The 70,765-nt window shown below is 43.7% G+C and overlaps 10 protein-coding genes across 10 annotated transcripts; 4 read left to right on the top strand and 6 right to left on the bottom strand.

Moving 5' to 3' along the window:
- Positions 1 to 17,409: 17,409 nt before the first annotated feature.
- Positions 17,410 to 17,864, bottom strand: LOC148478953 (histone H2B 1.1-like). The gene has a single exon (XM_088455134.1). The coding sequence runs from the start codon at positions 17,841 to 17,843 to the stop codon at positions 17,463 to 17,465; it is 381 nt and encodes a 126-aa protein (XP_088311260.1). The 5' UTR covers positions 17,844 to 17,864; the 3' UTR covers positions 17,410 to 17,462.
- Positions 17,865 to 18,154: 290 nt separating this feature from the next.
- On the top strand, positions 18,155 to 18,638 carry LOC148478954 (histone H2A type 1-like). The gene has a single exon (XM_088455152.1). The coding sequence runs from the start codon at positions 18,191 to 18,193 to the stop codon at positions 18,581 to 18,583; it is 393 nt and encodes a 130-aa protein (XP_088311278.1). The 5' UTR covers positions 18,155 to 18,190; the 3' UTR covers positions 18,584 to 18,638.
- A 518-nt stretch (positions 18,639 to 19,156) lies between these two features.
- LOC148478955 (histone H3) lies at positions 19,157 to 19,633 on the bottom strand. The gene has a single exon (XM_088455180.1). It carries the CDS (start codon positions 19,604 to 19,606, stop codon positions 19,196 to 19,198), a length of 411 nt encoding a protein of 136 aa, XP_088311306.1. The 5' UTR covers positions 19,607 to 19,633; the 3' UTR covers positions 19,157 to 19,195.
- A 2,775-nt stretch (positions 19,634 to 22,408) lies between these two features.
- Positions 22,409 to 22,720, bottom strand: LOC148478956 (histone H4). The gene has a single exon (XM_088455211.1). It carries the CDS (start codon positions 22,718 to 22,720, stop codon positions 22,409 to 22,411), a length of 312 nt encoding a protein of 103 aa, XP_088311337.1.
- A 2,627-nt stretch (positions 22,721 to 25,347) lies between these two features.
- Positions 25,348 to 26,314, top strand: LOC148478957 (histone H1.01-like). The gene has a single exon (XM_088455169.1). It carries the CDS (start codon positions 25,365 to 25,367, stop codon positions 26,028 to 26,030), a length of 666 nt encoding a protein of 221 aa, XP_088311295.1. The 5' UTR covers positions 25,348 to 25,364; the 3' UTR covers positions 26,031 to 26,314.
- Positions 26,315 to 50,381: 24,067 nt separating this feature from the next.
- LOC148478958 (histone H2B 1.1-like) lies at positions 50,382 to 50,836 on the bottom strand. Its single transcript, XM_088455137.1, has one exon. It carries the CDS (start codon positions 50,813 to 50,815, stop codon positions 50,435 to 50,437), a length of 381 nt encoding a protein of 126 aa, XP_088311263.1. The 5' UTR covers positions 50,816 to 50,836; the 3' UTR covers positions 50,382 to 50,434.
- Positions 50,837 to 51,126: 290 nt separating this feature from the next.
- LOC148478959 (histone H2A type 1-like) lies at positions 51,127 to 51,610 on the top strand. The gene has a single exon (XM_088455150.1). It carries the CDS (start codon positions 51,163 to 51,165, stop codon positions 51,553 to 51,555), a length of 393 nt encoding a protein of 130 aa, XP_088311276.1. The 5' UTR covers positions 51,127 to 51,162; the 3' UTR covers positions 51,556 to 51,610.
- Positions 51,611 to 52,128: 518 nt separating this feature from the next.
- Positions 52,129 to 52,605, bottom strand: LOC148478960 (histone H3). The gene has a single exon (XM_088455179.1). The coding sequence runs from the start codon at positions 52,576 to 52,578 to the stop codon at positions 52,168 to 52,170; it is 411 nt and encodes a 136-aa protein (XP_088311305.1). The 5' UTR covers positions 52,579 to 52,605; the 3' UTR covers positions 52,129 to 52,167.
- Positions 52,606 to 53,206: 601 nt separating this feature from the next.
- LOC148478961 (histone H4) lies at positions 53,207 to 55,763 on the bottom strand. The gene has a single exon (XM_088455139.1). It carries the CDS (start codon positions 55,690 to 55,692, stop codon positions 55,381 to 55,383), a length of 312 nt encoding a protein of 103 aa, XP_088311265.1. The 5' UTR covers positions 55,693 to 55,763; the 3' UTR covers positions 53,207 to 55,380.
- Positions 55,764 to 58,341: 2,578 nt separating this feature from the next.
- On the top strand, positions 58,342 to 59,308 carry LOC148478962 (histone H1.01-like). The gene has a single exon (XM_088455166.1). The coding sequence runs from the start codon at positions 58,359 to 58,361 to the stop codon at positions 59,022 to 59,024; it is 666 nt and encodes a 221-aa protein (XP_088311292.1). The 5' UTR covers positions 58,342 to 58,358; the 3' UTR covers positions 59,025 to 59,308.
- The last annotated feature ends 11,457 nt before the right edge of the window (positions 59,309 to 70,765 follow it).

Consider the following 70,765-nt stretch of genomic DNA (forward strand, 5'->3'; position numbering starts at 1 on the left):
TCTCTCTTTTTTTTCTCTGTCGTGTGTTTTCATAAATTTTTTGACTTGTCAACATTTGTTTTTCTTTGACACACAGATGACTGCTTTATCGTGGAGGCAGGCAGCAGCCCTGCCCCGATCTGTAAGTACAGTAGTGTACTGTACATTACATTGTTCTACCACTATATACTTACTGTCTCTCTCTATCTCTCCATGCATCTCCAACCTCTTCTCAATACACACTAATTATTTCTCTCCTTGTGTTTTTCTTATTTTCCAGTACTGTACAGTATGTTTCGGTGACCTGTCTTTAGGTGCATACACACTAGACGATTTGGATGAACGCTAACAATATTGTTCAATGATATAGTACAGTACATTATACAGTGTTGTTCATATCATCTAGTGTGTACTGTATGCAGTAAATCACCAAGGATGCGTGTGCGACATTTTTCCATATTGTTTTCATGCAAAATGACAATTTTTTTTTACCCACAGTGCAAGGCACAGAAGGGCACCAGCCTCCCAGGGATGACTGGAAAAGGAGGCAATCAATTTTGTGTAAGTACTGTACCGTCCACTACTGTACATTGTCTTCTACTGTATCTCACTCCTTTTTTTACGTTCACAGTGTCTCTCTCTCCCTCCCGTACTACAAAGACCCATCTCACTTGCTCCGGTGCTCGCGTGCGCACTGCCGGACAATCGACCCGGTTGCGCGCGGATCTGAATCAGGCCCTACTGTAATTCTTTCTCTACTGTACTTGTATAACAGGAACATTCTTTTTTTTCCCACCACAGTTCTGCAACAAGGAAAGCCTCGGCGCCAGTCCCCCACTGACCCAAAATAGGGTTTTTGCCCGGGTAAGTACTGTACCTTACACTACTACAGTATACAGTACTATAAATTGTCTTCTACTGTATCACTCTCTTTTTTTGTGTGTTTGTATTGGTGTTATGTACAGTATGGAGGTGTTATTTTTTCTACCGTATTATCGTTTTTTCTTAAACACACAGTAAAAAAATTAAAACAGGAGCAGCCGGAGCCACAGCTCCCTGGCCTCTGTATGCGTAAGTAGAGTACTGTATCTTTTTCTGTCTCTCTCCCTCTCTCTGTCTTTCTCTCTCCCTCTCCCCCCCCTCCTTCCCCCCCTTCCTTTCTCTTTTTCCCTCTCTCTTTCTCTCTCCCTCTCTGTCTCTCCCTCCCTCTCTCTTTTTCATGGTTTTGATGGAAACTGTTCTTTTTCCACAGTCCTACCACCACCAACGGCGGCAGCGGCAGCGGAGGCACCACCACCACCAACGGCGGCAGCGGAGGTGGAGGCACCACCACCACCAATGGTGGCAGCGGCGGCACCACCACCCTCCAGTGTCATTTACATGCCGCGTAAGTGCAGTACACCACATTCTTTTCTACAGCACTGTATCGCTATCCTTTTTTACCCTTGTCAGTCTCTCTCTCTCTCTCTCTCACTCTCCCCCATCCCTCTGTCTGTGTTTGTTTTTGTTGTTATGGATGCTCTGTTCAAGATTTATGGTGCGTACACACTGGGCGATAAAGTGGACGACTCAGGGAGCATATCGTGTAGTGTTTACGCACCATTACACAGGTTATTTGTTTCCAAATGGTTTTGATGGAAACTGTTCTTTTTCCACAGTCCTACCACCACCAATGGCGGCAGCGGCAGCGGAGGTACCACCACCACCAATGGCGGCAGTGGAGGTACCACCACCAATGGCGGCAGCGGCGGCACCACCACCCTCCAGTGGCGTTTCCATGCCGCATAAGTGCAGTACACCACATTCTTTTCTACAGCACTGTATCGCTATCCTTTTTTACCCTTGTCAGTCTCTCTCTCTCTCTCTCTCCTTCTTTCCCCCCTCCCTCTGTCTGTGTTTGTTTTTGTTGTTATGGAGGCTCTGTTCAAGATTTATGGTGCGTACACACTGGGCGATAAAGTGGACGACTCAGGGAGCATATCGTGTATTGTGTACGCACCATTATACAGTTTATTTGTTTCCAAATGGTTTTGATGGAAACTGTTCTTTTTCCACAGTCACACCACCACCAACGGCAGCGGCACCACCACCATTTTCCACATTTAGAACGCGGCTTGCCGCCCTGAGTAAGTACCGTGCACTACTGTACTGTACATTGTGCCCTCCTTTTTACAGTGCCTCTCTCTTCCTCCTGTACTCCAAAGACCCATCTCCAACCTCTTCTCCTTACACACTAATTGTTTCTGTACTTGTGTAACAGGAATATTTTTTTTTCCCCACAGTGCGGGAACGTGGAAGGCCACAGCCCCCCACCAGCCAGTTGCCAGAACCTGGGCCAAGCAGGCCTCACAGGCCGTGTAAGTACTGTACCCTACACAACTGTACAGTATATTGTCTTCTTCTGTACTGTCTCTCTCTCCTTTTTTTTGTTTTCACAGTGTCTCTTTCTCTCTCTTCTTTACTACAAAGACGCATCTCCAACCTCTTCTCCTTACAGACTTTGTATATATATATATATATTTTTTTATAAAGGACATTACTCTAAAGGTGCCCATCCACTTAAAGATACCGGTATGACAACCACTGCATGATTACGACATTGTAATCATGCAGTTGTTTGTCAGTACAGTAAGTGATGAGCCTACTCTGAACAAGCACTTGTTCAGTGCAGGGTCATCATTCATTTGCAAACATGTTTTGCAGATACTGTACAGTAATAGTCATTAAATTGTGGGAGGTTACTGTACTGTATCTGCACCGCACCAAAAGTATCCCTCTGTCTGCCAGCTTCAGTCAGTATAATCACCTTTGGTGTAGCAATGTTTACACTGTATAGTACTTTTCCTGCATTGTACCATACTGTAGCCATTGTATTGTTCTGTTTGTTTATGTACTGTACAGTACTTTGTTAGGAGCTACAGTAGCCAAACCATTTACAGTAGCACCATACCATATAAAGGTAAATACAGCACTGTTAATGTGAATATATTTTTTTCCAATACAGTCTTCAGTCATGGACCCTCAGGGAGGCAGGGACCCCAAGGGAGGCAGGGACCACGCCTGACTCGAGGTAGAGTACAGTATTTACGTTAGTGTCAAGATTGTACAATATTGTATATTAGTGTTGTAATACTGTACCCTTTTTTTTCTCTCCACAGAACAAATTATGTTCTTTTTAGGCCTGTACCGGCAGATGGCCCACCACCTGGTGGATCTTTTTTTTAATTTTTTGGTCACCTTATTTTTGTTTATTTATGATTTTTATTAAAATTTGTTTTATTCAGTACAACGTTTTCTGTCTTTACTTGGTTCTGTGGATAAAGTACAGTATACTGTATTTACATTTATTGATACTGTAACAACTAAAAGGTAAGAAAATACAGTACAGTAAGTCACCCATTCAGTACTTTTATTAATTGCACACCACTCTTAAGGGGTGATTTAATAAAGCTTGGAGAGATAAAAAATTCGAGAAACTGTAAATACAGTAGCACCAACCAATTAGCTACTGTACTACAGTAACTGTCATTTTTCAAACACAGCCTGTACAGTGACAGTTAGGATCTGATTGGTTGGTGCTATTTATCTAAAATTTTATCTGTCTAAGCTTTAACTAAATAAATACACGACAAGAGTAAACTTTTTTTTAGCTAATCACGTGTTTTTGCTCCAATGGGTGAAAAAGTGCCAACCAATGTGCTCCCAACTGTCATCTCACAGGTGGTGTTTGAAAAATGACAGTTGGGAGCTGATTGACTGACACCTTATCACTTTTTTATCACTTCTCACTCTGTCTCCTAACACTGCTTAGTACAGTAAATACACCCCTTGGAGTGAAAAGACGAGACCGGCTAAAAAAAGTAAATAGACCACCCCTAAATTGAAAACGTCCCTCAGTGTATACAGTACTGTATGTCTACTGTACTGTATTCTACTGTAAGTGCCGGGCAGCTTGAAATCACTGTGATGGGCAACAGGGATACTGTACAGTATATGACTGTGGGCGGCAACCCCCATCGGCCGGCGCGCCCCTGGTGAGTGAAATCCTGGCCAATATGACGATACACCCCTGCATCTGTGTGTTATTGACTTTTTGTACCTTTTTAATGACAGATGCACGTGTTGGGTCTCAGGCGCACTTAAAGACTGAATTACATACAGTACAAACACCAATTGTATAAATTAATGACAATTTTTATTTAACCTACAGTAACATGCTTTACAGAGGGGGGGGGGACTTCTTTAGCTTTCCACCCCAGTAGTCCTCTACTGTCCCACACTTCTTTCTTCTGCGCTGGCATGTCCTGGAGTTCCGAGCTGGACACGGACATGACTACTGTACAGTACCTAGGAGGAAAGAGATGACGTGAGAACAGTCCTTACTCAATGCCGACCGATACGCCCTACTGGACCGAGGACTACACTAAAAGGACTACACGTAATGAAATCAGACGCATGCGCTATGTAGTTTAGGAAAAGTGACATCTGGTGGGCAAAATGTTGTATTACACGTAATGACTTATTTCACTACTAAACTTTCTTTGTGGCGCGACTCATGGCGTGGTGTGTGGCGTGCCATGCGTGGCGTGAGAGATAACGCTGTGATGCCACGTTATAGCTGGGCACATCAGTAGCTTTAGTTTTGCAAGAGTTAAATAGCGTTGAGCCACAAATTTGACACTTCCAACCAAAAGAGGGGGGTCACTTACAAATGACCCACTTGTATTTTGCCAGGTTAAAAAAGGTTTTGGGCATGAAATAGGCTGGCAAAGTGGGCACAGCTGCAGATTGTATTGATTTTAATTAGTAGCTGTAGTTTTGCAAGGCTTCAGTAGCCTTGGGCCTCAAATTTGACACTTGCAACCAACAGAGGGAGGTCACTTACATATGCCCCAATTATATCTTGCCTGGTCCAACAAGGTTTTGGGCACGAATTAGGCTGGCAAAGTAGCAAAGGAGCAAAATATATTGATTTGAATAAGTAGCTTTAGTTTTGCAAGGGTTAAATAGCATTGGGCCACAATTTACACTTGAAACAAACAGAGAAGGGTCACTTACATATGATCAACTATTATTTTGCCTAGCCCAAAAAGGTTTTGGGTATAAAATAGGCTGGCAAAATGGACACGGGTACAAATTGTATTGATTTGAATAAGTAGCTGTAGTGTAGCAAGGGTTAAATAGCCTTTGGGCCACAAATTTGACCTTTGCAACCCACAGAAGGGGGTCACTCACATAACACCCACCTGTATTTTGCCTTGATTAACAAGGTTTTGGGCATGAAATAAGCTTTCGAATTTGGCACAGGCACCAAATTATACCATTTTGAATAAGTAGCTGTAAACTTAAAAGGGTTAATTAGCCTTGGGCCACACATTTGACACCTCCAACCAACATAGAAGGGTCACTTACATACGAGCCACTTGAAATTTGCATTACCCAACAAGGTTTTGGGCATAAAATTGGCTGGCAAAATGGGCACAGGTACAAATTCTATTCATTTGAATGAATAGCTGTAGTTTGGGAGGTTTAAATAGCCGTGGGCCACAAATGTGAAACTTGTAATCAACAGAGCAGGGTCACTTACATATGACCCAGCAATATTTTGGCTGGCTTAACAATGTTTTGGGCATGAAATAGGCTGGCAAACTGGGCACAGATTTGAACAATTAGCTGTAGGTTTGCAAGGGTTAAACAGCCTCAAGCCACAAACGTGACCATTGCAACCTACAGAGGAGGGCACTTATTTTGGATCCACTTGTATTTTGACTGGCCAATAATGTTTTGGGCATGAAATATGCTAATGAAGTGGGCACAGGCACCAAATTGTAACATCTTGAATAAGTAGCTGTAGTGTTAAAAGGGTTAAATAGCATTGGACCACAAATTTGACACTTCCGTCCAACAGAGAAGGGTAACTTACATATGACCCACTTTTGTTTTGACTGGCCCAACAAGGTTTTTGGCATAATACAGGCTGGCAAAGAGGGCAAAGGTGCAAATTGTATTGTATTGAATATGTAGCTGTAGTGTTGCAAGTGTTAAATAGCCTTGGGCCACAAATTTGACAGTTGCAGTAAACAGAAGGCGGTTAATTACATATGACCCATATGTTTTTTGCCTGGCCCAACAAGGATTTGGGCAAGAAATAGGCTGGCAACATGGGCACAGGCACCAAATTATACCATTTTGAATATGTAGATGTAGTGTAGTAAGGGTTAAATAGCCTTGGGCCACAAATTTGACACTTGCAACCAACAGAGGGAGGTCACTTACATATGCCCCAATTATATCTTGCCTGGCCCAACAAGGTTTTGGGCACGAATTAGGCTGGCAAAGAAGCAAAGGAGCAAAATATATTGATTTGAATAAGTAGCTTTAGTTTTGCAAGGGTTAAATAGCATTGGGCCACAATTTACACTTGAAACAAACAGAGAAGGGTCACTTACATATGATCAACTATTATTTTGCCTAGCCCAAAAAGGTTTTGGGTATAAAATAGGCTGGCAAAATGGACACGGGTACAAATTGTATTGATTTGAATAAATAGCTGTAGTGTAGCAAGGGTTAAATAGCCTTTGGGCCACAAATTTGACCTTTGCAACCCACAGAAGGGGGTCACTCACATAACACCCACCTGTATTTTGCCTTGATTAACAAGGTTTTGGGCATGAAATAAGCTTTCGAATTTGGCACAGGCACCAAATTATACCATTTTGAATAAGTAGCTGTAAACTTAAAAGGGTTAATTAGCCTTGGGCCACACATTTGACACCTCCAACCAACATAGAAGGGTCACTTACATACGAGCCACTTGAAATTTGCATTACCCAACAAGGTTTTGGGCATAAAATTGGCTGGCAAAATGGGCACAGGTACAAATTTTATTCATTTGAATGAATAGCTGTAGTTTGGGAGGTTTAAATAGCCGTGGGCCACAAATGTGAAACTTGTAATCAACAGAGCAGGGTCACTTACATATGACCCAGTAATATAGTGCCTGGCTTAACAATGTTTTGGGCATGAAATAGGCTGGCAAAGTGGGCACAGATTGTATTGATTTGAAGAAGTAGCTGTAGTTTTGCAAGGGTTAAACAGCCTCATGCCACAAATGTAACCATTGCCACCTACAGAGGGGGGCACTTATATTGGACCCACTTGTATTTTGCCTGGCCCAACAATGTTTTGGGCATGAAATATGCTAATGAAGTTGGGACAGGCATCAAATTGTAACATATTGAATAAGTAGCTGCAGTGTTAAAAAGGTTTAAATAGCATTAGACCACAAATTTCACACTTCCGTCCAACAGAGAAGGGTAACTTACATATGACCCACTTGTGTTTTGACTGGCAAAACAAGGTTTTTGGCATAATATACGCTGACAAAGTGGACACTGGTACAAATTGTATTGTATTGAATATGTAGCTGTAGTGTTGCAAGTGTTAAATAGCCTTGGGCCACAAATTTGACAGTTGCAGTAAACAGTAGGCGGTTAATTACATATGACCCATATGTTTTTTGCCTGGCCCAACAAGGATTTGGGCAAGAAATAGGCTGGCAACATGGGCACAGGCACCAAATTATGCCATTTTGAATATGTAGATGTAGTGTTGTAAGGGTTAAATAGCCTTGGGCCACAAATTTGACATTTGCAACCTACAGAGGGAGTCACTTACATAAGAACCATTTGTATATTGCCTTTCCCAACAAGGTTTTGGGCAGGATATAAGTTTGCGAAGTTGGCACAGGCACCAAATTATACAATTTTGAATAAGTAGCTGTAAAGTTAAAAGGGTTAAATAGCCTTGGGCCACAAATTTAACCCCTCCAACCAATATAGAAGAGTCACTTACATATGAGCCACTTGAATTTTGCATGACCAACAAGGTTTTGGGCAAAAAATTGGCTGGCAAAATGGGCACAGGTACAAATGATCTTTATTTGAATAAGTAGCTGTAGTGTTGCAAGGGTTAAATAGCATTGGGCCACAAATGTGACACAGAGGGGTATCACTTACATGTGATCCACTATTACTCTGGCTGGCACAACCAGTTTTTGGGCATGAAATAGGCTGGCAAAGTGGGTACAGGCACAATATTTTACCATTTTGAATTAGGTAGCTGTAGTATTGCAAGTGTTAAATAGCCTTGGGCCACAAATTCGACACATCCAACCAACATAGAATGGTCACTTACATATGAGCCACTTGTGTATTGACTGGACCAACAAGGTTTTGGGCATAAAATTGGCTGGCAAATTGGGTACATGTACAAATTGTACCATTTTGAATTGAGTAGCTGTAGTGTTGCAAGGGTTAAATAGCCTTTTGCGAGAAATGTGACCATTACAACGTACAGAGGAGGGTCACTTACATAAGAGCCACTTGTATTTTGCGTGGCCCAACAATTTTCTGGGACTGAAAAAGGCTGGCGAAGTGGGCACAAGCACAATATTTCACCATTTTGAATTAGGTAGCTGTAGTGATTTAAGGGTTAAATAGCCTTGGGCCACAAATTACACTTGAAACAAACAGAGAAGGGTCACTCACATATGACCAACTTTTATTTTGCCTGGCCCAACAAGGTTTTGGGCATTTAATAGGCTGGCACAATGTTCACAGGCACCAAATTTCCTCATTTTGGACAAGTAGCTGTAGTGTTGCCAGGGTAAATAGCCTTGGGCCACAAATTTGACCATTGCAACCAACAGAGGGATGTCACTTACATGTGATCCACTTTTTTTTTTTGCCTGGCTCAACAAGTATTTGGGCATGATATAGGCTGGCAAAGTTGGCAAAGGTACAAATTGTATTAATTTGAATATGTAGCTGTAGTGTCGCCAGGGTTAAATGGCCTTGGGCCAAAAATTTGACATTTGCAACCAACAGATGGGGGTCACTTACATATGAACCACTTGTATTTTGCCTGGCCCAAAAAGGATTTTGGCAAGAAATAGGGTGGTAATGTGGGCACAGGGACCAGAATTTCTATATTTGAATAAGTAACTGTAGTTTTGCAAGGGTTAAAACCTTGGGCCACAATTTACACTTGAAACAAACAGAGAAGGGTCACTTACATATGATCAACTGTTATTTTGCCTGGCCCAAAAAGGTTTTGGGCATAAAATTGGCTGGCAAAGTGGGCACAGGTACAAATTTTACTATTTTGAATTAAGTAGCTGTAGTGTTGCAAGGGTTAAACAGCCATGAGTCAAAAATGTGACGATTACAACGTACAGAGGAGGGTCACTTACATAAGAGCCTCTTGTATTTTGCTTGGCCTAACAATGTTCTGTGCATGAAAAAGGCTGGCGAAGTGGGCACAGGCATAATATTTTACCTTTTTAAATTAGGTAGCTGTAGTGTTGCAAGGGTTAAATAGGTTTGGGCCACAAATGAATCAATTGCAACCAACAAAAGGAGGTCAATTACATATGACCTACTTGTATTTTGCCTGGCCCAACAAGGTTTTGGGCATGAAATAGGCTGGCAAAGGCACAATATTTTACAAGTTTGAATAAGTAGCTGTAGTGTTGCATGGGTTAAATAGCCTTGCACCACAAATTTGACTTTTGCAAGCTACATAGATGGGTCACTTACATATGACCCACTTGTAATTTGCCTGGCCCAACAAGTATTTGGGCATGATATAGGCTGGCAAAATAGGCAAAGGTACAAATTGTACTATTTGAATTAGGTAGCTGTAGTGTTGCAAGGGTTAAATAGCCTTGGGCCACAAATTTGACAATTGCAAATAAACAGAAGGAGGTTAATTACATATGATCCACTTGTATTTTGCCTGGCCCAACAAGGATTTGGGCAAGAAATAGGCTGGCAACATGGGCACAGGCACCAAATGATAACATTTTGAATAAGTAGATGTAGTGTTGCAAGGGTTAAATAGTCTTGGGCAACAAATTTGACAATTCCAACCAACAGCGGGGTGTCACTTACATATGATCCACTTGTATTTTGCTGGCCCAACAAGGTTTTTGGTCATGAAATAGGCTGGCAAAGTGGGCACAGGTTCAAATTGTATTGATTTGAATAAGTAGCTGTACTTCTGCAATGGTTAAATAGCATTGGGCCATAACAATGACACATGAAACCAATAGAGGGGGTCACTTACATATGACTCACTTGTACTTTGCCTGGTCAAACAAGTTTTTGGGCATGAAATAGGCTGGCAAAGTGGGCACAGGCACCAAACTATACTATTTTGAATAAGTAGCTGTATTTTTGCAAAGGATAAACAGCATTGGGCCAATAACTTGACACTATTAACCAACAGGGGGGTCTCATACATATGACCAACTTGTACTTTGCCTTGGGCAACAAATTTGACAATTGCAACCAATAGAGTGGGTCACCTTCATATGACCAACTTGCATATTGTATGGCCCAACAAGGTTTTGGGCATGAAATACGCTGGCTAAGTGGGCACAGGTACAAATTGTATTTATTTGAATAAGTAGCTTTAGTGCACACTTTTTGCACATGTGCATGGGCCGGTTTCTGAGAAATATTTGTGGGAATCGGCCCAAATCGGAAGTTGAGATCAGTGCACTTGTTAGCAAATAAAATAGTAAAATATAACTTTATAATTACATTCTTTCAAAATAAACTTTATTTTACAAGTACAACCCAACACCCACCAGCCAGGGGTGCCAAGGATAGCCCTGGGATATTATGCCAGGCCCAGGGTGCCCTGGAGAAGTGGAACCCCTTTTATTTGGGATTTGCCATCTTCCAAGGGATCCCCGGCCTGGGCTGACTAGTGATCAGGTACAAAGCTTTGGCCAGGGTACTCGGTGAAAGGGTTTCCCAGCTGTGGCATTACACCACCACTAGAAAGAGTCAGGTGCTGGTTATGGAAAATACAGGGGACCGCTAGTCATTTTGTCTCCTGTATTTCCACAACCAGGACCGGCTCAACAGAGACTTGTGCTGGTTCATAAGATACAGGGGAACCATACACATTTTCTCACCGGTATTTTAAGAACCAGGACAGGCTCAACAGAGCTTGGGTCTGGTTATACTTGTGGATGGGGGGGAGGGGCACACATAATTGTTTTTTTTACACTCAGACACATGCATGGATCTCACTGAGCTGTGCATGTTTCTGTGTAACTTGGACCTGCTCAGGCTAGACTCACATTCTCAGACAGTGGCCTTATTCAGAGATGGACGGAATTGTACAGCCGCACACAAGCAGCTGTGCAATTCCGTCCATTTAAAATGCAAATACAGAAGGAGATGTCAGACACATCCTTACTGCATCTGCATGATCTCAGCACTGCGACCATCAGTCCCGATTGTTGCCCCTTCAACCAGGCTGCAGCAGCTGAAGCTTGCGAGGGCAGGAAGTCTACGTGCACCCACGCAGACCTTTGCCACTTCCCTCCCAGAAAACGGGGGCAACGCGCACTCATTTACAGGGTCGCTGCCTGGGAATGCGCCCGATCCGCCACCTAAACGCCACAGACTGTCATTCAGGCTGCGGCTGTGAGGCTCTGTGAGTGAACTCGCAGTTGGAGGGCTGCACATATATAGTTAAACACTCGCACTCTATTACATTGCCCAACTTGTATCCTCACAATGGCAAAACATCTAGATGGGTCTTTTGCCATTGTGAGTTGTGGGGGGTAAGAAACGTGAGTTTGCATGTTCTCGTACCCTATTACTGTTTACACAGGGTTACTAAAAATGTGGGAGAATAGCTCCATACACACACATGTTACAGACTTGGACACTATTACATTTGTCCCATCTCTAATTACATTGATGGAGTGATGCAGAAGATTGCATTAAAGGATACTTAAATGATCTGAATATAGAAAATGAGAGGGAAGACAGTCGCAGGCAATTTCAAAATTACATGTACCTACTCCATTGTGGGAGGGATACAGCAAGGTGACAAGTGCGGTCAAACCCCGAAAATGCGGGTTTGACCAGTGGCGTAACTTCATCCCAGGTGCCCGGAGGCAAGATAAATGTTGGTGCCCCCCCCCCAAAATTAAAATGTACCACCCCCCCAGCACCTATGCCAGCCCCAGCTGCCGCCCCCCTATGCAGTTCCCCAGTAGTGGTCCCCCTGTGCAGTGCCCTCTGTAGAGGTCCCCCTATGCAGTGCCACCTATGTAGTGCCCCCCCCGTAACATCCTCCTTTGCAGTGCCCCAGTAGAAAGGGCCCCTGTAGTGCCCCCAGTAGTAAGCCCCCAGTAGTAAACTCCCTGTAGTGCCCCCAGTAGTAAGCCCCCAGTAATACCCCCTGTAGAAAGCCCCCTGTAGTGCTCCCAGTAGTAAGGGCACCTGTAGTGCCCCCAGTAGTAAGCCCCCTGTAGTGCTCCCAGTAGTAAGCCCCCAGTAGTAAAATCCCTGTAGTGCCTCCAGTAGTAATCCCCCCGTAATGCCCCCTGTAGTAAGCCCCCAGTAATGCCTCCTGTAGTAAGCCCCCTGTAGAAAGCCCCCAGTAATGCACTGTAGAAAGCACCCTGTAGAAAGCCCCCTGTAGTAAGCCCCCAGTAATGCCCCCTGTAGGAAGCCTCCAGTAATAAACCCCTGTAGTATTCCCCCTGTAGTAAGCCCCTGTAATGCCCCCTGTAATGCCCCCTGTAGTTAGCCCCCAGTAAAGCCCCCTGTAGTGAGCCACCAATAATGCCCCCTGTAGTGAGCCCCCAGTAATACCTCCTGTAGTGTGCCACCAATAATGCCCCCTGTAGTGAGCCCCCCCCGCGAGCGCACATACAAAAAAAAAAAAAAAAAAACACCAAAAAACAATACTTACCTGAAGCCCAGCTCCAGTGCTGCTACCTTCCATCCCCAGCGCCTGCTCCTCGGAATTATGGGAGTGATGTCATGACATCACTCCCATAGTGCATTGCGGAACTGGAAGCGGAGCTCAGGAGTGAGCTCCGTTCCTCCGGCTACCGCCGGTGGGAAAAAATGAGCCGGGCGCCTGCTCTTAACACACTCAGCATGTGCCCGGCAAATAGGGGGTGCAACAGTACCCCCCCGTATTGACGCCGCTGGAGGTGGAGCGCCGATCAGCGGCGCTCCATCTCCATAGCAGTGCCCGGAACGGCCTGGGGGACAATAGAGCCAGGTGCCCCCTTAAGGGCTGGAGCCCGGCGGCAAATGACTCCATTGTCTCCAGGAGTTCCGCCACTGGGTTTGGCCACATTTCACATATGCATGAAGCCCTGGAAAGTGATGCACTCCGGGGCTTGGTTGCTGTGGGTAACACTATATGCCTGATGTGGGTATAGCTTACAAATCGGTTTCTCGGATGGCAGATCAGTCTAATTTATAAAATGGTCCCTGTGCCCACTTTGCCATCAGATTTCCTGCCCAAAATCTTGTTGGGCAAGGTCAATTGCAAGAGAGCATTTTGTAAGTGACCCCCCTGAATAGGTTCACAGTGTCAAATTTGTTTCCCAAGGCTATTTAACCTTTGCACAAATACAACTACGTATTAAAATGAATAAATTGGTGCCTGTGCCCTCTTAACCACCCTATTTTTTGCCCAAAACCTTGTTGGGCAATGCCAATTGCAAGTGGGCCACATGTAAGTGACCCCCCTCTGTGGATTCGGATTCCAAGTGTCAACTTTGTTTCCCAAGGCTATTTAACCTTTGCTCAACTATAGCTACGTATTGAAATGCATAAATTGGTGCCTGTGCCCACTTTACCACCCTATTTCATGGGCGTCCATAATTAAAGGACAACGTCATTGTACACGTCACCTCGCATTTATTTGACCGAAGCACTCTCAGTGGTCATCCCACCTAATAAGATTTACAGCTTCAATTAATTTGGGAAAAAAACACCTTGCTATGTTACAAATTATATATTGACCATTGGGCTTAAAGCATTGGGACAACAAAAGAGACTTTGTTGTGTTTGTTAATCATGAAAAAACAACAACATTCTCAAGCCATTTTTCCTTTGTTTGTAAAATAAATAAAATACCTACTTTTTTCTGACAAAATAAACATCAACATGATGATCTTGATTATTTCCACACAGATTCTCTTGCGAGCTTGTACTGGAATGTTATGTCCAAAAGAGAATCTGGCTAGTGCCTCCTGGATGAGGGTATCCGTAACCCTACAAGGAATAACTTGACATTGTATCCAGCCATTGCTATCCAAAGGGAGCTTTAAAAAAATTTACATTTTGAAAAAAAATATAATAAAAACAGAACACATGTTTTTTGTTTAAGATAATCCATTAGGTATTTGAAAAAAAAAAAAAAAAAAAAAAACCCTCTCCATCTGTCTATATGTTCATTTTAATTTAACATATATATATATATATATATATATATATATATATATATATATATATATATACAGTCAGGTCCATAAATATTGAGACATTGACAGAATTTTCATATTTTGGCCTCTATTCACCACCACAATGGCTTTGAAATGAAACAAACAAGATGTGATTTAACTGCAGACTTTCAGATTTAATTTGAGGGTAATTACATCCAAATCAGGTGAACGGTGTAGGAATTACAACGGTTTCTATATGTGCCTCCCACTTTTTAAGGGGCCAAAAGTAATGGGACAAACTAAACAATCCTAAATCTAATTTTCACTTTTTAATACTTTGTTGCAAATCCTTTGCAGGCAATTACAGTCTGAAGTCTGGAATGCATAGACATCACCAGACGCTGGGTTTCATCCCTGGTGATGCTCTGCCAGGCCTCTACTGCAAATGTCTTCAGATCCTGCTTGTTCTTGGGGCATTTTCCCTCCAGTTTTGTCTTCATCAGGTGAAATGCATGCTCAATCGGATTCAGGTCAGGGGATTGACTTGGCCATTGCATAACATTCCACTTTTTAGCCTTAAAAAACTCTTTGGTTGCTTTTGCAGTATGCTTCGGGTCATTGTCCATCTGCACTGTGAAGCGCCGTCCAATGAGTTCTGAAGCATTTGACTGAATATGAGCATATAATATTGCCCGAAACACTTCAGAATTCATTCTGCTGCTTTTGTCAGCAGTCACATCATCAATAAATACAAGGGAACCAGTTCCATTGGCAGCCATACATGCACACGCCACGACACTACCACCACCATGCTTCACTGATGAGGTGGTATGTTTTGGATCATCAGCAGTTACTTTCCTTCTCTTCTCTTCCCATCACTCTGGTACAAGTTGATCTTTGTCTCATCTGTCCATAGGATGTTGTTCCAGAACTGTAATGGCTTTTTTAGATGTTGTTTGGCAAACTCTAATCTGGTCTTCCTGTTTTTGTGGCTCACCAATGGTTTGCATCTTGTGGTGAACCCTCTATATTCACTCTTGTGAAGTCTTCTCTTGATTGTTGACTTTGACACATATACATCTACCTCCTGAAGAGTGTTCTTGATTTGGCCAACTGTTGTGAAGAGGTTTTTCTTCACCAGGGAAATAATTCTTCTGTCATCCACCACAGTTATTTTCCGTAGTCTTCCGGGTCTTTTGGTGTTGCTGAGCTCTCCAGTGCGTTCTTTCTTTTTAAGAATGTTCTAAACAGTTGATTCGGCCACACCTAATGTTTTTTCTATCTCTCTGATGGGTTTGTTCTGATTTTTCAGCCTAATGATGACTTGCTTCATTGATAGTGACAGCTCTTTGGATCTTATATTGAGAGTTGACAGCAACTGATTCCAAATGCAAATGTCACACCTAGAATCAACTCCAGACCTTTTACCTGCTTAATTGATAATGAAATAATGAGGGAATAGCCCACATCTGTCCATGAAATAGCTTTTGAGTTGATAGTCCCATTACTTTTGGCCCCTTAAAAAGTGGGAGGCACATATTGAAACTGTTGTAATTCCTACACCGTTCACCCGATTTGGATGTAATGACCCTCAAATTAAATCTGAAAGCACATCTTGTTTGTTTCATTTCAAAACCATTGTGGTGGTGAATAGAGGCCAAAATCTGAAAATTCTGTCAATGTCCCAATATTTATGGACCTGACTGTATATATCAGATCCAATGGCACAGCACTCTCCTTCCGTGTAATCATCAGCCACGGTGCCTGCTTGTTTAGCATCCATATACATTCCAATAAGCGGCACTCAGTGGTCTTACTTGGGATGAGTGTTTACCCGCTTGTGCTGTGCATTGCGAGCAATTGCTTGTGTTGCATTTCGTCACTCGTAGCAGCTGCGAGCAATCGTGCCTTAGCGACCGGCTCTGAATCAGGTCCTGTATGTGGTATTCTTTATGTCAGGTAAGGGTTATAATGCTTGGGGATTTGCTGTCAGGGTTTTAAACCAAGTTCTAAAATATGCTTCAGTGCTTTAACTCCGGAAGGTATAACATGGAAGCTTCTTTAGACAACGGAGACAGCTCAGGTGAACTTGCTTAAATCCACTTTACCTTGGCACAGTGGGCCTGATTCAGAAATGTACGCAATGCCAATATTTACGTAGATTGAGCGATTTTTTGCCGTTGTGCATGTGTGCAAGATGCACGCGCAGCAATTGTTACGCAATATTTTCATCTGCAAAGTGAGTGCCAGGTAGTTAGCATTTGGGGGAGGTAAGCAGGGGTGGGTAGGCAAACGCTGGCGTGTCTAACCATTTAAACGCTGTTTCAGGGGCGTGCATAAATGAGCCAGTGTGATCTCCTATGCAACATAAGAGCTCTGTGCGTGTCAGGATAGCTGCAGTGTTTGCGGCTGGTCAGACTTGCCGAATATGATGCATGGCTGCCCGATCTGCACTAATATTACTGATGTTTACGCTGGTGCGTGAAGTCTGACGGATATGAGAGGGCAGAAGTGGGCATCCCTATGCTCAGGTAAGCTTTGGAAACAGGATACTATAGCAGCTGCATTCCGTGCAAAATCAGATTCCATTGCATTAGCGTCCATCTCTAAATCAGGCCCATTGTGCCCTGCACTTCATCTCGCAGTGTGTGAGATGTATATAAAATTGTAAAGACATTAAAGGCAGATTGTATACATTTTTATATGTATTTTAATAAAATGAACACAATAGTTTGTGGCTTTTATTAATGCAAATGAAGGGAATAATCTAATTGTTTATTGAGCTTAACTGACATTTAAAACTGTACAAGTATAATACTGCGGACAGATATTGCAGATGAGACAAACGAATTTTATACATAAATGCTATTCCACCAGTGACCACATGAGGTCGCTGCTGCTGCACAGATTAGTGCAGCTACCAACGTTCAATATCCGACATATTATTAAAGAGCAAAAATTCCAAAGCTGTTCTAGCTGAGCGCCAACACAGGATACAGAATGTACATTAGTGGAATCGCCTTGGCAATACTTTTGCTTAAACTTGATAAATAAAAAAAAAAAAAAAATGTATAAAAGACTGGAAGAGCACGTTACTATCAGCCCAGAATAGGGATCACAGCAATAGTTAAAGCCCGATTAGAGAGGAGGTGGGTGGCTCTTAGAAGAGCCTTTGTGTTTATGTGGGAAGGAGAAAGAAAGCAGATCACTTGGCGCTGGTGTACTTGGTGACGGCCTTTGTGCCCTCGGACACGGCGTGCTTGGCCAGCTCTCCCGGCAGCAGCAGTCGTACAGCGGTCTGGATCTCCCGGGAAGTGATGGTTGAGCGCTTGTTGTAATGAGCCAGGCGGGAAGCTTCCCCTGCAATGCGCTCAAAGATATCATTCACAAAGGAGTTCATGATGCCCATAGCCTTGGAGGAGATGCCGGTATCAGGGTGCACCTGCTTCAGCACCTTGTACACGTAAATGGCGTAACTTTCCTTTCTGGTCTTCCTACGCTTCTTCCCATCTTTCTTCTGGGTTTTGGTCACCGCTTTCTTTGAGCCTTTCTTGGCCGCCGGAGCAGACTTGGCTGGTTCAGGCATTATCAAAACACGACCTTATCGGATAAAGGAGAAAAAAGTATTACGAAAGGGGCCCAGACCTGTTGCATTTATAAGTAGCTCATGCAAATAAGGCTTTACCCATGCTAGATGCACTATTGGGTAGACGTGTCACATGATGTAAAGGCGGTCTCAAACATCCAACCGTCATTTGCTGATTGGTCAGTCCATGAATTTGTACTACATGAATTGCTGTTTAAGCAGACCAATCACAGAGCACGTAGTGGATCCGTTCTGAGTGTGTATATAACAAGGAGGGCAAGTTCACAAGCTCATTTTCGTTACTAGTTCAACCAGGTTGAGTGTATTTTAATTTCTGTGTGCCGAGCATGTCTGGAAGAGGGAAACAAGGCGGCAAGACCCGGGCTAAGGCAAAGACTCGCTCATCTCGGGCCGGTCTCCAGTTCCCAGTTGGTCGCGTTCACCGTCTGCTGAGGAAGGGAAACTATGCTGAGCGTGTAGGAGCCGGGGCCCCGGTGTACCTGGCCGCAGTGCTCGAGTATCTGACGGCTGAGATCTTGGAACTTGCCGGAAACGCCGCCCGCGACAACAAGAAGACCCGCATCATCCCCCGCCACTTACAGTTGGCTGTGCGCAACGACGAAGAGCTAAACAAGCTGCTCGGTGGGGTGACCATCGCCCAAGGAGGCGTCCTGCCCAACATCCAGGCCGTGCTGCTGCCCAAGAAGACCGAGAGCCACAAGGCAGCTAAGAGCAAGTGATTTTACTACTAGACACTCGTCCCCGCAACACAAAGGCTCTTTTCAGAGCCACCCACTACGTCCCTAAAGAGCTTATTCACGGTTTACCACTGCTAGTAAACGAGGCCGATTTAGTGGAAGAGCCATTATACGCTCTTATGTACGTCTTGTAATAGTGCAGAGACCTGCAGCCATATAATGCTATGACTGTATAGAACGTGGGGATGGTTCTGGAGAGGAATGCAGCTCCGCGTGAACTGTACAGGGAAGCCTAACATTCTAATTCAATACGTTAAAGGCTATATAACTTGCATTGAAACGGCTACTCGTGTCTTCTAGTCTGGTTGTTCCCTTTGCCATAACTTGACGCTGGTGAGACGAGAGACTTCTGCCGTTGTCGAAGGCAGCGACAGGAAAATGCGGGGGGACTATAGCGTAAACACTGTGTGATGTGTGGCTACTTAGTAAGGGACTGGTCATGTAGACCCCACCCCACCTAGAGGTGAAACGGAGCTGAGATTTTAACAACGGTCTTCCACTTGAATTGAGATGTTTATGCTTCAGCTCATTTAGAAAGATGTGGTGGCTCTGAAAAGAGCCTTTGTGTTGCGTGTAGAGGAGTGCCGAGTATCATTATGCCCTCTCCCCTCGGATCCTGCGGGCCAGCTGGATGTCTTTGGGCATGATGGTCACCCTCTTGGCGTGGATGGCGCACAGATTGGTGTCCTCGAAAAGCCCGACCAGATAAGCCTCGCTGGCCTCCTGTAGGGCCATGACGGCAGAGCTCTGGAAACGCAGGTCGGTCTTAAAGTCCTGGGCGATCTCCCTCACCAGGCGCTGGAAGGGCAGCTTGCGGATCAGCAGCTCGGTAGATTTCTGATAGCGTCGGATCTCTCGGAGGGCAACAGTCCCGGGTCGGTAGCGGTGAGGCTTCTTCACGCCGCCGGTAGCTGGGGCGCTTTTCCGGGCGGCTTTGGTTGCCAGCTGCTTGCGGGGTGCTTTCCCTCCAGTAGATTTGCGGGCAGTCTGCTTGGTCCTGGCCATCCTGCTTTATACAATGCAGTTATGTAGGCAATTAGAAGGAATGAGTGAAGAACAGCCGGCAACAACTCCATTTATGCGCAGTGCTGCGTTGTGATTTGATGAATTAAAGGCGCCCATCTTCCTGATTGGCTGACACAAAGCCGTTGAAACTTTCAAATAGCCCGCCAAGAATTTTGGTTTCCACCGTTATTAGTTATGTAAAGTATATAATATAACAGGCCAGCGCGGGTATGACACGAGTTACAATAAATAGCTTTTTCTTTTTTTGTAATTCAAATTCCAGTCGTTGTAATTTAACCAGAAATTATTTTCTTGTATTCCAGCGAGAAGCAACAATGAGTGGCTCCCTACATACGGATGGTGATATTGTATCACTACAATATAGGACTAGTGTCGGGTGTAGAGATAACGTAATAGAATCCTGTAGAGTACTGAATAGCTGCCAAGGACGGGAAAGTTTTGTGTTTAAACAAGATGATTTCTTTAAGCTACACTCACTACTGTCCGGGAGATCATAGAATATAATCGCGGTAAAAACAGCATAGATCAATATATGAGCAAATGATGCAACATTCACAATAACATGATAATCATTTTATTATTAAAGCATTAAGAATACATTTATATGGTAGGCATCAGTTGTCCTATTGTGAGCAATATTAGACCAGAGTATAATCAGAACGTCAGCATGCTTTGGACACAATGTGATACTAATGGGAAACAATAAATATTATTTTACAATTGTTTCTATTCTATGAAACATTAGTGGATTCAGACCACAATTTAAACCTCAGAAATCGGAGATACTACATGAAGAAATACAGGGCTACATTTGGGTGCCAGAGAGAGCATTGTGCGCCCCCCACCCCCCCAGCATTTTTAAATTAGGGACATAACCTGAAAAAGGGCCATGGCTTCATGGGGAAGAGATAGGGGTACTCCTTGGGCAACCAAGAGATGCTGGTGATAAAAGAAGAGGAAGCTACAAGTAAGAATGATAATAAAGTGGTAGAACAGGCCCAAACAGCGCCCCCTACTCTATGCCATGGCACAAGTCGCACTACCCTAGTTACGGCACTGGGTAGTACAAAGGGGCTCACAATATACTGTACTCAGTTGAAATAAAAATCAGAATCTATACTAAAGGCACAGTATATAAAACAGTCACTTTTATTGTTCTAGATTAATTCCAGATTTGTATTTTCGTTCTGCACATTCAATCATCTTATTTATATTTTGCTTGTTCCTTTTCCACTCTCATGACTCCTGAACATGCAATTACGTAGTTATTAGTGAGATATAATTAGTAATAAGGGTGGATAATATAATAAATTAATAATCCATATCGGTGCATATGGTATTTGGTGCTTACTAATTAAATACTGATAGGTGGTATATTTAGGGGACACAGGCTTCCCAATAGGACCCCTTGCATGTGCTTCCATCACTGGCGAGCATTGAGCATGGGTGGACAATCATTTCTGGGGGTGGCGGCCGGCGGGTAACCACACTTTAGTAAACTGTCGAGGGCCGCATGTAATATATTTTATATGTATGATACCCATCAATAAAATTGTAATGGGCTATATTGTCAGACCCGTTCCTCTATTTCCCCACACACATGTACCTTAATGCTATAAAATAAATGGAGTAAAAGGCAATGCACTGTATAATATGAGAAAAATGAAACAAGCAAAAATAATAATTTACATAACATATACAATAGAAACATGCGGCCAAAAGAAAGTACAATTCTCCATTGTGGTCAGACAGGCTCCTCATTTCCAGATCCTCGGCACCAGCGGATTTGCGACATCATCAACTGACGTGCAATCGACCTATATTTGTATATACTGGCAACACCTGAGAGCCAGCTCAAAGATTCAGTGTCTATAGAACCTAGCAAGGATCAGGGCCACTGCATGACTTACTGTAGTGACAAAAAGTTTGCCCAGCATGACCCCAGTGAGTAGTGGTCACCCCCAGTTCCTATACATGCACCAATGACGGGAATGTTCCTCATTTGCACTCTGACAGTGGCAATATGAGCCATGTGATTCTTGAGCGCCTAGGGAAGAAGTCAGGCCGAAATGATCGAAGTAACCAAATCCCTCTTTCTAAAGTCCAACTCGATTGAATAGACAAAAGGGACACCTCCATATCACAACTTCAGCAGCATAAATGATGCTCTCATTTCTTCTGGGATATATTAAAGTTCCTCCTAACAACTGATGGGTACGGATCTGCCCCCCCCAAGGAAATGGCCACAGCGTTACAGCTCAGGCGGATTGGCTTCCAAACATGCAATTACAGAGTTATTATCCAGTAGAATAATACAAAGTATATAAATCACCCCTACACATGAAACGTTTTTTTTCCATGTTTTATTGTGGGTTGCACAGCCAATTTCATTGCAGTTTTGACGCATTTATAAGGTAAGTGAGATTTTAAAACACACATTATCCATAGAATTATTCCTTTACGCAGTGTTTGGCGAATTCCCCTGACACTAGCCTAAACTGCAGCTTTATCATATGTATTATGTAACACGGCATCAGCCAGCGTGGGCACGGATTTCAAATATGACCTTGCACTCGATAGTTCCTACTTGCACGGATCTAAATAGAAGGTGCAACCATGAGAAGTATTAGGAGTCCGGAGCCGGTGCATACTGTGACGAGCTTGCCAGGACTATAATGCAGAGTGTATACAGCAACGTTATTCCAGCTCTCTGATAGAAAAGATGGGCGGCCCTGAAAAGGACCTTTGTGTGGTTTAATGGAATTAGATGCGCATCGGTGCTTAGCCTCCGAATCCATAGAGAGTGCGGCCCTGGCGCTTCAGAGCGTACACCACATCCATTGCAGTGACCGTTTTCCTCTTGGCGTGCTCGGTGTAGGTGACGGCATCCCGGATAACGTTCTCCAGAAAAACCTTTAGCACGCCACGAGTCTCTTCGTAGATGAGACCTGAGATGCGCTTCACACCCCCTCTCCGGGCCAGGCGACGGATGGCGGGCTTAGTGATGCCCTGGATGTTATCTCGAAGAACCTTCCTGTGCCGCTTGGCGCCTCCTTTACCGAGCCCCTTTCCACCTTTGCCTCTGCCAGACATGTTTCTTTCTGCTTTCACGAAGAACAACAAAAAAAAATACCTCTAATGCCCTCACTACTGTGAAGTCCTCCTCTTATACAGTGCGAGCGGACCTAGTAGGAAAGCTCTGGGCTGTGAGGGAGGCGTTCACCAATGCGTCACATCCTGCTCCTTTCAATGGAGTATGATCAGAACTTCTGCATGCAGTAGATACAATATGATACTAATGAGAAACAGTTACTATTGTTACAATTCTATGAAACAATAGTAGATACAATCTGTGCCAAATTAGACCACAAGCTAAACCTCATAAATTTGAGAAACTACATGTAGGGGCTCATAATATACTGTACTCGATGGAAATACAATTCAGACACAGTACTAAAGGTTCAGTACATTCAGATAATTACTTATTATTCTTCTATTTTAATCCCTGATTTTTTTATTTCTGCACATTCAATTATTATATATATATATATATATATATATATTTCAATTGTTCTTGTTGACTTGTTCTACTGTCCATGACTCTTAAACATGCAATTACTGAGATATAAGCAGTAATAGGGAATGCAATTTTATATGATATGAGAAAAATGGAAACAAGATAAATGGTTATACAACAGATCATATAACATATAAACATGCGACCAAATGAACATACAATGCTTTATGTAACTCTTTATGATGTTTTCACTTTACTACCCATTCAGTTAGTACTCAGTAGAACAATACATAGCATTAATAATTATCACCCCGGCCCTCTCACATCAAAAGAAATGATCAGATCTCCCTGTCACAGTTAAAGCCGCCCTTTCTACAACCTCCCCCCTCCTCCCCCACACCCTTCCATTTCTATGCTCCTACCCAGCCTCATTGTGGTCAGACAGACTCCTACCCAACCTCGTTGTGGTCAGACAGACTCCTCTGTCCCAGATCCTCTGCACAGGCGGAGATGTGCCATCATCAATTGACGTCCAAAACTCTGCAGTTACAAGCCGAACCAGCGAGCTAGCTCAAAGGTTCAGGGTCTGTAGAACCCAGCAAGGATCAGGGTCACACTGCATGAATGGCAGAAAAGTTGCCAAGCATGACCCCAGTGACCCACAGATTCATGTAATACACGTGAGGGAATATTCCTCATTTGCAATCTGACAGCGGCAATTTGAAAATATGAAGTCAGACTGAACCAAAATAATCGAAGTACCCAATTCCTAATTTCTTTTTTACCAATACAAAATTGATTGAATGGACACAAAGGTACATTACAGGTGGATTGTCTTACACAGGAGTTGCTAGGGGTAAGTTAGGGAGGATGGTTTGCTTCCGGTCACCCACTCTCTGAATTCTGGAGCCAGTCTTAGCAGAGAATGAGCCAGTAAGACTCAATTGTCCAGGATCTCATCTCTTCCATCCATCAGGTGCACAAATGCCTCTGCTGGGTGCCCTATACCTAAGTCGAGCTAGAACCATCTTAATGATAGCTCAAAATCTCACACGATTGGCTCTCTATTCTTCCCTCTGTTCCATCAGGTCTCCCTTTATTTTTCATAGGATCCTCCCATCTCCATTTATTTTTCCTCTGTTACGCCCTTTACCCCATCACCTCTATACTTCCCTTATTTTTCCCTGTCCCACTTCTGACTACCGACCAGACCATATCCTAGCGGTCATCCTATTTATCCCCTTATTACTACTGTCTCTCTCTATTTTTTATCACTATTCATACTGTCTCCCCTTATAGTGTTGTCTCATTTACTCCTCTGGTTCCACTATTCTTCAGTCTATCTCCCTTCATTCCCTAGTCTACCCTATATTCCAATGCCTCTACCTATTGCTCACATTTACTCCTTTTAAAATCTTACATTAATGGGACCATGATGTCACTATCATCCTTTTTACAGTCACATCTGTCTTATTAAATACACATAAATGACCATCCACATGGATCACTATAAGAACATTTTGGGGAAATGCCACCAGTATTCTTCCTAACCAGGGGAATGCCAGGCAGGATTAACCTTTTAACTGACTGTGCTATGTATCTTTACCTCTGTAACTTACATAACTACAGTTCTTAGACAAGACTTCAATTACCTTGTGAGGCAGCCTGTCTGTGCTATCTCCCCGGGAGTACAAGAGTCCACACATCACCTTTATGTGATTCAGTGGGTGGCCTGCTCTGCACAGGTTGTGCCGCAGAGCACCTTCATTATCTCCAGGGTCAGGAGGAGAGAAAAAAAACCACGATGGGACATTTTAGCCTCACGAAAGAGAGAGATGTGTTACATGCCTGGCAGATGTAGCTTGGTGTGGGTGAGCTGCCGATGACTATTTCTGGTCTCCTTCGCAGCGCCTAAGCCATCATTGGCCATAAAGGGTAAGGAAAGATCTTGGCGTACGAGTGAGGGTCAGAGAGCCAGCTCTATGTTCTTCTCGTTCCGTATAAAATACTCTTTTTCTGCGCTAGGGAAACACAAGCTGAGGGCAGATTGTGCCATACACACAGACAGGGAAGGATTTACACAGCTGTTTATTCAGCCAATGGGAGCACAATACACGCAACGCTCAGCAGCCAATCACAGCACAGCCGACAGTGTATATAAGTGACATCAGCAGCAGTAGGTAATGTATTAATATTTCTTACGTTGTGTCGTAGTCTACAATGGCAGAAACTGCACCAGCCGCCGCCGCTGTCCCGCCATCAGAGAGCGCAGCCAAAAAGAAGCGGCAGCCGAAGAAAGCTGCAGGAGGTGTCAAGAAAAGCCCCAAATCTTCTGGTCCCAGCGTCTCCGAGCTCATCGTAAAAGCCGTGGCCGCCTCCAAAGAGCGCAGTGGTGTTTCACTTGCCGCCCTGAAGAAGGCTCTGGCTGCCGGAGGCTATGATGTGGAGAAGAATAACAGCCGCGTCAAACTGGGTGTGAAGAGTCTGGTGACCAAAGGAACCCTCACCCAGGTGAAAGGCACCGGCGCTTCCGGCTCCTTCAAACTCAACAAGAAGCAGCTGGAAAGCACGAAAGCCGCTCAGAAGTCTCTGAAGCCCAAGAAACTTGCGGCAAAAAAAGTGGCCAAATCCCCGAAGAAGCCCAAGAAAGCTCCAAGTGCAGCCAAGAGCCCGAAGAAGGTCAAGAAACCATCAAAGGCGGCTGCTGCCAAAAGCCCAAAGAAGCCGAAAGCCGTGAAGCCTAAGAAGGCGGCCAAGAGTCCGGCCAAGAAGGCAGCAAAACCCAAAGCTGCCAAGAGTTCGGCCAAGAAAGCAGCGAAGCCCAAAGCCGCAAAAAGCCCGGCCAAGAAGGCAGCTAAGCCTAAGAAAGCTGCGGCAAAGAAGTAATGGAAGAGCTGTTGTAGCCTCGCTCCTTGTTATCACCACAAAGGCTCTTTTCAGAGCCACCCATATCTTCCCAGGAGAGCTGAGAACACTGCTAATTTTTGTTTGCTTTTACTGTAGCGTTATCTGGACGAGGCTGCAGTTAGCTTCTTATTCGTGCTCCAGCTTCTTCTTCACTTTCCTGCTTCTTATTCAGAACATTTTATATTAAAACATTTTTTTATCAAAGAGAATCAATAAGCTTATTGAATAAACAAAATATGAATCCACAGAGGGGGTTAACTTACATATGACCCATTTGTAATTGGCCTTGCCCAACAAAGTTTTGGGCATAAAATAGGGCATTAAAGTGGGCATAGGCACCAATTAATACATTTGAATAAGTAGCTGTAATTGTGCAAGGGTAATTAGCCTTGGGCATTGAATTTTACACTTGGAACTCACACAGTGGGGTTATTTACATATTATCCACTTGCAATTGGCCTAGCCCAACAAGGTTTTGGGTATGAAATTGGGTGGTAAAGTGGGCAGAGGAACCAGATTTTCTATATTTGAATAAGTAGATGTAGTTGTGCAAGGGTTAAATAGCCTTGGGCAACAATTGTTAAACTTGGAATCCACAGAGGGGGTTAACTAATATATAACCCACATGCAATTTTTCTTGCCCAACAAGGTTTTGGGCATGAAATATGGTGGTAATTTAGGCACAAACACCAGATTTTTATATATTTAAATAAGTAGCTGTAGTTGTGCAAGGGTTAAATAGCTTTAGACAACAAATTTGACACTTGGAATCCACAGAGCGGGTTAACTTACATATGACCCATGTGTAATTGGCCTTGCCCAACAAAGTTTTGGGAATAAAATAGGGCATTAAAGTGGGCATAGGCACCAATTTACATTTGAATAAGTAGCTGTAGTTGTGCGAGGGTTAAATAGCCTTTAGCAACAAATATGACACTTCGAACTCACAGAGTGGGGTCATTTACATATGACCCACTTGCAATTGGCCTTGCACAACAAAGTTTTGGGAATTAAAGTGGGCATAGGCACCAATTAATACATTTCAATAAGTAGCTGTAGTAAGGGTAAGTAGCCTTGGGCATTGAATGTGACACTTGGAACTCACACAGAGGGGTCTTCAAAGGTTTTGGGCATGAAATAGGGCATTAAAGTGGGCACAGGGACATTTTTTATATTTGAATAAGTAGCTGTAGTTGTGCAAGGGTTAAATAGCCTTGGGCAACAAATTTGACATTTGCAACCTATAGAGGGGGGTCACTTATATATGACCCAATAATATTTTGCCTGGCCCAACAAGGTTTTGGGCATGAGGTATGCTGGCAAAGTGGGCAAAGGAGCAAAATGTATTGATTTGAATAAGTAGTTTTAGTTTGCAAGGGTTAAATAGCATTGGGCCACAATTTACACGTGAAACAAACAAAGATGAGTCACTTACATTTGATCAACTATTATTTTGCCTGGCCCAAAAAGGTTTTGGGCATAAAATAGGCTGGCAAAGTGGACACTGGTACAAATTGTATTCATTTGAATAAGTAGCTGTAGTGTAGCAAGGGTTAAATAACCTTGGGCAACAAATTTGGCCTTTGCAACCTATAGAGGGGGTCACTTACATAAGAACCAATTGTATATTGCCTTTCCCAACAAAGTTTTGGGCATGAAATAAGTTGGCGAAGTTGGCACAGGCACCAAATTATACTATTTTGAATAAGTAGCTGTAAACTTAAAAGGGTTAATTAGCCTTGGGCTACACATTTGATACCTCCAACCAACATAGAAGGGTCACTTACATACGAGCCACTTGAAAATTGCATGACCCAACAAGGTTTTGGGCATAAAATAGGCTGGCAAAGTGGACACTTGTACAAATTGTATTCATTTGAATAAGATGCTGTAGTGTAGTAAGGGTTGAATAACCTTGGGCCACAAATGTGACCTTTGCACCCTATAGAGGTGACCCCACTTACATAAGAACCATTTGTATATTGCCTTTCCCAACAAGGTTTTGGGCATGAATTAGGCTGGCAAAGTGGGCAAAGGAGCAAAATGTATTGATTTGAATAAGTAGCTTTAGTTTTGCAAGAGTTAAATAGCCTTGAGCCACAAATTTGAGACTTCCAACCAAAAGAGGGGGGTCACTTACATATGACCCACTTATATTTTGCATGGCCCAACAAGTATTTGGGCATGATATAGGCTGGCAAAATGGGCAAAAGTACAAATTGTATTAATCTGAATATGCACATGTAGTGTTGCAAGGGTTAAATAGCCTTGTGCCACAAATTTGACATTTGCAACCAACAGAGGGGGGTCACTTACATATGAACCACTTGTATTTTGCCTGGCCAAAAAAAGGTTTTGGGTATGAAATAGGCTGGCAAAGTGGGCACAGCTGCAGATTGTATTGATTTGAATAAATAGCTGTAGTTTTGCAAGACTTCAGTAGCCTTGGGCCTCAAATTTGACACTTGCAACCAACAGAGGGTGGTCACTTACATATGACCCATTTATATTTTGCCTGGCCCAACATGGTTTTGGGCACAAATTTGGCTGGCAAAGTAGCAAAGGAGCAAAATTTATTGATTTTAATAAGTAGCTCTAGTTTTGCAAGGGTTAAATAGCATTGGGCCACAATTTACACTTGAAACAAACAGAGAAGGGTCACTTACATATGTTCAACTATTATTTTGCCTGGCCCAAAAAGGTTTTGGCCATAAAATAGGCTGGCAAAGTAGACACTGGTACAAATTGTATTCATTTGAATAAGTAGCTGTAGTGTAGCAAGGGTTAAATAACCTTGGGCAACAAATTTGGCTTTTGCAACCTATAGAGGGGGTCACTTACATAAGAACCATTTGTATATTGCCTTTCCCAACAAAGTTTTGGGCATGAAATAAGTTGGCGAAGTTGGCACAGGCACCAAATTATACAACTTTGAATAAGTAACTGTAAAGTTAAAAGGGTTAAATAGCCTTGGGCCACAAATTTAACCCCTCCAACCAACATGGAAGGGTCACTTACATATGAACCACTTATATTTTGCCTGGCCCAACAAGGTTTTGGGCACGAATTAGGCTGGTAAAGTTGGCAAAGGAGCAAAATGTATTGATTTGAATAAGTACAGATCTGCCCAGCTATTTTGTTGCTCATGGCGTGGCGTGAGTCGCGCCATGGACTTGTGGCGTGGCGTGCAGGCCTCTGAGTCGCGCCATGGACTTGTGGAATACTGTGGTATTCTTCAACGAAGGATATGCTACGGCATGTAATTCAGTGCTTAACCGCTGGGTGGCGAGTGCTCCACTTTTGTAATTGCATGTAATACAGTGCTTAACTGCTGGGTGGCGAGTGCTCCACTGTTGTAATTTGTACTGAATGCCTTGTACAGAATGCACACTAAGTACGGTAGTAGTGGGATCTGTATGAGAGAGAGCTCTCTGTATTACACGTTTGGCGCTATGGTGGCTGTCAGCCATCTGCGATGGATTAGAAATGGAGGGGGGTACAATGGGATCTGTGGCGCCAAACCATACGCCATGTAGCGCTATGCCATCACAGAGCATGCGCAGTTGGCTGTATTACTGCAGCCGGTACAGTACTGTATGCTGTTGAATTTCCATCTCTGGCGGGCGCATGCCCAGTAGGAGGGTTGCGATGGGATTTCTGGCGCATGTCCAGTGGGGACGAGAGTCATACACAGTGCGCATCAGGTCCCTTCCCCCAAAGCAAGCAAGAGCCTCACCTTACCATAATAAAGGAAGCTTTGTTAATCCATTTACTGTAAGCAGTCAGCTCTGCCCTAGTGTCCTGAAAAGTGCTACGAATTGTGACCATTGCTAAGGACACCATCCCCCGTCTGCTAGGACAACTAGTGTGCCGCTATGAATGTGCCTGTACTGAATATTAAAAACTGACGATGCCGTTGAATTTTGCACCACAGAATAGTGATTTTATAACTGCAGAAACTGTTAGTGAATCTACTGTCTAGAATGAGAGACAGGGCTCTGTATCACAAACTGTGCGCCCAAAAAGCAAAATGCAAACATGCGACAGCGTAGATGCGGTATCAGCCTTATGCACCATGGCTATGTCCCTTGGACTGTGTCTGAGAGTAGTTTCCGACTGTGAGAGAGCGCTCTGTGTTCAAAGCTGACAGTGCGTTTGAAGCGCAAAATAGCGTTGCACAGCAAACTTATGACATTGGTGATGCTGCTCCGACCATGCACACTAAGTACGGTAGTAGTGGGATCTGTATGAGAGAGAGCTCTCTTTATTACACGTTTGGCGCTATGGTGGCTGTCAGCCATCTGCGATGGATTAGAAATGGAGGGGGGTACAATGGGATCTGTGGCGCCAAGCCATACGCCATGTAGCGCTATGCTATCACTGAGCATGCGCAGTTTTCTGTATTACTGCAGTCGGTACAGTACTGTATGCTGTTGAATTTCCATCTCTGGCGGGCGCATGCCCAGTAGGAGGGTTGCGATGGGATTTTTGGCGCATGCCCAGTGGGGCCGAGAGTCATACACAGTGCGCATCAGGTCCCTTCCCCCAAAGCAAGCAAGAGCCTCACCTTACCATAATAAAGGAAGCTTTGTTAATCCATTTACTGTAAGCAGTGAGCTCTGCCCTAGTGTCCTGAAAAATGCTACGGATTGTGACCATTGCTAAGGACACCATCCCCCGTCTGCTAGGACAACTAGTGTGCCACAGAATAGTGATTTCATAACTGCAGAAACTGCTAGTGAATCTACTGTCTAGAATGAGAGACAGGGCTGACGGTGCTGTGTATAGCATTACACCACAAACTTGTGACAATGTAGTGATAGTGATTTCATGACTTTAGAAACTTTTCAATCCCGTGATGCCCACACTACTTTGCCACTACGGTTATGACTACATTACAGTGCACCACAGACGCCTGCCGTAACGAGTGAATTAGTGTCGACGTGCGTCGTGCGATGTACGGCGTGCGATGTACCACGTGCGTCACTGGCTAGTGAAAATGCCTTCTATGAGGGCAAGACGCTACTCGTCCGGCGAGCTCTTTGTCTTGGTGAAGTGGTGGGACCAAGCGTTCCCCACAAACCAAGAGAAAGAGCTCGCCTATAGAAGCACGAGCAGAGAAATCTATCGCCTATATGGCGTACGGCGAAAAGTACGCTCACTCCAGCACAGGTGGTCGGACCTGCTGAGGAGGGACAGGCCTCGCCTAGAGCGAATTCGGAGGCGAATAATTCGAAATAAGTACAGCATTGCTGTATAATCACATGAAATACAGTATACTGTACAATAACGAATACAGTACAATGCACGACTCTGACATACTCTACATTACTGTACACTGCACTGTAGGGTGTTGGATACTACAGTATCTGACGATGACTGACAGTTGTTAACACATACTGACATGACTGGCAGACATTTGATTGACAGGCTGATTAAATCTACAGTACTGTACATGGACTAAAGGGTTACACACTATTGGTCGACATGGCTTGTTTGATTAATAAATTAGTAACAAAAGGCAAGTTGCTTGATCCACCATTCTAATGTCTGTCGACCAAATCTATGTTAACCTACAGTACTGTACACACTATTTTTCTGTGCTGGGCCTGCCCCCTTTGTCTGACATTATTACTGTACGTCATGGACAGATTCAGGGGTCTCCAATCAGCTCCCAACTGTCATCTCACAGGCTGTGTTTGAAAAATGAAATTTGGGAGCTTATTGGCTGGTATCTTATCACTTCTCACTCTGTGCCCCATTTACAAACGAAGGCAAATACCAGGGGGAATTTTCGTTTGGTATCACTGTGATACAAACGAAAATTCCACTGGTACTGTATTTATTAATACCGTACTTACCCCTCCGGCGAGGTCTCGCAAAGTCCTCAGCGGGGTCCTCCGCTGGGTTCGGGCTCCAGTGTCATGCGCATGTGCCATCTTGTACAGCTCGTGGGGTGGCGACAGTGCCACCCACATAGCCTATGTGTGACGTTGCACCACTTGCTCATACAGTACTTTACTGGACTGTATATTTTTTTATATACAGTACAGTACAGTACCATACTCTTTTATGTTGGGCCCAATGCCAGCTTCACAGACTACAGTAGTTTTTCTACTACAGTGTACTGTATTGGTTTGTATTTTAATCAATAGCTAATTCCCTAAGGCCATCTACAGTACTGTACCGTAATCCCTTTCCAATTTGGAATAGAGGTCTGAACTCTTGTTTTCAAATTCTCCTTAATGACGACATGTATTTTTCCCCACAGGGCGAGAAGCCCCCCCTGCCCCGGCAGCGCCACCACCGCCGCCACCACCACCACCACCACCGGCAGCAGTCGGGCCCAGTGGGCTGAATTTTCGGAGTAAGTACAGTACACACTACTCTACACTGTTCTCTTTCTCTCTCTCTCTCTCTCTCTCTCTCTCTCTCTCTCTCTCTCTCTCTCATTTGTGTGTTTGTTTTTGGTGTTATGGAGACTCTGGTCAAAATTTGTACAGTTTATTTGTTTAAAAATGGTTTTGAGGGAAACTGACAGTACAGTGTTATTTTTCCACAGTCCTACCTCCACGACCACCAGCACCTTCTGCAGCCTCCTCAAATGACAGTGGTAATGATTACAACAGTTACAGTATGGACACAATAGTGTAATGCTACTGCCTTTTTGATTTTTTGTATAATATTTTTTTTCTTATACTGTACACACAGACAGACTCGTCATTGATGAGGAGGCTGCATGAAGCCCCATGCTCTGTAAGTACAGTACACCACATTGTTTTCTACAGCACTGTATATCTCTCCTTTTCTTCCCTTGTCAGTGTCTCTCTACCTACGGTATCTCTTTCTCTCTCTCTCTCTTTATCCCTCTCTCTCTTTCTCAGTGTCTCTCTTTTCTGTACTAGTGTAATAGTAACATTATTTTTTTTCAACAGTATCAGCAACGGAAGCCTACATTCCCGGGCCCAGTGGCCTCATCTGGCCGCGTAAGTACACTACACCACATTTTTTTCTACAGTACTGTATCTCTCTCTCTCTCTTTATCTCTCTCTCTGTTTTTCTCTCTCTCTCTCTTTCTCTCCCTCTTTCTTTCTCTTTATATTTCTCTCTCTTTAATTTTCCTCTCTCTCTCTCTTTTTCGCTCTCTTTCCCTGTTTTTCTCTTTCTTTTTCTCTCTCTCTCTCTTTCTGTCCCTGTCTCCCTCTGTTTCTCTCTCTCTCTCTTAAAACATCTCCAACGCCTTCTCCTTACACAATAATTGTTTCTGTCATTGTGTATTTTAGTTGAAGACATTGAAGTGCCTCAGCCCTCCCCAGGGCAAGATGAGGACCCAGACTCCCCTCCCCAGCCAAGTAAGTACTGTATACAGTTTTACACTGTAGGACATTTTGTATTAATAATGTAATACCATGTAAGTACAGTACTGTAAATCTCTGCTTTATTTCCCTAGTCTCTCTCTCTTTCTCCCTCTCTCTCTTTCTTTCTCTTTCCCCCTCTTTCTCTCCCTCCCTCTTTCTCTCTCTCTTTTTCTCTCTCTCTCTCTCTCTTTCTCTCTCTTTACATGTTTTTTCCACAGTTACAGAGACCATACCCCCAGCTGGCCCCAGCGAGAGTCTGCGTAAGTACAGTACTGTACACTACAGTACATTGTTCTCTCTCTCTCTTTTTCTCTTTCTCTCTCTTGCTTTTTCTTTCTCTGTCTCTTTCTCTCTCCCTCTCTCTCTTTCTTTCTCTCTCCCCCTCTATCTCTCTTTCTCTCTACCTCTTTCTTTCTCTCCTTCACTCTCCCCCCTCTCTCTCTCTTTATCTCTGTCTTTCTTTCTCTTTTTCTCTCTCTCTTTTTCTTTCTCTGTCTATTTCTCTCTTTTTGTCTCTCTCTTTTTCTCTCTCCCATTCTTTCTCTTTCTCTATTTCTCTATCCCTCTCTCTCCATCTATCTTTCTCTTTCTCTCTCTCTGTTTCTCCCTCTCCTTTGTTTCTCTCTCTCTCTCTCTCTCTCTCTTTTTCTCTCTCTTTCTCTCTCTCTTTCTCCCTCTCTTTCTTTCTCCTCTTTCTTTCTCTCCCTCCCTGTCTTTCTTTCTCTCCCTCCCTCTCCCTCTGTCTCTCCCTTTCTCTCTTTCTTTATCCCTCTCTCCCCCTCTATCTTTCTCTTTCTCTCTCTCTCTCTCTCCCTCTCCTTTGTTTCTCTCTCTCTCTTTTTTTTTCTCTCTTTCTCTCTCCCTCTCTTTTTTTTCTCTCCCTCCCTCTCTTTCTTTCTCTCCCTCCCTCTCCCTCTCCCTCTGTCTCTCCCTCTCTCTCTCCCTCCCTTTCTCTCTTTTTTTTCTCTGTCGTGTGTTTTCATAAATTTTTTGACTTGTCAACATTTGTTTTTCTTTGACACACAGATGACTGCTTTATCGTGGAGGCAGGCAGCAGCCCTGCCCCGATCTGTAAGTACAGTAGTGTACTGTACATTACATTGTTCTACCACTATATACTTACTGTCTCTCTCTATCTCTCCATGCATCTCCAACCTCTTCTCAATACACACTAATTATTTCTCTCCTTGTGTTTTTCTTATTTTCCAGTACTGTACAGTATGTTTCGGTGACCTGTCTTTAGGTGCATACACACTAGACGATTTGGATGAACGCTAACAATATTGTTCAATGATATAGTACAGTACATTATACAGTGTTGTTCATATCATCTAGTGTGTACTGTATGCAGTAAATCACCAAGGATGCGTGTGCGACATTTTTCCATATTGTTTTCATGCAAAATGACAATTTTTTTTTACCCACAGTGCAAGGCACAGAAGGGCACCAGCCTCCCAGGGATGACTGGAAAAGGAGGCAATCAATTTTGTGTAAGTACTGTACCGTCCACTACTGTACATTGTCTTCTACTGTATCTCACTCCTTTTTTTTACGTTCACAGTGTCTCTCTCTCCCTCCCGTACTACAAAGACCCATCTCACTTGCTCCGGTGCTCGCGTGCGCACTGCCGGACAATCGACCCGGTTGCGCGCGGATCTGAATCAGGCCCTACTGTAATTCTTTCTCTACTGTACTTGTATAACAGGAACATTCTTTTTTTTCCCACCACAGTTCTGCAACAAGGAAAGCCTCGGCGCCAGTCCCCCACTGACCCAAAATAGGGTTTTTGCCCGGGTAAGTACTGTACCTTACACTACTACAGTATACAGTACTATAAATTGTCTTCTACTGTATCACTCTCTTTTTTTGTGTGTTTGTATTGGTGTTATGTACAGTATGGAGGTGTTATTTTTTCTACCGTATAATCGTTTTTTCTTAAACACACAGTAAAAAAATTAAAACAGGAGCAGCCGGAGCCACAGCTCCCTGGCCTCTGTATGCGTAAGTAGAGTACTGTATCTTTTTCTGTCTCTCTCCCTCTCTCTGTCTTTCTCTCTCCCTCTCCCCCCCCTCCTTCCCCCCCTTCCTTTCTCTTTTTCCCTCTCTCTTTCTCTCTCCCTCTCTGTCTCTCCCTCCCTCTCTCTTTTTCATGGTTTTGATGGAAACTGTTCTTTTTCCACAGTCCTACCACCACCAACGGCGGCAGCGGCAGCGGAGGCACCACCACCACCAACGGCGGCAGCGGAGGTGGAGGCACCACCACCACCAATGGTGGCAGCGGCGGCACCACCACCCTCCAGTGGCATTTACATGCCGCGTAAGTGCAGTACACCACATTCTTTTCTACAGCACTGTATCGCTATCCTTTTTTACCCTTGTCAGTCTCTCTCTCTCTCTCTCTCTCACTCTCCCCCATCCCTCTGTCTGTGTTTGTTTTTGTTGTTATGGAGGCTCTGTTCAAGATTTATGGTGCGTACACACTGGGCGATAAAGTGGACGACTCAGGGAGCATATCGTGTAGTGTTTACGCACCATTACACAGTTTATTTGTTTCCAAATGGTTTTGATGGAAACTGTTCTTTTTCCACAGTCCTACCACCACCAATGGCGGCAGCGGCAGCGGAGGTACCACCACCACCAATGGCGGCAGTGGAGGTACCACCACCAATGGCGGCAGCGGCGGCACCACCACCCTCCAGTGGCGTTTCCATGCCGCATAAGTGCAGTACACCACATTCTTTTCTACAGCACTGTATCGCTATCCTTTTTTACCCTTGTCAGTCTCTCTCTCTCTCTCTCTCCTTCTTTCCCCCCTCCCTCTGTCTGTGTTTGTTTTTGTTGTTATGGAGGCTCTGTTCAAGATTTATGGTGCGTACACACTGGGCGATAAAGTGGACGACTCAGGGAGCATATCGTGTATTGTGTACGCACCATTATACAGTTTATTTGTTTCCAAATGGTTTTGATGGAAACTGTTCTTTTTCCACAGTCACACCACCACCAACGGCAGCGGCACCACCACCATTTTCCACATTTAGAACGCGGCTTGCCGCCCTGAGTAAGTACCGTGCACTACTGTACTGTACATTGTGCCCTCCTTTTTACAGTGCCTCTCTCTTCCTCCTGTACTCCAAAGACCCATCTCCAACCTCTTCTCCTTACACACTAATTGTTTCTGTACTTGTGTAACAGGAATATTTTTTTTTCCCCACAGTGCGGGAACGTGGAAGGCCACAGCCCCCCACCAGCCAGTTGCCAGAACCTGGGCCAAGCAGGCCTCACAGGCCGTGTAAGTACTGTACCCTACACAACTGTACAGTATATTGTCTTCTTCTGTACTGTCTCTCTCTCCTTTTTTTTGTTTTCACAGTGTCTCTTTCTCTCTCTTCTTTACTACAAAGACGCATCTCCAACCTCTTCTCCTTACAGACTTTGTATATATATATATTTTTTTTTATAAAGGACATTACTCTAAAGGTGCCCATCCACTTAAAGATACCGGTATGACAACCACTGCATGATTACGACATTGTAATCATGCAGTTGTTTGTCAGTACAGTAAGTGATGAGCCTACTCTGAACAAGCACTTGTTCAGTGCAGGGTCATCATTCATTTGCAAACATGTTTTGCAGATACTGTACAGTAATAGTCATTAAATTGTGGGAGGTTACTGTACTGTATCTGCACCGCACCAAAAGTATCCCTCTGTCTGCCAGCTTCAGTCAGTATAATCACCTTTGGTGTAGCAATGTTTACACTGTATAGTACTTTTCCTGCATTGTACCGTACTGTAGCCATTGTATTGTTCTGTTTGTTTATGTACTGTACAGTACTTTGTTAGGAGCTACAGTAGCCAAACCATTTACAGTAGCACCATACCATATAAAGGTAAATACAGCACTGTTAATGTGAATATATTTTTTTCCAATACAGTCTTCAGTCATGGACCCTCAGGGAGGCAGGGACCCCAAGGGAGGCAGGGACCACGCCTGACTCGAGGTAGAGTACAGTATTTACGTTAGTGTCAAGATTGTACAATATTGTATATTAGTGTTGTAATACTGTACCCTTTTTTTTCTCTCCACAGAACAAATTATGTTCTTTTTAGGCCTGTACCGGCAGATGGCCCACCACCTGGTGGATCTTTTTTTTAATTTTTTGGTCACCTTATTTTTGTTTATTTATGATTTTTATTAAAATTTGTTTTATTCAGTACAACGTTTTCTGTCTTTACTTGGTTCTGTGGATAAAGTACAGTATACTGTATTTACATTTATTGATACTGTAACAACTAAAAGGTAAGAAAATACAGTACAGTAAGTCACCCATTCAGTACTTTTATTAATTGCACACCACTCTTAAGGGGTGATTTAATAAAGCTTGGAGAGATAAAAAATTCGAGAAACTGTAAATACAGTAGCACCAACCAATTAGCTACTGTACTACAGTAACTGTCATTTTTCAAACACAGCCTGTACAGTGACAGTTAGGATCTGATTGGTTGGTGCTATTTATCTAAAATTTTATCTGTCTAAGCTTTAACTAAATAAATACACGACAAGAGTAAACTTTTTTTTAGCTAATCACGTGTTTTTGCTCCAATGGGTGAAAAAGTGCCAACCAATGTGCTCCCAACTGTCATCTCACAGGTGGTGTTTGAAAAATGACAGTTGGGAGCTGATTGACTGACACCTTATCACTTTTTTATCACTTCTCACTCTGTCTCCTAACACTGCTTAGTACAGTAAATACACCCCTTGGAGTGAAAAGACGAGACCGGCTAAAAAAAGTAAATAGACCACCCCTAAATTGAAAACGTCCCTCAGTGTATACAGTACTGTATGTCTACTGTACTGTATTCTACTGTAAGTGCCGGGCAGCTTGAAATCACTGTGATGGGCAACAGGGATACTGTACAGTATATGACTGTGGGCGGCAACCCCCATCGGCCGGCGCGCCCCTGGTGAGTGAAATCCTGGCCAATATGACGATACACCCCTGCATCTGTGTGTTATTGACTTTTTGTACCTTTTTAATGACAGATGCACGTGTTGGGTCTCAGGCGCACTTAAAGACTGAATTACATACAGTACAAACACCAATTGTATAAATTAATGACAATTTTTATTTAACCTACAGTAACATGCTTTACAGAGGGGGGGGGGGACTTCTTTAGCTTTCCACCCCAGTAGTCCTCTACTGTCCCACGCTTCTTTCTTCTGCGCTGGCATGTCCTGGAGTTCCGAGCTGGACACGGACATGACTACTGTACAGTACCTAGGAGGAAAGAGATGACGTGAGAACAGTCCTTACTCAATGCCGACCGATACGCCCTACTGGACCGAGGACTACACTAAAAGGACTACACGTAATGAAATCAGACGCATGCGCTATGTAGTTTAGGAAAAGTGACATCTGGTGGGCAAAATGTTGTATTACACGTAATGACTTATTTCACTACTAAACTTTCTTTGTGGCGCGACTCATGGCGTGGTGTGTGGCGTGCCATGCGTGGCGTGAGAGATAACGCTGTGATGCCACGTTATAGCTGGGCACATCAGTAGCTTTAGTTTTGCAAGAGTTAAATAGCGTTGAGCCACAAATTTGACACTTCCAACCAAAAGAGGGGGGTCACTTACAAATGACCCACTTGTATTTTGCCAGGTTAAAAAAGGTTTTGGGCATGAAATAGGCTGGCAAAGTGGGCACAGCTGCAGATTGTATTGATTTTAATTAGTAGCTGTAGTTTTGCAAGGCTTCAGTAGCCTTGGGCCTCAAATTTGACACTTGCAACCAACAGAGGGAGGTCACTTACATATGCCCCAATTATATCTTGCCTGGTCCAACAAGGTTTTGGGCACGAATTAGGCTGGCAAAGTAGCAAAGGAGCAAAATATATTGATTTGAATAAGTAGCTTTAGTTTTGCAAGGGTTAAATAGCATTGGGCCACAATTTACACTTGAAACAAACAGAGAAGGGTCACTTACATATGATCAACTATTATTTTGCCTAGCCCAAAAAGGTTTTGGGTATAAAATAGGCTGGCAAAATGGACACGGGTACAAATTGTATTGATTTGAATAAGTAGCTGTAGTGTAGCAAGGGTTAAATAGCCTTTGGGCCACAAATTTGACCTTTGCAACCCACAGAAGGGGGTCACTCACATAACACCCACCTGTATTTTGCCTTGATTAACAAGGTTTTGGGCATGAAATAAGCTTTCGAATTTGGCACAGGCACCAAATTATACCATTTTGAATAAGTAGCTGTAAACTTAAAAGGGTTAATTAGCCTTGGGCCACACATTTGACACCTCCAACCAACATAGAAGGGTCACTTACATACGAGCCACTTGAAATTTGCATTACCCAACAAGGTTTTGGGCATAAAATTGGCTGGCAAAATGGGCACAGGTACAAATTTTATTCATTTGAATGAATAGCTGTAGTTTGGGAGGTTTAAATAGCCGTGGGCCACAAATGTGAAACTTGTAATCAACAGAGCAGGGTCACTTACATATGACCCAGTAATATAGTGCCTGGCTTAACAATGTTTTGGGCATGAAATAGGCTGGCAAAGTGGGCACAGATTGTATTGATTTGAAGAAGTAGCTGTAGTTTTGCAAGGGTTAAACAGCCTCATGCCACAAATGTAACCATTGCCACCTACAGAGGGGGGCACTTATATTGGACCCACTTGTATTTTGCCTGGCCCAACAATGTTTTGGGCATGAAATATGCTAATGAAGTTGGGACAGGCATCAAATTGTAACATATTGAATAAGTAGCTGCAGTGTTAAAAAGGTTTAAATAGCATTAGACCACAAATTTCACACTTCCGTCCAACAGAGAAGGGTAACTTACATATGACCCACTTGTGTTTTGACTGGCAAAACAAGGTTTTTGGCATAATATACGCTGACAAAGTGGACACTGGTACAAATTGTATTGTATTGAATATGTAGCTGTAGTGTTGCAAGTGTTAAATAGCCTTGGGCCACAAATTTGACAGTTGCAGTAAACAGTAGGCGGTTAATTACATATGACCCATATGTTTTTTGCCTGGCCCAACAAGGATTTGGGCAAGAAATAGGCTGGCAACATGGGCACAGGCACCAAATTATGCCATTTTGAATATGTAGATGTAGTGTTGTAAGGGTTAAATAGCCTTGGGCCACAAATTTGACATTTGCAACCTACAGAGGGAGTCACTTACATAAGAACCATTTGTATATTGCCTTTCCCAACAAGGTTTTGGGCAGGATATAAGTTTGCGAAGTTGGCACAGGCACCAAATTATACAATTTTGAATAAGTAGCTGTAAAGTTAAAAGGGTTAAATAGCCTTGGGCCACAAATTTAACCCCTCCAACCAATATAGAAGAGTCACTTACATATGAGCCACTTGAATTTTGCATGACCAACAAGGTTTTGGGCAAAAAATTGGCTGGCAAAATGGGCACAGGTACAAATGATCTTTATTTGAATAAGTAGCTGTAGTGTTGCAAGGGTTAAATAGCATTGGGCCACAAATGTGACACAGAGGGGTATCACTTACATGTGATCCACTATTACTCTGGCTGGCACAACCAGTTTTTGGGCATGAAATAGGCTGGCAAAGTGGGTACAGGCACAATATTTTACCATTTTGAATTAGGTAGCTGTAGTATTGCAAGTGTTAAATAGCCTTGGGCCACAAATTCGACACATCCAACCAACATAGAATGGTCACTTACATATGAGCCACTTGTGTATTGACTGGACCAACAAGGTTTTGGGCATAAAATTGGCTGGCAAATTGGGTACATGTACAAATTGTACCATTTTGAATTGAGTAGCTGTAGTGTTGCAAGGGTTAAATAGCCTTTTGCGAGAAATGTGACCATTACAACGTACAGAGGAGGGTCACTTACATAAGAGCCACTTGTATTTTGCGTGGCCCAACAATTTTCTGGGACTGAAAAAGGCTGGCGAAGTGGGCACAAGCACAATATTTCACCATTTTGAATTAGGTAGCTGTAGTGATTTAAGGGTTAAATAGCCTTGGGCCACAAATTACACTTGAAACAAACAGAGAAGGGTCACTCACATATGACCAACTTTTATTTTGCCTGGCCCAACAAGGTTTTGGGCATTTAATAGGCTGGCACAATGTTCACAGGCACCAAATTTCCTCATTTTGGACAAGTAGCTGTAGTGTTGCCAGGGTAAATAGCCTTGGGCCACAAATTTGACCATTGCAACCAACAGAGGGATGTCACTTACATGTGATCCACTTTTTTTTTTTGCCTGGCTCAACAAGTATTTGGGCATGATATAGGCTGGCAAAGTTGGCAAAGGTACAAATTGTATTAATTTGAATATGTAGCTGTAGTGTCGCCAGGGTTAAATGGCCTTGGGCCAAAAATTTGACATTTGCAACCAACAGATGGGGGTCACTTACATATGAACCACTTGTATTTTGCCTGGCCCAAAAAGGATTTTGGCAAGAAATAGGGTGGTAATGTGGGCACAGGGACCAGAATTTCTATATTTGAATAAGTAACTGTAGTTTTGCAAGGGTTAAAACCTTGGGCCACAATTTACACTTGAAACAAACAGAGAAGGGTCACTTACATATGATCAACTGTTATTTTGCCTGGCCCAAAAAGGTTTTGGGCATAAAATTGGCTGGCAAAGTGGGCACAGGTACAAATTTTACTATTTTGAATTAAGTAGCTGTAGTGTTGCAAGGGTTAAACAGCCATGAGTCAAAAATGTGACGATTACAACGTACAGAGGAGGGTCACTTACATAAGAGCCTCTTGTATTTTGCTTGGCCTAACAATGTTCTGTGCATGAAAAAGGCTGGCGAAGTGGGCACAGGCATAATATTTTACCTTTTTAAATTAGGTAGCTGTAGTGTTGCAAGGGTTAAATAGGTTTGGGCCACAAATGAATCAATTGCAACCAACAAAAGGAGGTCAATTACATATGACCTACTTGTATTTTGCCTGGCCCAACAAGGTTTTGGGCATGAAATAGGCTGGCAAAGGCACAATATTTTACAAGTTTGAATAAGTAGCTGTAGTGTTGCATGGGTTAAATAGCCTTGCACCACAAATTTGACTTTTGCAAGCTACATAGATGGGTCACTTACATATGACCCACTTGTAATTTGCCTGGCCCAACAAGTATTTGGGCATGATATAGGCTGGCAAAATAGGCAAAGGTACAAATTGTACTATTTGAATTAGGTAGCTGTAGTGTTGCAAGGGTTAAATAGCCTTGGGCCACAAATTTGACAATTGCAAATAAACAGAAGGAGGTTAATTACATATGATCCACTTGTATTTTGCCTGGCCCAACAAGGATTTGGGCAAGAAATAGGCTGGCAACATGGGCACAGGCACCAAATGATAACATTTTGAATAAGTAGATGTAGTGTTGCAAGGGTTAAATAGTCTTGGGCAACAAATTTGACAATTCCAACCAACAGCGGGGTGTCACTTACATATGATCCACTTGTATTTTGCTGGCCCAACAAGGTTTTTGGTCATGAAATAGGCTGGCAAAGTGGGCACAGGTTCAAATTGTATTGATTTGAATAAGTAGCTGTACTTCTGCAATGGTTAAATAGCATTGGGCCATAACAATGACACATGAAACCAATAGAGGGGGTCACTTACATATGACTCACTTGTACTTTGCCTGGTCAAACAAGTTTTTGGGCATGAAATAGGCTGGCAAAGTGGGCACAGGCACCAAACTATACTATTTTGAATAAGTAGCTGTATTTTTGCAAAGGATAAACAGCATTGGGCCAATAACTTGACACTATTAACCAACAGGGGGGTCTCATACATATGACCAACTTGTACTTTGCCTTGGGCAACAAATTTGACAATTGCAACCAATAGAGTGGGTCACCTTCATATGACCAACTTGCATATTGTATGGCCCAACAAGGTTTTGGGCATGAAATACGCTGGCTAAGTGGGCACAGGTACAAATTGTATTTATTTGAATAAGTAGCTTTAGTGCACACTTTTTGCACATGTGCATGGGCCGGTTTCTGAGAAATATTTGTGGGAATCGGCCCAAATCGGAAGTTGAGATCAGTGCACTTGTTAGCAAATAAAATAGTAAAATATAACTTTATAATTACATTCTTTCAAAATAAACTTTATTTTACAAGTACAACCCAACACCCACCAGCCAGGGGTGCCAAGGATAGCCCTGGGATATTATGCCAGGCCCAGGGTGCCCTGGAGAAGTGGAACCCCTTTTATTTGGGATTTGCCATCTTCCAAGGGATCCCCGGCCTGGGCTGACTAGTGATCAGGTACAAAGCTTTGGCCAGGGTACTCGGTGAAAGGGTTTCCCAGCTGTGGCATTACACCACCACTAGAAAGAGTCAGGTGCTGGTTATGGAAAATACAGGGGACCGCTAGTCATTTTGTCTCCTGTATTTCCACAACCAGGACCGGCTCAACAGAGACTTGTGCTGGTTCATAAGATACAGGGGAACCATACACATTTTCTCACCGGTATTTTAAGAACCAGGACAGGCTCAACAGAGCTTGGGTCTGGTTATACTTGTGGATGGGGGGGAGGGGCACACATAATTGTTTTTTTTACACTCAGACACATGCATGGATCTCACTGAGCTGTGCATGTTTCTGTGTAACTTGGACCTGCTCAGGCTAGACTCACATTCTCAGACAGTGGCCTTATTCAGAGATGGACGGAATTGTACAGCCGCACACAAGCAGCTGTGCAATTCCGTCCATTTAAAATGCAAATACAGAAGGAGATGTCAGACACATCCTTACTGCATCTGCATGATCTCAGCACTGCGACCATCAGTCCCGATTGTTGCCCCTTCAACCAGGCTGCAGCAGCTGAAGCTTGCGAGGGCAGGAAGTCTACGTGCACCCACGCAGACCTTTGCCACTTCCCTCCCAGAAAACGGGGGCAACGCGCACTCATTTACAGGGTCGCTGCCTGGGAATGCGCCCGATCCGCCACCTAAACGCCACAGACTGTCATTCAGGCTGCGGCTGTGAGGCTCTGTGAGTGAACTCGCAGTTGGAGGGCTGCACATATATAGTTAAACACTCGCACTCTATTACATTGCCCAACTTGTATCCTCACAATGGCAAAACATCTAGATGGGTCTTTTGCCATTGTGAGTTGTGGGGGGTAAGAAACGTGAGTTTGCATGTTCTCGTACCCTATTACTGTTTACACAGGGTTACTAAAAATGTGGGAGAATAGCTCCATACACACACATGTTACAGACTTGGACACTATTACATTTGTCCCATCTCTAATTACATTGATGGAGTGATGCAGAAGATTGCATTAAAGGATACTTAAATGATCTGAATATAGAAAATGAGAGGGAAGACAGTCGCAGGCAATTTCAAAATTACATGTACCTACTCCATTGTGGGAGGGATACAGCAAGGTGACAAGTGCGGTCAAACCCCGAAAATGCGGGTTTGACCAGTGGCGTAACTTCATCCCAGGTGCCCGGAGGCAAGATAAATGTTGGTGCCCCCCCCCCAAAATTAAAATGTACCACCCCCCCAGCACCTATGCCAGCCCCAGCTGCCGCCCCCCTATGCAGTTCCCCAGTAGTGGTCCCCCTGTGCAGTGCCCTCTGTAGAGGTCCCCCTATGCAGTGCCACCTATGTAGTGCCCCCCCCGTAACATCCTCCTTTGCAGTGCCCCAGTAGAAAGGGCCCCTGTAGTGCCCCCAGTAGTAAGCCCCCAGTAGTAAACTCCCTGTAGTGCCCCCAGTAGTAAGCCCCCAGTAATACCCCCTGTAGAAAGCCCCCTGTAGTGCTCCCAGTAGTAAGGGCACCTGTAGTGCCCCCAGTAGTAAGCCCCCTGTAGTGCTCCCAGTAGTAAGCCCCCAGTAGTAAAATCCCTGTAGTGCCTCCAGTAGTAATCCCCCCGTAATGCCCCCTGTAGTAAGCCCCCAGTAATGCCTCCTGTAGTAAGCCCCCTGTAGAAAGCCCCCAGTAATGCACTGTAGAAAGCACCCTGTAGAAAGCCCCCTGTAGTAAGCCCCCAGTAATGCCCCCTGTAGGAAGCCTCCAGTAATAAACCCCTGTAGTATTCCCCCTGTAGTAAGCCCCTGTAATGCCCCCTGTAATGCCCCCTGTAGTTAGCCCCCAGTAAAGCCCCCTGTAGTGAGCCACCAATAATGCCCCCTGTAGTGAGCCCCCAGTAATACCTCCTGTAGTGTGCCACCAATAATGCCCCCTGTAGTGAGCCCCCCCCGCGAGCGCACATACAAAAAAAAAAAAAAAAAAAAAAAAAACACCAAAAAACAATACTTACCTGAAGCCCAGCTCCAGTGCTGCTACCTTCCATCCCCAGCGCCTGCTCCTCGGAATTATGGGAGTGATGTCATGACATCACTCCCATAGTGCATTGCGGAACTGGAAGCGGAGCTCAGGAGTGAGCTCCGTTCCTCCGGCTACCGCCGGTGGGAAAAAATGAGCCGGGCGCCTGCTCTTAACACACTCAGCATGTGCCCGGCAAATAGGGGGTGCAACAGTACCCCCCCGTATTGACGCCGCTGGAGGTGGAGCGCCGATCAGCGGCGCTCCATCTCCATAGCAGTGCCCGGAACGGCCTGGGGGACAATAGAGCCAGGTGCCCCCTTAAGGGCTGGAGCCCGGCGGCAAATGACTCCATTGTCTCCAGGAGTTCCGCCACTGGGTTTGGCCACATTTCACATATGCATGAAGCCCTGGAAAGTGATGCACTCCGGGGCTTGGTTGCTGTGGGTAACACTATATGCCTGATGTGGGTATAGCTTACAAATCGGTTTCTCGGATGGCAGATCAGTCTAATTTATAAAATGGTCCCTGTGCCCACTTTGCCATCAGATTTCCTGCCCAAAATCTTGTTGGGCAAGGTCAATTGCAAGAGAGCATTTTGTAAGTGACCCCCCTGAATAGGTTCACAGTGTCAAATTTGTTTCCCAAGGCTATTTAACCTTTGCACAAATACAACTACGTATTAAAATGAATAAATTGGTGCCTGTGCCCTCTTAACCACCCTATTTTTTGCCCAAAACCTTGTTGGGCAATGCCAATTGCAAGTGGGCCACATGTAAGTGACCCCCCTCTGTGGATTCGGATTCCAAGTGTCAACTTTGTTTCCCAAGGCTATTTAACCTTTGCTCAACTATAGCTACGTATTGAAATGCATAAATTGGTGCCTGTGCCCACTTTACCACCCTATTTCATGGGCGTCCATAATTAAAGGACAACGTCATTGTACACGTCACCTCGCATTTATTTGACCGAAGCACTCTCAGTGGTCATCCCACCTAATAAGATTTACAGCTTCAATTAATTTGGGAAAAAAACACCTTGCTATGTTACAAATTATATATTGACCATTGGGCTTAAAGCATTGGGACAACAAAAGAGAATTTGTTGTGTTTGTTAATCATGAAAAAACAACAACATTCTCAAGCCATTTTTCCTTTGTTTGTAAAATAAATAAAATACCTACTTTTTTCTGACAAAATAAACATCAACATGATGATCTTGATTATTTCCACACAGATTCTCTTGCGAGCTTGTACTGGAATGTTATGTCCAAAAGAGAATCTGGCTAGTGCCTCCTGGATGAGGGTATCCGTAACCCTACAAGGAATAACTTGACATTGTATCCAGCCATTGCTATCCAAAGGGAGCTTTAAAAAAATTTACATTTTGAAAAAAAATATAATAAAAACAGAACACATGTTTTTTGTTTAAGATAATCCATTAGGTATTTGAAAAAAAAAAAAAAAAAAAAAAAACCCTCTCCATCTGTCTATATGTTCATTTTAATTTAACATATATATATATATATATATATATATATATATATATATATATATACAGTCAGGTCCATAAATATTGAGACATTGACAGAATTTTCATATTTTGGCCTCTATTCACCACCACAATGGCTTTGAAATGAAACAAACAAGATGTGATTTAACTGCAGACTTTCAGATTTAATTTGAGGGTAATTACATCCAAATCAGGTGAACGGTGTAGGAATTACAACGGTTTCTATATGTGCCTCCCACTTTTTAAGGGGCCAAAAGTAATGGGACAAACTAAACAATCCTAAATCTAATTTTCACTTTTTAATACTTTGTTGCAAATCCTTTGCAGGCAATTACAGTCTGAAGTCTGGAATGCATAGACATCACCAGACGCTGGGTTTCATCCCTGGTGATGCTCTGCCAGGCCTCTACTGCAAATGTCTTCAGATCCTGCTTGTTCTTGGGGCATTTTCCCTCCAGTTTTGTCTTCATCAGGTGAAATGCATGCTCAATCGGATTCAGGTCAGGGGATTGACTTGGCCATTGCATAACATTCCACTTTTTAGCCTTAAAAAACTCTTTGGTTGCTTTTGCAGTATGCTTCGGGTCATTGTCCATCTGCACTGTGAAGCGCCGTCCAATGAGTTCTGAAGCATTTGACTGAATATGAGCATATAATATTGCCCGAAACACTTCAGAATTCATTCTGCTGCTTTTGTCAGCAGTCACATCATCAATAAATACAAGGGAACCAGTTCCATTGGCAGCCATACATGCACACGCCACGACACTACCACCACCATGCTTCACTGATGAGGTGGTATGTTTTGGATCATCAGCAGTTACTTTCCTTCTCTTCTCTTCCCATCACTCTGGTACAAGTTGATCTTTGTCTCATCTGTCCATAGGATGTTGTTCCAGAACTGTAATGGCTTTTTTAGATGTTGTTTGGCAAACTCTAATCTGGTCTTCCTGTTTTTGTGGCTCACCAATGGTTTGCATCTTGTGGTGAACCCTCTATATTCACTCTTGTGAAGTCTTCTCTTGATTGTTGACTTTGACACATATACATCTACCTCCTGAAGAGTGTTCTTGATTTGGCCAACTGTTGTGAAGAGGTTTTTCTTCACCAGGGAAATAATTCTTCTGTCATCCACCACAGTTATTTTCCGTAGTCTTCCGGGTCTTTTGGTGTTGCTGAGCTCTCCAGTGCGTTCTTTCTTTTTAAGAATGTTCTAAACAGTTGATTCGGCCACACCTAATGTTTTTTCTATCTCTCTGATGGGTTTGTTCTGATTTTTCAGCCTAATGATGACTTGCTTCATTGATAGTGACAGCTCTTTGGATCTTATATTGAGAGTTGACAGCAACTGATTCCAAATGCAAATGTCACACCTAGAATCAACTCCAGACCTTTTACCTGCTTAATTGATAATGAAATAATGAGGGAATAGCCCACATCTGTCCATGAAATAGCTTTTGAGTTGATAGTCCCATTACTTTTGGCCCCTTAAAAAGTGGGAGGCACATATTGAAACTGTTGTAATTCCTACACCGTTCACCCGATTTGGATGTAATGACCCTCAAATTAAATCTGAAAGCACATCTTGTTTGTTTCATTTCAAAACCATTGTGGTGGTGAATAGAGGCCAAAATCTGAAAATTCTGTCAATGTCCCAATATTTATGGACCTGACTGTATATATCAGATCCAATGGCACAGCACTCTCCTTCCGTGTAATCATCAGCCACGGTGCCTGCTTGTTTAGCATCCATATACATTCCAATAAGCGGCACTCAGTGGTCTTACTTGGGATGAGTGTTTACCCGCTTGTGCTGTGCATTGCGAGCAATTGCTTGTGTTGCATTTCGTCACTCGTAGCAGCTGCGAGCAATCGTGCCTTAGCGACCGGCTCTGAATCAGGTCCTGTATGTGGTATTCTTTATGTCAGGTAAGGGTTATAATGCTTGGGGATTTGCTGTCAGGGTTTTAAACCAAGTTCTAAAATATGCTTCAGTGCTTTAACTCCGGAAGGTATAACATGGAAGCTTCTTTAGACAACGGAGACAGCTCAGGTGAACTTGCTTAAATCCACTTTACCTTGGCACAGTGGGCCTGATTCAGAAATGTACGCAATGCCAATATTTACGTAGATTGAGCGATTTTTTGCCGTTGTGCATGTGTGCAAGATGCACGCGCAGCAATTGTTACGCAATATTTTCATCTGCAAAGTGAGTGCCAGGTAGTTAGCATTTGGGGGAGGTAAGCAGGGGTGGGTAGGCAAACGCTGGCGTGTCTAACCATTTAAACGCTGTTTCAGGGGCGTGCATAAATGAGCCAGTGTGATCTCCTATGCAACATAAGAGCTCTGTGCGTGTCAGGATAGCTGCAGTGTTTGCGGCTGGTCAGACTTGCCGAATATGATGCATGGCTGCCCGATCTGCACTAATATTACTGATGTTTACGCTGGTGCGTGAAGTCTGACGGATATGAGAGGGCAGAAGTGGGCATCCCTATGCTCAGGTAAGCTTTGGAAACAGGATACTATAGCAGCTGCATTCCGTGCAAAATCAGATTCCATTGCATTAGCGTCCATCTCTAAATCAGGCCCATTGTGCCCTGCACTTCATCTCGCAGTGTGTGAGATGTATATAAAATTGTAAAGACATTAAAGGCAGATTGTATACATTTTTATATGTATTTTAATAAAATGAACACAATAGTTTGTGGCTTTTATTAATGCAAATGAAGGGAATAATCTAATTGTTTATTGAGCTTAACTGACATTTAAAACTGTACAAGTATAATACTGCGGACAGATATTGCAGATGAGACAAACGAATTTTATACATAAATGCTATTCCACCAGTGACCACATGAGGTCGCTGCTGCTGCACAGATTAGTGCAGCTACCAACGTTCAATATCCGACATATTATTAAAGAGCAAAAATTCCAAAGCTGTTCTAGCTGAGCGCCAACACAGGATACAGAATGTACATTAGTGGAATCGCCTTGGCAATACTTTTGCTTAAACTTGATAAATAAAAAAAAAAAAAAAATGTATAAAAGACTGGAAGAGCACGTTACTATCAGCCCAGAATAGGGATCACAGCAATAGTTAAAGCCCGATTAGAGAGGAGGTGGGTGGCTCTTAGAAGAGCCTTTGTGTTTATGTGGGAAGGAGAAAGAAAGCAGATCACTTGGCGCTGGTGTACTTGGTGACGGCCTTTGTGCCCTCGGACACGGCGTGCTTGGCCAGCTCTCCCGGCAGCAGCAGTCGTACAGCGGTCTGGATCTCCCGGGAAGTGATGGTTGAGCGCTTGTTGTAATGAGCCAGGCGGGAAGCTTCCCCTGCAATGCGCTCAAAGATATCATTCACAAAGGAGTTCATGATGCCCATAGCCTTGGAGGAGATGCCGGTATCAGGGTGCACCTGCTTCAGCACCTTGTACACGTAAATGGCGTAACTTTCCTTTCTGGTCTTCCTACGCTTCTTCCCATCTTTCTTCTGGGTTTTGGTCACCGCTTTCTTTGAGCCTTTCTTGGCCGCCGGAGCAGACTTGGCTGGTTCAGGCATTATCAAAACACGACCTTATCGGATAAAGGAGAAAAAAGTATTACGAAAGGGGCCCAGACCTGTTGCATTTATAAGTAGCTCATGCAAATAAGGCTTTACCCATGCTAGATGCACTATTGGGTAGACGTGTCACATGATGTAAAGGCGGTCTCAAACATCCAACCGTCATTTGCTGATTGGTCAGTCCATGAATTTGTACTACATGAATTGCTGTTTAAGCAGACCAATCACAGAGCACGTAGTGGATCCGTTCTGAGTGTGTATATAACAAGGAGGGCAAGTTCACAAGCTCATTTTCGTTACTAGTTCAACCAGGTTGAGTGTATTTTAATTTCTGTGTGCCGAGCATGTCTGGAAGAGGGAAACAAGGCGGCAAGACCCGGGCTAAGGCAAAGACTCGCTCATCTCGGGCCGGTCTCCAGTTCCCAGTTGGTCGCGTTCACCGTCTGCTGAGGAAGGGAAACTATGCTGAGCGTGTAGGAGCCGGGGCCCCGGTGTACCTGGCCGCAGTGCTCGAGTATCTGACGGCTGAGATCTTGGAACTTGCCGGAAACGCCGCCCGCGACAACAAGAAGACCCGCATCATCCCCCGCCACTTACAGTTGGCTGTGCGCAACGACGAAGAGCTAAACAAGCTGCTCGGTGGGGTGACCATCGCCCAAGGAGGCGTCCTGCCCAACATCCAGGCCGTGCTGCTGCCCAAGAAGACCGAGAGCCACAAGGCAGCTAAGAGCAAGTGATTTTACTACTAGACACTCGTCCCCGCAACACAAAGGCTCTTTTCAGAGCCACCCACTACGTCCCTAAAGAGCTTATTCACGGTTTACCACTGCTAGTAAACGAGGCCGATTTAGTGGAAGAGCCATTATACGCTCTTATGTACGTCTTGTAATAGTGCAGAGACCTGCAGCCATATAATGCTATGACTGTATAGAACGTGGGGATGGTTCTGGAGAGGAATGCAGCTCCGCGTGAACTGTACAGGGAAGCCTAACATTCTAATTCAATACGTTAAAGGCTATATAACTTGCATTGAAACGGCTACTCGTGTCTTCTAGTCTGGTTGTTCCCTTTGCCATAACTTGACGCTGGTGAGACGAGAGACTTCTGCCGTTGTCGAAGGCAGCGACAGGAAAATGCGGGGGGACTATAGCGTAAACACTGTGTGATGTGTGGCTACTTAGTAAGGGACTGGTCATGTAGACCCCACCCCACCTAGAGGTGAAACGGAGCTGAGATTTTAACAACGGTCTTCCACTTGAATTGAGATGTTTATGCTTCAGCTCATTTAGAAAGATGTGGTGGCTCTGAAAAGAGCCTTTGTGTTGCGTGTAGAGGAGTGCCGAGTATCATTATGCCCTCTCCCCTCGGATCCTGCGGGCCAGCTGGATGTCTTTGGGCATGATGGTCACCCTCTTGGCGTGGATGGCGCACAGATTGGTGTCCTCGAAAAGCCCGACCAGATAAGCCTCGCTGGCCTCCTGTAGGGCCATGACGGCAGAGCTCTGGAAACGCAGGTCGGTCTTAAAGTCCTGGGCGATCTCCCTCACCAGGCGCTGGAAGGGCAGCTTGCGGATCAGCAGCTCGGTAGATTTCTGATAGCGTCGGATCTCTCGGAGGGCAACAGTCCCGGGTCGGTAGCGGTGAGGCTTCTTCACGCCGCCGGTAGCTGGGGCGCTTTTCCGGGCGGCTTTGGTTGCCAGCTGCTTGCGGGGTGCTTTCCCTCCAGTAGATTTGCGGGCAGTCTGCTTGGTCCTGGCCATCCTGCTTTATACAATGCAGTTATGTAGGCAATTAGAAGGAATGAGTGAAGAACAGCCGGCAACAACTCCATTTATGCGCAGTGCTGCGTTGTGATTTGATGAATTAAAGGCGCCCATCTTCCTGATTGGCTGACACAAAGCCGTTGAAACTTTCAAATAGCCCGCCAAGAATTTTGGTTTCCACCGTTATTAGTTATGTAAAGTATATAATATAACAGGCCAGCGCGGGTATGACACGAGTTACAATAAATAGCTTTTTCTTTTTTTGTAATTCAAATTCCAGTCGTTGTAATTTAACCAGAAATTATTTTCTTGTATTCCAGCGAGAAGCAACAATGAGTGGCTCCCTACATACGGATGGTGATATTGTATCACTACAATATAGGACTAGTGTCGGGTGTAGAGATAACGTAATAGAATCCTGTAGAGTACTGAATAGCTGCCAAGGACGGGAAAGTTTTGTGTTTAAACAAGATGATTTCTTTAAGCTACACTCACTACTGTCCGGGAGATCATAGAATATAATCGCGGTAAAAACAGCATAGATCAATATATGAGCAAATGATGCAACATTCACAATAACATGATAATCATTTTATTATTAAAGCATTAAGAATACATTTATATGGTAGGCATCAGTTGTCCTATTGTGAGCAATATTAGACCAGAGTATAATCAGAACGTCAGCATGCTTTGGACACAATGTGATACTAATGGGAAACAATAAATATTATTTTACAATTGTTTCTATTCTATGAAACATTAGTGGATTCAGACCACAATTTAAACCTCAGAAATCGGAGATACTACATGAAGAAATACAGGGCTACATTTGGGTGCCAGAGAGAGCATTGTGCGCCCCCCACCCCCCCAGCATTTTTAAATTAGGGACATAACCTGAAAAAGGGCCATGGCTTCATGGGGAAGAGATAGGGGTACTCCTTGGGCAACCAAGAGATGCTGGTGATAAAAGAAGAGGAAGCTACAAGTAAGAATGATAATAAAGTGGTAGAACAGGCCCAAACAGCGCCCCCTACTCTATGCCATGGCACAAGTCGCACTACCCTAGTTACGGCACTGGGTAGTACAAAGGGGCTCACAATATACTGTACTCAGTTGAAATAAAAATCAGAATCTATACTAAAGGCACAGTATATAAAACAGTCACTTTTATTGTTCTAGATTAATTCCAGATTTGTATTTTCGTTCTGCACATTCAATCATCTTATTTATATTTTGCTTGTTCCTTTTCCACTCTCATGACTCCTGAACATGCAATTACGTAGTTATTAGTGAGATATAATTAGTAATAAGGGTGGATAATATAATAAATTAATAATCCATATCGGTGCATATGGTATTTGGTGCTTACTAATTAAATACTGATAGGTGGTATATTTAGGGGACACAGGCTTCCCAATAGGACCCCTTGCATGTGCTTCCATCACTGGCGAGCATTGAGCATGGGTGGACAATCATTTCTGGGGGTGGCGGCCGGCGGGTAACCACACTTTAGTAAACTGTCGAGGGCCGCATGTAATATATTTTATATGTATGATACCCATCAATAAAATTGTAATGGGCTATATTGTCAGACCCGTTCCTCTATTTCCCCACACACATGTACCTTAATGCTATAAAATAAATGGAGTAAAAGGCAATGCACTGTATAATATGAGAAAAATGAAACAAGCAAAAATAATAATTTACATAACATATACAATAGAAACATGCGGCCAAAAGAAAGTACAATTCTCCATTGTGGTCAGACAGGCTCCTCATTTCCAGATCCTCGGCACCAGCGGATTTGCGACATCATCAACTGACGTGCAATCGACCTATATTTGTATATACTGGCAACACCTGAGAGCCAGCTCAAAGATTCAGTGTCTATAGAACCTAGCAAGGATCAGGGCCACTGCATGACTTACTGTAGTGACAAAAAGTTTGCCCAGCATGACCCCAGTGAGTAGTGGTCACCCCCAGTTCCTATACATGCACCAATGACGGGAATGTTCCTCATTTGCACTCTGACAGTGGCAATATGAGCCATGTGATTCTTGAGCGCCTAGGGAAGAAGTCAGGCCGAAATGATCGAAGTAACCAAATCCCTCTTTCTAAAGTCCAACTCGATTGAATAGACAAAAGGGACACCTCCATATCACAACTTCAGCAGCATAAATGATGCTCTCATTTCTTCTGGGATATATTAAAGTTCCTCCTAACAACTGATGGGTACGGATCTGCCCCCCCCAAGGAAATGGCCACAGCGTTACAGCTCAGGCGGATTGGCTTCCAAACATGCAATTACAGAGTTATTATCCAGTAGAATAATACAAAGTATATAAATCACCCCTACACATGAAACGTTTTTTTTCCATGTTTTATTGTGGGTTGCACAGCCAATTTCATTGCAGTTTTGACGCATTTATAAGGTAAGTGAGATTTTAAAACACACATTATCCATAGAATTATTCCTTTACGCAGTGTTTGGCGAATTCCCCTGACACTAGCCTAAACTGCAGCTTTATCATATGTATTATGTAACACGGCATCAGCCAGCGTGGGCACGGATTTCAAATATGACCTTGCACTCGATAGTTCCTACTTGCACGGATCTAAATAGAAGGTGCAACCATGAGAAGTATTAGGAGTCCGGAGCCGGTGCATACTGTGACGAGCTTGCCAGGACTATAATGCAGAGTGTATACAGCAACGTTATTCCAGCTCTCTGATAGAAAAGATGGGCGGCCCTGAAAAGGACCTTTGTGTGGTTTAATGGAATTAGATGCGCATCGGTGCTTAGCCTCCGAATCCATAGAGAGTGCGGCCCTGGCGCTTCAGAGCGTACACCACATCCATTGCAGTGACCGTTTTCCTCTTGGCGTGCTCGGTGTAGGTGACGGCATCCCGGATAACGTTCTCCAGAAAAACCTTTAGCACGCCACGAGTCTCTTCGTAGATGAGACCTGAGATGCGCTTCACACCCCCTCTCCGGGCCAGGCGACGGATGGCGGGCTTAGTGATGCCCTGGATGTTATCTCGAAGAACCTTCCTGTGCCGCTTGGCGCCTCCTTTACCGAGCCCCTTTCCACCTTTGCCTCTGCCAGACATGTTTCTTTCTGCTTTCACGAAGAACAACAAAAAAAAATACCTCTAATGCCCTCACTACTGTGAAGTCCTCCTCTTATACAGTGCGAGCGGACCTAGTAGGAAAGCTCTGGGCTGTGAGGGAGGCGTTCACCAATGCGTCACATCCTGCTCCTTTCAATGGAGTATGATCAGAACTTCTGCATGCAGTAGATACAATATGATACTAATGAGAAACAGTTACTATTGTTACAATTCTATGAAACAATAGTAGATACAATCTGTGCCAAATTAGACCACAAGCTAAACCTCATAAATTTGAGAAACTACATGTAGGGGCTCATAATATACTGTACTCGATGGAAATACAATTCAGACACAGTACTAAAGGTTCAGTACATTCAGATAATTACTTATTATTCTTCTATTTTAATCCCTGATTTTTTTATTTCTGCACATTCAATTATTATATATATATATATATATATATATATATATATATATATATATATTTATTTCAATTGTTCTTGTTGACTTGTTCTACTGTCCATGACTCTTAAACATGCAATTACTGAGATATAAGCAGTAATAGGGAATGCAATTTTATATGATATGAGAAAAATGGAAACAAGATAAATGGTTATACAACAGATCATATAACATATAAACATGCGACCAAATGAACATACAATGCTTTATGTAACTCTTTATGATGTTTTCACTTTACTACCCATTCAGTTAGTACTCAGTAGAACAATACATAGCATTAATAATTATCACCCCGGCCCTCTCACATCAAAAGAAATGATCAGATCTCCCTGTCACAGTTAAAGCCGCCCTTTCTACAACCTCCCCCCTCCTCCCCCACACCCTTCCATTTCTATGCTCCTACCCAGCCTCATTGTGGTCAGACAGACTCCTACCCAACCTCGTTGTGGTCAGACAGACTCCTCTGTCCCAGATCCTCTGCACAGGCGGAGATGTGCCATCATCAATTGACGTCCAAAACTCTGCAGTTACAAGCCGAACCAGCGAGCTAGCTCAAAGGTTCAGGGTCTGTAGAACCCAGCAAGGATCAGGGTCACACTGCATGAATGGCAGAAAAGTTGCCAAGCATGACCCCAGTGACCCACAGATTCATGTAATGCACGTGAGGGAATATTCCTCATTTGCAATCTGACAGCGGCAATTTGAAAATATGAAGTCAGACTGAACCAAAATAATCGAAGTACCCAATTCCTAATTTCTTTTTTACCAATACAAAATTGATTGAATGGACACAAAGGTACATTACAGGTGGATTGTCTTACACAGGAGTTGCTAGGGGTAAGTTAGGGAGGATGGTTTGCTTCCGGTCACCCACTCTCTGAATTCTGGAGCCAGTCTTAGCAGAGAATGAGCCAGTAAGACTCAATTGTCCAGGATCTCATCTCTTCCATCCATCAGGTGCACAAATGCCTCTGCTGGGTGCCCTATACCTAAGTCGAGCTAGAACCATCTTAATGATAGCTCAAAATCTCACACGATTGGCTCTCTATTCTTCCCTCTGTTCCATCAGGTCTCCCTTTATTTTTCATAGGATCCTCCCATCTCCATTTATTTTTCCTCTGTTACGCCCTTTACCCCATCACCTCTATACTTCCCTTATTTTTCCCTGTCCCACTTCTGACTACCGACCAGACCATATCCTAGCGGTCATCCTATTTATCCCCTTATTACTACTGTCTCTCTCTATTTTTTATCACTATTCATACTGTCTCCCCTTATAGTGTTGTCTCATTTACTCCTCTGGTTCCACTATTCTTCAGTCTATCTCCCTTCATTCCCTAGTCTACCCTATATTCCAATGCCTCTACCTATTGCTCACATTTACTCCTTTTAAAATCTTACATTAATGGGACCATGATGTCACTATCATCCTTTTTACAGTCACATCTGTCTTATTAAATACACATAAATGACCATCCACATGGATCACTATAAGAACATTTTGGGGAAATGCCACCAGTATTCTTCCTAACCAGGGGAATGCCAGGCAGGATTAACCTTTTAACTGACTGTGCTATGTATCTTTACCTCTGTAACTTACATAACTACAGTTCTTAGACAAGACTTCAATTAGCTTGTGAGGCAGCCTGTCTGTGCTATCTCCCCGGGAGTACAAGAGTCCACACATCACCTTTATGTGATTCAGTGGGTGGCCTGCTCTGCACAGGTTGTGCCGCAGAGCACCTTCATTATCTCCAGGGTCAGGAGGAGAGAAAAAAAACCACGATGGGACATTTTAGCCTCACGAAAGAGAGAGATGTGTTACATGCCTGGCAGATGTAGCTTGGTGTGGGTGAGCTGCCGATGACTATTTCTGGTCTCCTTCGCAGCGCCTAAGCCATCATTGGCCATAAAGGGTAAGGAAAGATCTTGGCGTACGAGTGAGGGTCAGAGAGCCAGCTCTATGTTCTTCTCGTTCCGTATAAAATACTCTTTTTCTGCGCTAGGGAAACACAAGCTGAGGGCAGATTGTGCCATACACACAGACAGGGAAGGATTTACACAGCTGTTTATTCAGCCAATGGGAGCACAATACACGCAACGCTCAGCAGCCAATCACAGCACAGCCGACAGTGTATATAAGTGACATCAGCAGCAGTAGGTAATGTATTAATATTTCTTACGTTGTGTCGTAGTCTACAATGGCAGAAACTGCACCAGCCGCCGCCGCTGTCCCGCCATCAGAGAGCGCAGCCAAAAAGAAGCGGCAGCCGAAGAAAGCTGCAGGAGGTGTCAAGAAAAGCCCCAAATCTTCTGGTCCCAGCGTCTCCGAGCTCATCGTAAAAGCCGTGGCCGCCTCCAAAGAGCGCAGTGGTGTTTCACTTGCCGCCCTGAAGAAGGCTCTGGCTGCCGGAGGCTATGATGTGGAGAAGAATAACAGCCGCGTCAAACTGGGTGTGAAGAGTCTGGTGACCAAAGGAACCCTCACCCAGGTGAAAGGCACCGGCGCTTCCGGCTCCTTCAAACTCAACAAGAAGCAGCTGGAAAGCACGAAAGCCGCTCAGAAGTCTCTGAAGCCCAAGAAACTTGCGGCAAAAAAAGTGGCCAAATCCCCGAAGAAGCCCAAGAAAGCTCCAAGTGCAGCCAAGAGCCCGAAGAAGGTCAAGAAACCATCAAAGGCGGCTGCTGCCAAAAGCCCAAAGAAGCCGAAAGCCGTGAAGCCTAAGAAGGCGGCCAAGAGTCCGGCCAAGAAGGCAGCAAAACCCAAAGCTGCCAAGAGTTCGGCCAAGAAAGCAGCGAAGCCCAAAGCCGCAAAAAGCCCGGCCAAGAAGGCAGCTAAGCCTAAGAAAGCTGCGGCAAAGAAGTAATGGAAGAGCTGTTGTAGCCTCGCTCCTTGTTATCACCACAAAGGCTCTTTTCAGAGCCACCCATATCTTCCCAGGAGAGCTGAGAACACTGCTAATTTTTGTTTGCTTTTACTGTAGCGTTATCTGGACGAGGCTGCAGTTAGCTTCTTATTCGTGCTCCAGCTTCTTCTTCACTTTCCTGCTTCTTATTCAGAACATTTTATATTAAAACATTTTTTTATCAAAGAGAATCAATAAGCTTATTGAATAAACAAAATATGAATCCACAGAGGGGGTTAACTTACATATGACCCATTTGTAATTGGCCTTGCCCAACAAAGTTTTGGGCATAAAATAGGGCATTAAAGTGGGCATAGGCACCAATTAATACATTTGAATAAGTAGCTGTAATTGTGCAAGGGTAATTAGCCTTGGGCATTGAATTTTACACTTGGAACTCACACAGTGGGGTTATTTACATATTATCCACTTGCAATTGGCCTAGCCCAACAAGGTTTTGGGTATGAAATTGGGTGGTAAAGTGGGCAGAGGAACCAGATTTTCTATATTTGAATAAGTAGATGTAGTTGTGCAAGGGTTAAATAGCCTTGGGCAACAATTGTTAAACTTGGAATCCACAGAGGGGGTTAACTAATATATAACCCACATGCAATTTTTCTTGCCCAACAAGGTTTTGGGCATGAAATATGGTGGTAATTTAGACACAAACACCAGATTTTTATATATTTAAATAAGTAGCTGTAGTTGTGCAAGGGTTAAATAGCTTTAGACAACAAATTTGACACTTGGAATCCACAGAGCGGGTTAACTTACATATGACCCATGTGTAATTGGCCTTGCCCAACAAAGTTTTGGGAATAAAATAGGGCATTAAAGTGGGCATAGGCATCAATTTACATTTGAATAAGTAGCTGTAGTTGTGCGAGGGTTAAATAGCCTTTAGCAACAAATATGACACTTCGAACTCACAGAGTGGGGTCATTTACATATGACCCACTTGCAATTGGCCTTGCACAACAAAGTTTTGGGAATTAAAGTGGGCATAGGCACCAATTAATACATTTCAATAAGTAGCTGTAGTAAGGGTAAGTAGCCTTGGGCATTGAATGTGACACTTGGAACTCACACAGAGGGGTCTTCAAAGGTTTTGGGCATGAAATAGGGCATTAAAGTGGGCACAGGGACATTTTTTATATTTGAATAAGTAGCTGTAGTTGTGCAAGGGTTAAATAGCCTTGGGCAACAAATTTGACATTTGCAACCTATAGAGGGGGGTCACTTATATATGACCCAATAATATTTTGCCTGGCCCAACAAGGTTTTGGGCATGAGGTATGCTGGCAAAGTGGGCAAAGGAGCAAAATGTATTGATTTGAATAAGTAGTTTTAGTTTGCAAGGGTTAAATAGCATTGGGCCACAATTTACACGTGAAACAAACAAAGATGAGTCACTTACATTTGATCAACTATTATTTTGCCTGGCCCAAAAAGGTTTTGGGCATAAAATAGGCTGGCAAAGTGGACACTGGTACAAATTGTATTCATTTGAATAAGTAGCTGTAGTGTAGCAAGGGTTAAATAACCTTGGGCAACAAATTTGGCCTTTGCAACCTATAGAGGTGACCCCACTTACATAAGAACCATTTGTATATTGCCTTTCCCAACAAGGTTTTGGGCATGAATTAGGCTGGCAAAGTGGGCAAAGGAGCAAAATGTATTGATTTGAATAAGTAGCTTTAGTTTTGCAAGAGTTAAATAGCCTTGAGCCACAAATTTGAGACTTCCAACCAAAAGAGGGGGGTCACTTACATATGACCCACTTATATTTTGCATGGCCCAACAAGTATTTGGGCATGATATAGGCTGGCAAAATGGGCAAAAGTACAAATTGTATTAATCTGAATATGCACATGTAGTGTTGCAAGGGTTAAATAGCCTTGTGCCACAAATTTGACATTTGCAACCAACAGAGGGGGGTCACTTACATATGAACCACTTGTATTTTGCCTGGCCAAAAAAAGGTTTTGGGTATGAAATAGGCTGGCAAAGTGGGCACAGCTGCAGATTGTATTGATTTGAATAAATAGCTGTAGTTTTGCAAGACTTCAGTAGCCTTGGGCCTCAAATTTGACACTTGCAACCAACAGAGGGTGGTCACTTACATATGACCCATTTATATTTTGCCTGGCCCAACATGGTTTTGGGCACAAATTTGGCTGGCAAAGTAGCAAAGGAGCAAAATTTATTGATTTTAATAAGTAGCTCTAGTTTTGCAAGGGTTAAATAGCATTGGGCCACAATTTACACTTGAAACAAACAGAGAAGGGTCACTTACATATGTTCAACTATTATTTTGCCTGGCCCAAAAAGGTTTTGGCCATAAAATAGGCTGGCAAAGTAGACACTGGTACAAATTGTATTCATTTGAATAAGTAGCTGTAGTGTAGCAAGGGTTAAATAACCTTGGGCAACAAATTTGGCTTTTGCAACCTATAGAGGGGGTCACTTACATAAGAACCATTTGTATATTGCCTTTCCCAACAAAGTTTTGGGCATGAAATAAGTTGGCGAAGTTGGCACAGGCACCAAATTATACAACTTTGAATAAGTAACTGTAAAGTTAAAAGGGTTAAATAGCCTTGGGCCACAAATTTAACCCCTCCAACCAACATGGAAGGGTCACTTACATATGAACCACTTATATTTTGCCTGGCCCAACAAGGTTTTGGGCACGAATTAGGCTGGTAAAGTTGGCAAAGGAGCAAAATGTATTGATTTGAATAAGTACAGATCTGCCCAGCTATTTTGTTGCTCATGGCGTGGCGTGAGTCGCGCCATGGACTTGTGGCGTGGCGTGCAGGCCTCTGAGTCGCGCCATGGACTTGTGGAATACTGTGGTATTCTTCAACGAAGGATATGCTACGGCATGTAATTCAGTGCTTAACCGCTGGGTGGCGAGTGCTCCACTTTTGTAATTGCATGTAATACAGTGCTTAACTGCTGGGTGGCGAGTGCTCCACTGTTGTAATTTGTACTGAATGCCTTGTACAGAATGCACACTAAGTACGGTAGTAGTGGGATCTGTATGAGAGAGAGCTCTCTTTATTACACGTTTGGCGCTATGGTGGCTGTCAGCCATCTGCGATGGATTAGAAATGGAGGGGGGTACAATGGGATCTGTGGCGCCAAGCCATACGCCATGTAGCGCTATGCTATCACTGAGCATGCGCAGTTTTCTGTATTACTGCAGTCGGTACAGTACTGTATGCTGTTGAATTTCCATCTCTGGCGGGCGCATGCCCAGTAGGAGGGTTGCGATGGGATTTTTGGCGCATGCCCAGTGGGGCCGAGAGTCATACACAGTGCGCATCAGGTCCCTTCCCCCAAAGCAAGCAAGAGCCTCACCTTACCATAATAAAGGAAGCTTTGTTAATCCATTTACTGTAAGCAGTGAGCTCTGCCCTAGTGTCCTGAAAAATGCTACGGATTGTGACCATTGCTAAGGACACCATCCCCCGTCTGCTAGGACAACTAGTGTGCCACAGAATAGTGATTTCATAACTGCAGAAACTGCTAGTGAATCTACTGTCTAGAATGAGAGACAGGGCTGACGGTGCTGTGTATAGCATTACACCACAAACTTGTGACAATGTAGTGATAGTGATTTCATGACTTTAGAAACTTTTCAATCCCGTGATGCCCACACTACTTTGCCACTACGGTTATGACTACATTACAGTGCACCACAGACGCCTGCCGTAACGAGTGAATTAGTGTCGACGTGCGTCGTGCGATGTACGGCGTGCGATGTACCACGTGCGTCACTGGCTAGTGAAAATGCCTTCTATGAGGGCAAGACGCTACTCGTCCGGCGAGCTCTTTGTCTTGGTGAAGTGGTGGGACCAAGCGTTCCCCACAAACCAAGAGAAAGAGCTCGCCTATAGAAGCACGAGCAGAGAAATCTATCGCCTATATGGCGTACGGCGAAAAGTACGCTCACTCCAGCACAGGTGGTCGGACCTGCTGAGGAGGGACAGGCCTCGCCTAGAGCGAATTCGGAGGCGAATAATTCGAAATAAGTACAGCATTGCTGTATAATCACATGAAATACAGTATACTGTACAATAACGAATACAGTACAATGCACGACTCTGACATACTCTACATTACTGTACACTGCACTGTAGGGTGTTGGATACTACAGTATCTGACGATGACTGACAGTTGTTAACACATACTGACATGACTGGCAGACATTTGATTGACAGGCTGATTAAATCTACAGTACTGTACATGGACTAAAGGGTTACACACTATTGGTCGACATGGCTTGTTTGATTAATAAATTAGTAACAAAAGGCAAGTTGCTTGATCCACCATTCTAATGTCTGTCGACCAAATCTATGTTAACCTACAGTACTGTACACACTATTTTTCTGTGCTGGGCCTGCCCCCTTTGTCTGACATTATTACTGTACGTCATGGACAGATTCAGGGGTCTCCAATCAGCTCCCAACTGTCATCTCACAGGCTGTGTTTGAAAAATGAAATTTGGGAGCTTATTGGCTGGTATCTTATCACTTCTCACTCTGTGCCCCATTTACAAACGAAGGCAAATACCAGGGGGAATTTTCGTTTGGTATCACTGTGATACAAACGAAAATTCCACTGGTACTGTATTTATTAATACCGTACTTACCCCTCCGGCGAGGTCTCGCAAAGTCCTCAGCGGGGTCCTCCGCTGGGTTCGGGCTCCAGTGTCATGCGCATGTGCCATCTTGTACAGCTCGTGGGGTGGCGACAGTGCCACCCACATAGCCTATGTGTGACGTTGCACCACTTGCTCATACAGTACTTTACTGGACTGTATATTTTTTTATATACAGTACAGTACAGTACCATACTCTTTTATGTTGGGCCCAATGCCAGCTTCACAGACTACAGTAGTTTTTCTACTACAGTGTACTGTATTGGTTTGTATTTTAATCAATAGCTAATTCCCTAAGGCCATCTACAGTACTGTACCGTAATCCCTTTCCAATTTGGAATAGAGGTCTGAACTCTTGTTTTCAAATTCTCCTTAATGACGACATGTATTTTTCCCCACAGGGCGAGAAGCCCCCCCTGCCCCGGCAGCGCCACCACCGCCGCCACCACCACCACCACCACCGGCAGCAGTCGGGCCCAGTGGGCTGAATTTTCGGAGTAAGTACAGTACACACTACTCTACACTGTTCTCTTTCTCTCTCTCTCTCTCTCTCTCTCTCTCTCTCTCTCTCTCTCTCTCTCTCTCATTTGTGTGTTTGTTTTTGGTGTTATGGAGACTCTGGTCAAAATTTGTACAGTTTATTTGTTTAAAAATGGTTTTGAGGGAAACTGACAGTACAGTGTTATTTTTCCACAGTCCTACCTCCACGACCACCAGCACCTTCTGCAGCCTCCTCAAATGACAGTGGTAATGATTACAACAGTTACAGTATGGACACAATAGTGTAATGCTACTGCCTTTTTGATTTTTTGTATAATATTTTTTTTCTTATACTGTACACACAGACAGACTCGTCATTGATGAGGAGGCTGCATGAAGCCCCATGCTCTGTAAGTACAGTACACCACATTGTTTTCTACAGCACTGTATATCTCTCCTTTTCTTCCCTTGTCAGTGTCTCTCTACCTACGGTATCTCTTTCTCTCTCTCTCTCTTTATCCCTCTCTCTCTTTCTCAGTGTCTCTCTTTTCTGTACTAGTGTAATAGTAACATTATTTTTTTCAACAGTATCAGCAACGGAAGCCTACATTCCCGGGCCCAGTGGCCTCATCTGGCCGCGTAAGTACACTACACCACATTTTTTTCTACAGTACTGTATCTCTCTCTCTCTCTTTATCTCTCTCTCTGTTTTTCTCTCTCTCTCTCTTTCTCTCCCTCTTTCTTTCTCTTTATATTTCTCTCTCTTTAATTTTCCTCTCTCTCTCTCTTTTTCGCTCTCTTTCCCTGTTTTTCTCTTTCTTTTTCTCTCTCTCTCTCTTTCTGTCCCTGTCTCCCTCTGTTTCTCTCTCTCTCTCTTAAAACATCTCCAACGCCTTCTCCTTACACAATAATTGTTTCTGTCATTGTGTATTTTAGTTGAAGACATTGAAGTGCCTCAGCCCTCCCCAGGGCAAGATGAGGACCCAGACTCCCCTCCCCAGCCAAGTAAGTACTGTATACAGTTTTACACTGTAGGACATTTTGTATTAATAATGTAATATCATGTAAGTACAGTACTGTAAATCTCTGCTTTATTTCCCTAGTCTCTCTCTCTTTCTCCCTCTCTCTCTTTCTTTCTCTTTCCCCCTCTTTCTCTCCCTCCCTCTTTCTCTCTCTCTTTTTCTCTCTCTCTCTCTCTCTTTCTCTCTCTTTACATGTTTTTTCCCACAGTTACAGAGACCATACCCCCAGCTGGCCCCAGCGAGAGTCTGCGTAAGTACAGTACTGTACACTACAGTACATTGTTCTCTCTCTCTCTTTTTCTCTTTCTCTCTCTTGCTTTTTCTTTCTCTGTCTCTTTCTCTCTCCCTCTCTCTCTTTCTTTCTCTCTCCCCCTCTATCTCTCTTTCTCTCTACCTCTTTCTTTCTCTCCTTCACTCTCCCCCCTCTCTCTCTCTTTATCTCTGTCTTTCTTTCTCTTTTTCTCTCTCTCTTTTTCTTTCTCTGTCTCTTTCTCTCTTTTTGTCTCTCTCTTTTTCTCTCTCCCATTCTTTCTCTTTCTCTATTTCTCTATCCCTCTCTCTCCATCTATCTTTCTCTTTCTCTCTCTCTGTTTCTCCCTCTCCTTTGTTTCTCTCTCTCTCTCTCTCTCTCTCTTTTTCTCTCTCTTTCTCTCTCTCTTTCTCCCTCTCTTTCTTTCTCCTCTTTCTTTCTCTCCCTCCCTGTCTTTCTTTCTCTCCCTCCCTCTCCCTCTGTCTCTCCCTTTCTCTCTTTCTTTATCCCTCTCTCCCCCTCTATCTTTCTCTTTCTCTCTCTCTCTCTCTCCCTCTCCTTTGTTTCTCTCTCTCTCTTTTTTTTTCTCTCTTTCTCTCTCCCTCTCTTTTTTTTCTCTCCCTCCCTCTCTTTCTTTCTCTCCCTCCCTCTCCCTCTCCCTCTGTCTCTCCCTCTCTCTCTCCCTCCCTTTCTCTCTTTTTTTTCTCTGTCGTGTGTTTTCATAAATTTTTTGACTTGTCAACATTTGTTTTTCTTTGACACACAGATGACTGCTTTATCGTGGAGGCAGGCAGCAGCCCTGCCCCGATCTGTAAGTACAGTAGTGTACTGTACATTACATTGTTCTACCACTATATACTTACTGTCTCTCTCTATCTCTCCATGCATCTCCAACCTCTTCTCAATACACACTAATTATTTCTCTCCTTGTGTTTTTCTTATTTTCCAGTACTGTACAGTATGTTTCGGTGACCTGTCTTTAGGTGCATACACACTAGACGATTTGGATGAACGCTAACAATATTGTTCAATGATATAGTACAGTACATTATACAGTGTTGTTCATATCATCTAGTGTGTACTGTATGCAGTAAATCACCAAGGATGCGTGTGCGACATTTTTCCATATTGTTTTCATGCAAAATGACAATTTTTTTTTACCCACAGTGCAAGGCACAGAAGGGCACCAGCCTCCCAGGGATGACTGGAAAAGGAGGCAATCAATTTTGTGTAAGTACTGTACCGTCCACTACTGTACATTGTCTTCTACTGTATCTCACTCCTTTTTTTACGTTCACAGTGTCTCTCTCTCCCTCCCGTACTACAAAGACCCATCTCACTTGCTCCGGTGCTCGCGTGCGCACTGCCGGACAATCGACCCGGTTGCGCGCGGATCTGAATCAGGCCCTACTGTAATTCTTTCTCTACTGTACTTGTATAACAGGAACATTCTTTTTTTTCCCACCACAGTTCTGCAACAAGGAAAGCCTCGGCGCCAGTCCCCCACTGACCCAAAATAGGGTTTTTGCCCGGGTAAGTACTGTACCTTACACTACTACAGTATACAGTACTATAAATTGTCTTCTACTGTATCACTCTCTTTTTTTGTGTGTTTGTATTGGTGTTATGTACAGTATGGAGGTGTTATTTTTTCTACCGTATTATCGTTTTTTCTTAAACACACAGTAAAAAAATTAAAACAGGAGCAGCCGGAGCCACAGCTCCCTGGCCTCTGTATGCGTAAGTAGAGTACTGTATCTTTTTCTGTCTCTCTCCCTCTCTCTGTCTTTCTCTCTCCCTCTCCCCCCCCTCCTTCCCCCCCTTCCTTTCTCTTTTTCCCTCTCTCTTTCTCTCTCCCTCTCTGTCTCTCCCTCCCTCTCTCTTTTTCATGGTTTTGATGGAAACTGTTCTTTTTCCACAGTCCTACCACCACCAACGGCGGCAGCGGCAGCGGAGGCACCACCACCACCAACGGCGGCAGCGGAGGTGGAGGCACCACCACCACCAATGGTGGCAGCGGCGGCACCACCACCCTCCAGTGGCATTTACATGCCGCGTAAGTGCAGTACACCACATTCTTTTCTACAGCACTGTATCGCTATCCTTTTTTACCCTTGTCAGTCTCTCTCTCTCTCTCTCTCACTCTCCCCCATCCCTCTGTCTGTGTTTGTTTTTGTTGTTATGGATGCTCTGTTCAAGATTTATGGTGCGTACACACTGGGCGATAAAGTGGACGACTCAGGGAGCATATCGTGTAGTGTTTACGCACCATTACACAGGTTATTTGTTTCCAAATGGTTTTGATGGAAACTGTTCTTTTTCCACAGTCCTACCACCACCAATGGCGGCAGCGGCAGCGGAGGTACCACCACCACCAATGGCGGCAGTGGAGGTACCACCACCAATGGCGGCAGCGGCGGCACCACCACCCTCCAGTGGCGTTTCCATGCCGCATAAGTGCAGTACACCACATTCTTTTCTACAGCACTGTATCGCTATCCTTTTTTACCCTTGTCAGTCTCTCTCTCTCTCTCCTTCTTTCCCCCCTCCCTCTGTCTGTGTTTGTTTTTGTTGTTATGGAGGCTCTGTTCAAGATTTATGGTGCGTACACACTGGGCGATAAAGTGGACGACTCAGGGAGCATATCGTGTATTGTGTACGCACCATTATACAGTTTATTTGTTTCCAAATGGTTTTGATGGAAACTGTTCTTTTTCCACAGTCACACCACCACCAACGGCAGCGGCACCACCACCATTTTCCACATTTAGAACGCGGCTTGCCGCCCTGAGTAAGTACCGTGCACTACTGTACTGTACATTGTGCCCTCCTTTTTACAGTGCCTCTCTCTTCCTCCTGTACTCCAAAGACCCATCTCCAACCTCTTCTCCTTACACACTAATTGTTTCTGTACTTGTGTAACAGGAATATTTTTTTTTCCCCACAGTGCGGGAACGTGGAAGGCCACAGCCCCCCACCAGCCAGTTGCCAGAACCTGGGCCAAGCAGGCCTCACAGGCCGTGTAAGTACTGTACCCTACACAACTGTACAGTATATTGTCTTCTTCTGTACTGTCTCTCTCTCCTTTTTTTTGTTTTCACAGTGTCTCTTTCTCTCTCTTCTTTACTACAAAGACGCATCTCCAACCTCTTCTCCTTACAGACTTTGTATATATATATATTTTTTTTTATAAAGGACATTACTCTAAAGGTGCCCATCCACTTAAAGATACCGGTATGACAACCACTGCATGATTACGACATTGTAATCATGCAGTTGTTTGTCAGTACAGTAAGTGATGAGCCTACTCTGAACAAGCACTTGTTCAGTGCAGGGTCATCATTCATTTGCAAACATGTTTTGCAGATACTGTACAGTAATAGTCATTAAATTGTGGGAGGTTACTGTACTGTATCTGCACCGCACCAAAAGTATCCCTCTGTCTGCCAGCTTCAGTCAGTATAATCACCTTTGGTGTAGCAATGTTTACACTGTATAGTACTTTTCCTGCATTGTACCGTACTGTAGCCATTGTATTGTTCTGTTTGTTTATGTACTGTACAGTACTTTGTTAGGAGCTACAGTAGCCAAACCATTTACAGTAGCACCATACCATATAAAGGTAAATACAGCACTGTTAATGTGAATATATTTTTTTCCAATACAGTCTTCAGTCATGGACCCTCAGGGAGGCAGGGACCCCAAGGGAGGCAGGGACCACGCCTGACTCGAGGTAGAGTACAGTATTTACGTTAGTGTCAAGATTGTACAATATTGTATATTAGTGTTGTAATACTGTACCCTTTTTTTTCTCTCCACAGAACAAATTATGTTCTTTTTAGGCCTGTACCGGCAGATGGCCCACCACCTGGTGGATCTTTTTTTTTATTTTTTGGTCACCTTATTTTTGTTTATTTATGATTTTTATTAAAATTTGTTTTATTCAGTACAACGTTTTCTGTCTTTACTTGGTTCTGTGGATAAAGTACAGTATACTGTATTTACATTTATTGATACTGTAACAACTAAAAGGTAAGAAAATACAGTACAGTAAGTCACCCATTCAGTACTTTTATTAATTGCACACCACTCTTAAGGGGTGATTTAATAAAGCTTGGAGAGATAAAAAATTCGAGAAACTGTAAATACAGTAGCACCAACCAATTAGCTACTGTACTACAGTAACTGTCATTTTTCAAACACAGCCTGTACAGTGACAGTTAGGATCTGATTGGTTGGTGCTATTTATCTAAAATTTTATCTGTCTAAGCTTTAACTAAATAAATACACGACAAGAGTAAACTTTTTTTTAGCTAATCACGTGTTTTTGCTCCAATGGGTGAAAAAGTGCCAACCAATGTGCTCCCAACTGTCATCTCACAGGTGGTGTTTGAAAAATGACAGTTGGGAGCTGATTGACTGACACCTTATCACTTTTTTATCACTTCTCACTCTGTCTCCTAACACTGCTTAGTACAGTAAATACACCCCTTGGAGTGAAAAGACGAGACCGGCTAAAAAAAGTAAATAGACCACCCCTAAATTGAAAACGTCCCTCAGTGTATACAGTACTGTATGTCTACTGTACTGTATTCTACTGTAAGTGCCGGGCAGCTTGAAATCACTGTGATGGGCAACAGGGATACTGTACAGTATATGACTGTGGGCGGCAACCCCCATCGGCCGGCGCGCCCCTGGTGAGTGAAATCCTGGCCAATATGACGATACACCCCTGCATCTGTGTGTTATTGACTTTTTGTACCTTTTTAATGACAGATGCACGTGTTGGGTCTCAGGCGCACTTAAAGACTGAATTACATACAGTACAAACACCAATTGTATAAATTAATGACAATTTTTATTTAACCTACAGTAACATGCTTTACAGAGGGGGGGGGGACTTCTTTAGCTTTCCACCCCAGTAGTCCTCTACTGTCCCACGCTTCTTTCTTCTGCGCTGGCATGTCCTGGAGTTCCGAGCTGGACACGGACATGACTACTGTACAGTACCTAGGAGGAAAGAGATGACGTGAGAACAGTCCTTACTCAATGCCGACCGATACGCCCTACTGGACCGAGGACTACACTAAAAGGACTACACGTAATGAAATCAGACGCATGCGCTATGTAGTTTAGGAAAAGTGACATCTGGTGGGCAAAATGTTGTATTACACGTAATTACTTATTTCACTACTAAACTTTCTTTGTGGCGCGACTCATGGCGTGGTGTGTGGCGTGCCATGCGTGGCGTGAGAGATAACGCTGTGATGCCACGTTATAG

Source organism: Taudactylus pleione, unplaced genomic scaffold, assembly GCF_031769625.1.
Source record: "Taudactylus pleione unplaced genomic scaffold, aTauple2 ptg000644l, whole genome shotgun sequence".
Classification (NCBI taxonomy): domain Eukaryota; kingdom Metazoa; phylum Chordata; class Amphibia; order Anura; family Myobatrachidae; genus Taudactylus; species Taudactylus pleione.

Excerpts from the sequence above, each read along its gene's own strand:
- LOC148478953 (XM_088455134.1), bottom strand. The coding sequence starts at position 17,843 with ATGCCTGAACCAGCCAAGTCTGCTCCGGCGGCCAAGAAAGGCTCAAAG.
- LOC148478954 (XM_088455152.1), top strand. The coding sequence starts at position 18,191 with ATGTCTGGAAGAGGGAAACAAGGCGGCAAGACCCGGGCTAAGGCAAAG.
- LOC148478955 (XM_088455180.1), bottom strand. The coding sequence starts at position 19,606 with ATGGCCAGGACCAAGCAGACTGCCCGCAAATCTACTGGAGGGAAAGCA.
- LOC148478956 (XM_088455211.1), bottom strand. The coding sequence starts at position 22,720 with ATGTCTGGCAGAGGCAAAGGTGGAAAGGGGCTCGGTAAAGGAGGCGCC.
- LOC148478957 (XM_088455169.1), top strand. The coding sequence starts at position 25,365 with ATGGCAGAAACTGCACCAGCCGCCGCCGCTGTCCCGCCATCAGAGAGC.
- LOC148478958 (XM_088455137.1), bottom strand. The coding sequence starts at position 50,815 with ATGCCTGAACCAGCCAAGTCTGCTCCGGCGGCCAAGAAAGGCTCAAAG.
- LOC148478959 (XM_088455150.1), top strand. The coding sequence starts at position 51,163 with ATGTCTGGAAGAGGGAAACAAGGCGGCAAGACCCGGGCTAAGGCAAAG.
- LOC148478960 (XM_088455179.1), bottom strand. The coding sequence starts at position 52,578 with ATGGCCAGGACCAAGCAGACTGCCCGCAAATCTACTGGAGGGAAAGCA.
- LOC148478961 (XM_088455139.1), bottom strand. The coding sequence starts at position 55,692 with ATGTCTGGCAGAGGCAAAGGTGGAAAGGGGCTCGGTAAAGGAGGCGCC.
- LOC148478962 (XM_088455166.1), top strand. The coding sequence starts at position 58,359 with ATGGCAGAAACTGCACCAGCCGCCGCCGCTGTCCCGCCATCAGAGAGC.